This window comes from Papaver somniferum, chromosome 2 (genome assembly GCF_003573695.1).
Source record: "Papaver somniferum cultivar HN1 chromosome 2, ASM357369v1, whole genome shotgun sequence".
Classification (NCBI taxonomy): Eukaryota; Viridiplantae; Streptophyta; class Magnoliopsida; order Ranunculales; family Papaveraceae; genus Papaver; species Papaver somniferum.
This window is the reverse complement of record NC_039359.1, coordinates 78,275,111-78,347,199: the sequence shown is the minus strand read 5'-3', so window position 1 is coordinate 78,347,199 and position 72,089 is coordinate 78,275,111. Positions and strand designations below refer to the sequence as shown.

The window sequence follows — 72,089 nt, the reverse complement described above, 5'->3', positions numbered from 1 at the left end:
ATGAATCAAGGTCTATAAAGAAGACCAAGATCAATTCACACGGCATTTATAGACTGTATTTTAAGTTTCAAAATTCTAATTGACTAGGTAATTTTCACAAACAGTTATAGGCTACTCTAAAAAATCAATTAGAACTTGCTAGGTAATCAATTCAAGGCTTGATTTATGATGGTGATTATAACTTATTTGGCTGTCTAGATTTACAAATCTTCATGAAATCATTTATCACATTAAAATATATACACATCTTGATATTAAGAGTTAAACACAAAGAGATTAGAAAATTTCAAGATAAATATGTCGGTGTGCAAAATCATCATAGCAGGAAAAGAGGTTCACAGAAAAAGTTAAGTTGTTAAATTCTCGGTTGATAAACATACACATAACTAAACTAAATTGAGCCTAAACACATAAACATTCAAGAATCCTTTGAATCTACTGATTAAACTCTTCATTACTGAGTTCTAACATAGTAACATAGTAACATCATACCAATTCATTCCAAACTGAAATTAAAAAACAACACCCTAAACAGATAAACCCTAAATTGAAAATTACAAGAAATCACAAGTTTACAACGGTTCCTAATCTTACCTTCCGTTATTGGTTTGCTTCTGGTGATGCCGATGATCCACAAAGCGAATCTGAGACTGAGCGACGAAAAAAGAATGGAGTTGGAGTCTGTCAGAGAAGGAGAGAAGAGGCCGCGGAAGAGAAGAGAAGGAAAATGCGATTAGGTTAGGTCCTTTTCTTTTATTCATCAATTCAACGGCTCTGATAATTCATCCTAGGTTAGATCTAAGGGTCAGGAATCCTATGTTAGTTTTGGGCGGGTGGGTGGGCCGGTTCGGGTGACGGAAGTTTCTACCCGCAACCGACCCAACATAGATGGGTTCTGGCGTGCCTCACCCATGGTCGACCCATGCCTCGGCGGGTTGGGTCGGGTGCGGGTATTTTTGGTCGGGTACGGATTGGGTCGGCGGGTTGGGTCGGGTATGTGCAGCCCTAGTCGGACATTTAAAGTTGCATGCATCCCTGTTTTTGTGACGTGAAGCGTATCGTCTGTTGTTCCTTAGCTTCTTGAGTCGCAACCTTGGGAACAATTATAAGATGTTTTAGAGATCCAAATATACAATATAATAAAACGTAAAGGCTACATGGAGAATGTAGGAGGTTTACCTTATTCCTAACATCCCTGATCCCTGTTATCAAATTTGTGAAGACAACAGATCCCCTTATCAGCAACCATTTGAGCACTATCCTGCAATCAAAGTGATAAACCATAAGCATTAAGTAGAAATAAACCAAAGCATGTAAATTAAAACAAAAATAATCACATACAATATAGAACAAACAACCAAATAATAACCAATTAAGTTGGGATTTAGGTGTACACAATGAGGTGTAAACTGGATAAATGTCGTCAGATAATTTTGGGCGGTATTTGAAGTTATCCAAATCTAGCATCATGATAAGACCACGTCTTATGGGTCATGTCAACATTGTTGATCCGATACGGTACTGGAGCATATGTGGTTTTGTTGGTCCATTATATGGGTCAAGCCTATCTAAGTTATGAAAGCCACTTTGGCTAGTCACTGCGAAGCGCGACAACAAATAGTTTTATAGTTTAGTATTTAATTATTTAATTTATTAAGAGTTTTTATTATGAAAAATAGGTATTTTATTATAATTAAGATTTATATTAAAAGTAATTTTTAGGGATTGTTTTCTTATTTTCCAAGTAATGTAGCTCGTAAATAGGCTTTTTCCATTCATTAATAATTAATCAGAAAAATATTAAGAAAAGTGTTATTGTTTGGTTTATTGGTTCCTAGAATCATCACCTATTAAGCTTGAGTTGCTGGTCGTGAATAAGAAACAAATCGTTTCTTATCATTGGTATCAGACAAGTTCAAGCTCAATGGGTCATGATTCGAAGAACCAAGAAACCAAATAGTAATAATTTTCTTAATATTTTTCTCATTAATTATCAATGAATAGAAAAGGCCTATTTATAGGCTACATTACTTAGAAAATAAGAAAACAAACCCTAAAAAGATTACTTTTAATATAAATCCTAATTCTAATAAAATACCTATTTTTCATAATAAAAACTCCTAATAAATTAAATAAGTAAATACTAAATTATAAAACTAGTTGTTGTGGCGCTTCGGCATGGCTAGCCAAGGTGGTTTCCATAACTTGGATAAGCTTGACCCATATAATGGACCAATAAGATCACATATGCTCCAGTGCCTTATCGGGTCAACAACGTTGACATGACCGATAAGACGTGGTCTTATCACATCACGTCTAAGTTGATTTTATGAATCCATTCTTTGATCCATCTAGAGATTTGAGACCGTGTTCTACCAAGTTTATTTTCTGATGCCATTACGTTATTATGAAAACTTCAAACTGGCCAAGTTTGTAAAAGAAAGATTACCAACAAAATAAGCAAAATGTAACAAAGCTTAGATCCCCTGATCAAGCTTGTTTCTACGCAACATTATGAATCAATCCGTGGCTATACAGTTCATGAACTGATTCGAGTGAATCACATCGTTTTTGCTTCAATTGTGTCTTGTGTAGTACATAAGATTTCCTTGCAATTGAACAACTCTCTAACTAGTTCATTTGAATAATTTTAACTAGTTATGGTGAAGAAGAATATGGTTGATATGAAAGTGACCATATGGCTAACCACTTGGTTAATTATTGTTGAACCAACTAATGTACAAGTTTGGGTACGGTTACACAAGCCTAGAAATGTGCATTTCATTTGTGTATAACAAGCTATGTTTTCGATCAAACGGTTGATAAATATTAGCTTGAATCTAGTAAGGTTTTCATCTAACGGTGAATATTGAATGCTTTGTTACCAAGCTAACATTGATTGCAAACCCTGATTTGAAAGACTATATAAGGGAGAACTCTAGCAACTGGGAAACCTAATATCCACACATTTTGTGTGATACTAGTTTTGCTAAGCTAGAGTCAATTCTCCTTTAACCTTTGGTTTCTTTTTCTAAACCAGGTTAACGATTTAAAAACTTCATTGGGATTGTGAAGCCAAACCGATACTACTTTCTTGTAGTTGTCTGATCTGATCTTGTTGTTTCTATCGTACAAGTACAATTGTAATAATTGGCTTGAGATTTATATCTCCGATAGGCAAGATAATAAGTAATCACAAACATCTTCATCTCATCGTTTGTGATTCCACAATATCTTTTTTCGCTACGTCGATTAAGACTATTGTGCGGTGATTGATAATACTAGGTTGTTCTTCGGGAATATAAGTCCGGATTATCAATTGGTTCATGTTCACCTTGATTTACCAAAATACGGTACAAAACTCGTAGGTATATTCGTGGGAGACGGATTTATATATTACTGTATACTTTTCTGTGTGATACATATTTGTTTATTAAAGTCTTCGACTTTGGGTCGTAGCAACTCTTGGTTGTGGGTGAGATCAGCTAAGGGAATCAAGTACGTAGTATCCTGCTGGGATCATAGACGTAGGAGCATAACTGTACCTTGGATCAGTGTGAGATTGATTGGGGTTCAACTATAGTCCATACCTAAGTTAGTTTGAAGTAGTCTAGTGTCTGTAGCAGCTTAATACAGTGTGTGTTCAATCTGGACTAGGTCCCGGGTATTTTCCGCATTTGCGGTTTCCTCGTTAATAAAATTTTGGTGTTTGTGTTAAATCTATTTCCGCATTATATTGTTTATCTTTATAATTGAAATATCACAGGTTGTGCGTTAAAATCAATCAATCGGAAATCCGACCTTTGGTTGTTGATTGAAATTGATTGACACTTGGATATTGGGCTTTGGTACCATCCAAGTTATCTCTCTTTGATAAAGACTCGCAGATTTATATTTGCTTGAGTATAGATCAAATCGAGAGATTGAGATATAAAACTCTTTGATGTACTTTTATCTAGATTGAGTCTGACTGTCTAGTTGATTCTCTAGAAAGTATATTGGAGTTTGTCTATACAGATTGCTAAGCGAGATATTGGGTGTGGTTGTTAGACCCCCCGCTTTTTCATATTGTTCAAGGATATTTAATTAAGATCTATTTATAATTGTATTAGGTTTGGTCCATACAGGTTGTCAAACGAAAAAGTTGGTGGTGTACTTGATACCCTCTCCTTTTCAGAAAATAGAAGGATTTCATCAAGATTTTACGAAATATAAACAAAATTGCTCCTTTAAACAACTAATAAAAAGATTGAAACTTAAAGATCCTAGCATATTATTCTTATTAGAGCATTGCTTGGTTGAACTCACCAAGCATTGGTATGTCAAGTTTGGTTATCATATTTTAGTTCCAAGACTCGAGGATGCTTGATTTGATTATTAGTGTTAACTTTGTTATGTTAGACTAGAAACATAGAAATGTTGAAACTCGTTCTTATTACCCATGAAGAACATGAAGACGTATCGGCATCAACAAACACATCATCCTTCAATTCGAGGTTAATAACAACAAAATTTACTTGTTCATTTTCGATTTATGTTATTTTAAGTCAGTATTTATTGAAAACATTACATACAAAGTGTAGTTTGTTTACTTGTCTCTTGTATCGGTGACTTGGTTATTATATTATGATATAAGTATCAAGGAAAGATATACTAGTTTTTTTATAAAATTTTGGTATATAGAGTTATGAAGTGTAGTTTGTCAATAAACTTCGTGAATCGATGTTATACTGATTGATAACTTTGTTATTATTTACTGTGTTTGAACTTCCAGAATGAATTCAAACCTTGGTGTTACATATAAAGGAATATCATATACATAATCTAAGGAAGTAGACTTGCAAAATTAAGTTTCATAGTCTAAAGAGAGTTCAAACCAATCCCATAATGGATCCAAAGACCGATACCTAGTGGCAAGGACCGATTCCAGGACCGATATTTGCATGATCGATCCCTAACCGATCTTGTTTAAATTTTAATCCAAGTTTATATTTTCGATATGCTTGGTAATCTTCAGGTTTATACAAATATTTAGATGTAGACGGATTAAACTTCGAATGTTCACATAATGTCGACATAGTGATTTGAACATGTGTCAAACCCTTATTACCTAATATTCAAGTATTTTCCTTTGATACTTAAGGAAAGATCCTGAAACCAAAATATTCTGCATTTTTTTAAATATCGAATTTATCCCAAATTTTTGTATATCTCTAGTTACTATATTATTAAATTGTATGAATTTATGCTACATGATATTAGTTGTCAATAAGAGTGATTATGGTATATCGGTGGGAATACAATTGGAATTTGTCAAAACCGAAGATATACATCTATTGCATATCTAAAGGATTTTCATATTTGATAATTCCTTGTCTTCCAAAGAAGCATTGGTCATAACACTATAAATAGTGGAGCTTTATTCTTACAAACTCATCCCTTTACACAATACCTAACCGTTTACGTGGGAACCCAACTCGTCGATAGAGGAGAGTAATATAATTAGATGAAATCTCTTGCTTTTCCTTCATTTAAAGTCTTCTTTAGGATCAAAAAGCTTTTAGTAGCTACCGTTGGTAGAAAACTAAATCTTGTTGTTATTTTAGTTTTTGATTATTTATTTGATTGACTAACGGTATAGTTATCCTTGAGAGATCAGACTTGATTGAGGATTGACTATTACAAATCTAGTGATTCAAAATCTGTAATTAAAACTTTGATCAATCAATGATAACAGATTCTGCTCTGTATCGACCATTAGCGGAAATCAATTTGTTTGCGCCGATTGATTTGAAGACTTGAAGGTTTTTTATTTTTGGTATTCTGATTTTTGTGATACTGATCGTTGTCGTATGCGTCAAAAATAAATTACACTTTCTTACTACTCAAAATATCAATATAGCAAGGGCAAGAAAGGATCGTTCCCACAGAGAGGACTAGGTTTTCAAAAAAAAATTCGGTTTCCTATAATAACAATTGGGGGGCTTTCTGGTTTATGTAAATAAACTAAAATAAAATAAAGCAAACAAAGAAATAAACAAGCAAATCAAAGATGTAAAGATATTGGTTAAGGATTTCGTTTTCATTCACAAACATGTTTTATCTTAGTAACTAGAATTTATATTTAATCTCTCATTATCAAAAGCCCTAGAATACCTTGTCGAAAGGATATCCCGCTAATTTCCTCTTATCATCAACAAACACATTAAAAGATGCGAATATGAATTCTACCAAAAGAATAACCTAACGCCTTGCGCTAGTAAAGTTCAATTTCCATGGAGCATTAAGATTCATGAAATAAGGCTAATCAATTCAATCGAATTACATTGCGCAAAAAATTTAACAAAGGCCACGATTCACATATAATTACAAGGATGTATCACTACAAGTTATAACCATATTTATGCTACTTGTGTTCAAGGATTATCGCTCGATGATTAACCCTAAACTAGCAATAGATGTGATTACAAGTTCAACAAATTTGCAACTTGACAAAACAAACATTTAAATCATGTTATAATACGTCAATCATATAACTATATTTCCAGAGAATCATGAACGATAATTATGAGACAAAACTAATTCATTAAACCCAAAATCATGTGATGTAAAATCCAACTATTTCATAACCAATAATAAAAACTTAGCTCATATTCATGGAGTTCATAACAAGAAGAAAGAGAAAATCTTTCAACTTTCTAAACCCTAGAACAAAAGTAGAAAATGAGATAAAAGATATTAGATTTGAGTAGAGTTTTTCTTCTTATAGCTCTTCTTCCAAAAGGATACTCTTTCAGATATTAGGTCACATCTTTGCAAATTCCATCTCCAAGTGGTCCACCAAACCCATGAGTTAAAACATCTTTTCTGGAAATTCTGGGTCCAAAAGTGGGTCGTCGGATTGCTAACGTCATCACCGGATTCCGATCACCGTTTACGGAATTTGGTCACTGGAAAACTGATTCTGGAAAGCTGAGATATCTGAAAACTGTCACCGGGAAAATATATAGTTCTAGGACATCACCTGTCCATCTCTATAGTTCATACATTCACAAAAACCATCTAACCAAACTTCTTAGTTGTTGCGAAAAAGTACCTAAAAGCGTGCCTTCAAACTCATACATGTCGCGGCCAACTATTGCATCCAACACGCTCTACCTTTATGATTGACTGAAGCATTATGATTCATACTTCAAGTTACAAAATCTGACTACCGGAACTAGCACCTCCGGCTTACCATTCTCGCTGCGTTTCAGCACAGTTTCTGCAGTTTTGGAATTTCCATGCAATTCAATCCTTCTTACCAGCTCACAACACCAGTTGTTACTCAGCTCTGCAACATTCAACACACAGCTTCATTCCTCACTTCCTCAAACTTACTGCATTACGAACAATAGCATCCACTTGAGCTTCAACCATCTCAAATTTAGCTCAGTTCAGTTCCTGCGGCTGCAATATCAAGTTTGCCTCAAAAGCCTTCATCTCTTCCATAGTTCACATCACCAGCAATCGAGTTCTCGAGTTCAACTCCATTAAGAGAAGCAAACTCGAGTTCTCCACTCACCATCATTCTCTGCCTCAAGACCCATTTCAAACACAACCCATTCTCTGCTCCATGCAACTGCACAATGATATCCCATCGAACTCAACACGGCCACAGACTAGTCCTTGGTTTACTCACATTCCTCCTTTTTCTTTTCAAGGAAGAGAGTACCAGAGATTTATCTTTTTCATTCATGATTAGTGGCTTAACAATAATATTAACCTCTTTTACATCAGAAGTAATAATGCTTGGAGTCTCCATACAAATACGGGTTTGTGAGAGAAATTCACAAAACAACCTCTACAAGCAAACTTGTGATAAACAGAGTTTTCAGGGAAGGAAAAAAGGAATGCAGGGTTACAGAACCTATATACAATGTAATCATATTCACGTACGCACAACTCACAAACCTAAAGAAGGAAGAATTGTCGACTTTACCCCTTTTTTAATGAACAAACATGGAGACCTATTTTCAATACCAATCTAGGATATGAAAAGATCAACCGAAACCAAAACAAAAAGAAACAAAAAAAAACTTTTTCTTTTTCTTAAGACCTGTAAGTGCTTAACTCTTGTCTCTATGGGATCAAGGACTTGAGACAAGATGTACAATCAACACAATTAAGTTGTGTTGGGGTGAACAATAATCTGTCCACCATGAACCTTTTGGAAAGAGTCCTTAAAATCCTCTTTCACAGGGTGTTAAGGCCGTGTTATTTTCTAAAGTAGTCTAATTTGTTCTTTAGAAATTAACTTTTTTGGAGAAGAGTTGAGTTCACGTACCTCCGACGACTTTTGAACAAGTTTAAGATTGTTTTCTAATCGATTTGGTCTCCGTTGAAGTTTGTTGACATATCTTACTTTGTGCTTGTACTTGAAACAAATATAGATAGATTTATCCATTGCCTTGGTTGCGCGAGAATTAGCTCATCATCATGGAAACACGCTCAATATTCATTTTTATTGCTCAAAGGGTGTTTACAAAGATGAAATGGGAGAAACAATGATAAAACCGGGTTTGTAACAGTTATATTTGTTACAAACTAAAAAGAACGATAGAATAGTACCATCGCTGATTATGTAGCTCTCGACCCAAGCCTGTGTGTCGTTTCCACTGTTGAGAAACGACTGTCTTGGATGGTCTGTTCTTCGTGTTCTTCAGATGAGCAGCAGCAGAAAAGTATTTCTGGTGGTTCTTATTATCGCCTTTGTCTTCTCCAAAACTCTCCCCAAACTCTAAGTAACTCTTCTCTGCTACCCCAGATGATATTTATACTCAACAGGCGAAGAATATTCTCCAATAACCCCGGATAATCTTCATTTACTCGATAATATTCTTCACTGCCACTCACGGGATTTCTTCCTTTTTTTACAGCTTCTCACGCGTTTGTAGCCATCCAACATACTGTTATTTGTCTTCTACACGTTTCTGCTCAAGTTTAGCACACTCCAAACACGTCTAAATCTTGTGCAATCCCGTGATAACCTTTTCCGAGAATAAACTCCCTTGTTTTGTTCTCGCGGAATATCCAGCCACACTGGATCGAAAATAACACCTCTATCATCCCTGTCTAGCCCATAGGAACATACCCAATCAATATTGGCTCTTTTATCTCCCTAAAACTCCTTCAAAATCGCAACCCTAAACTGCCAATTTTTGGCTTCCATTTTCCCGCCAAATTTCAGATTTCAAATGTTGAAGATGAGTGCCCCTTATCCGAGACCTGGGGTGCGAATAGCAGGTGGCACCCTTAGGATGCAAATAGCAGGTAGTGTGCCCCTTAGTAATTGGGTCTTGAGGATGAATTTTGGCTACGCATAACCTTGGGTGCCTCTTAGCCAAATCTGGGTCCATATAGCAAATATCCACCGGGGGTCCAAATAGCACTTTTTGAGCAACTTTTTCCACACAAGTGTATTTCTCCAAAAACACTTACACAAACATAAAAACATCATAATAAGTACAAAATAAAGCACTAGGAATAGAGACACTAAGGACAATTCAGACACAAAAATGTGTCTATCAAATACCCCCAAACTTATTATTTGCTAGTCCTCGAGAAAATCTAACATAAAATGACTACACTTAGCACGTGCAGCAAGCCGTTAAACCGCTAGGTGGCTCTAGCGGCGGAGTGTTGTCTCTGGAGGGTTTACCAGAGGTGTACCCACAAAACCTTTACTCCAGACCCTAGCTATCTACGCAGAACCTTGGAAGGCACTAAAGAATCTCCTTGGTTGGCATACAAACATTGACTATAGGAGGAAGTACCCTGATGCGAAATTCCAATTGTTGTACACGAGTTTGCACTCAGCATACTATAATTCACATATAAGTGACAGAGCTCTACTCAGATAGTTTCTAGACATCATAACCGGAGTCAACCAATCACATGGAAAGATTAAGAAGATGGATAAAGAGAAAAATAGATGGTTTAAAGTGAACGGTGTTTCCCATATCTGTCTGAAGGCCTCTGCCAAGATGAACCTATCCTAATGGACTGAGATACCGGTGTGACTAATATCAACACAGATGGCATATACAAGGGCACCAGTGGTCGATAAATCTAACCCTAGGTCAACACAAATGGCATATACAAGGGCACCAGTGGTCGACTTTATTTAATCCGGTTGGTCTGATGGTCTGGTCTCAATTCTCAATTTTTTTAATTTTTTTTTGTATCTCAATCACTCTATTTCACCTAGCAATGGTAACAACTTGAATCGTATGCCCCACCAAATTACTTAAGAAATAAAACATTAGGATTCAACAAGATATGGCGAAACTACCATGTTTTTTCTAATTCTAACACCTTTGCTCTGTGTTTTTATGAATAGAATCTTTAGATGTTTCCATCTAATTAGATTGGTTCCTCAACTCGTACAACCAAGATGTTACCATCCACTTAGATTGGTTAGTGCCAACCTTAATAAGCATAAATTTATAGGCTCTGGAGTTTTTTTATTGCAACTAAAAGCTAACAAAAAGTTTCTTCCCCACCCCTAAACTTAAATCTAACATTGTCATCAATGTTTCTAATGAAAGAGCAATACCAAAAAGTAAAGTAACATGAGGAACAGTAAAGAGAGAAGTCGGAAAGATAGTACCTGGGTAAAGAGAGAAATCAAAAACTAATATACAACATACAATCGCCTCGATGGTCAATCAAGGGTAAACAAGGTCTTCCAGAGGGACCTCCTCAACATCACCTGTAGGAAAGGGATCTAAAAAGGGTTTCAATCTCTGACCGTTAACCTTTCGAAGAACTACTACCATCCGGTGTCTCTATCTTAACAGCTCCATCAGGAAAAACAGTGCGAACAATAAAAGGACCCGTCCACCGAGAACGTAACTTCCCAGGGAAAAGATGCAAGCGGGTATCATACAGAAGAACTTTTTAACCTAGAGAAAATGACTTTATTAAAATATTCTTATCATGCACAAGTCTCATTTTGTTCATATACTCCTTCGCACTATCGTAAGCATCTATACGAATCTCTTCCAACTCATTGAGCTGGAGTTTCCTATGGGCTCCTGCCTTGTCAAGTGAAAAATTTAAGTGATTCACATCCCAATAAGCTCTATGTTCTAACTCAACAGGTAAATGACATGTCGTTCCATACACAAGCCGATAAGGAGACATTCCAATGGGGGTCTTAAACACTGTATGGTAAGCCCATAAGGCATCAGTAAGCCTAGACGACCATTCTTTCCGATTAGGATTAACTGTTTTCTCTAATATACGTTTTATCTCCCTACTGGAAACCTCTACTTGACCACTAGTCTGTGGATGATACGGGGTATCTACCTTATGTGTAATACCATATTTTTTCATCAAAAGCCTAAAAGGTCCATTACAAAAGTGCGACCCTCCATCACTAATTATAACTCGCGGTGTACCAAAACTTGTAAGTATATTATTTTTCAAGAACTCAATCACAACCCTATGGTCATTGGTTTTACACGCAACCGCCTCAATCCACTTAGATACATAGTCTACAACAACAAGGATGTAAAGGTTACCAAAAGAATTAGGAAACGGACCCATAAAGTCAATACCCCACACATCAAAGACCTCAACAACTAAAATAGGGTTCAAGGGCATCATGTTCCTACGGGAAATGGTTCCTAACTTCTGTAAATGCTCACAAGTAACACAGTGACTATGGGAGTCTTTAAACAACGAAGGACAATAGAATCCACACTGCAGTATCTTAGCAGCAGTCTTCTTAGCACTAAAGTGACCCACACAAGCATGATCATGACAAAAGGAAATAATATTGGACTGGTCACTCTCAGGTATACATCTCCTAATAATCTGGTCTGGACAATACTTAAACCAATAAGTATCATCCCAAAAGAAGTGCTTCGCCTCGGCTAAAAACCTAGAATGATCTTGTTTACCCCAATGTTGGGGCATTCCACCAGTAACAAGATAATTCACTATATTTGCATACCAAGGTGCTTGGGTAACAAAGAACAGTTGTTCATCGGGAAAACTATCCCTAACAACAAGCCTAGACAAGTGGTCTGCTATTACATTTTCTGCACTTTTTTTTATCTCTAATGTCTAAGGAAAATTCCTGCAACAATAGGATCCATCTAATTAATCTAGGTTTAGTATCCTTCTTGAAAAGAAAATACTTCAAAGAAGCATGATCAGTAAAGATTATGACCTTAGAACCTAAGAGGTAGGATCTAAACTTGTCTAAGTCAAACACAATAGATAATAGTTCCTTCTCCGTAGTGGTATAGTTCAACTGGGCATCATTCAGAGTTTTGGTAGCATAGTAAATCACATGAAGTAACTTATTTTCTCGCTGACCTAGCACAACACCAATAGCATAATCTGAAGCATCACACATGATCTCAAAGGGTAGGTTCCAGTTGGGTGCCTGGACTATGGGGACGGTAGTGATTAAAGTATTAAACTTCTCAAAAGCCTCTAAACAAGCATCATCAAATACAAACTTAACATCTTTTGCAAGCAAATTGCAAAGAGGTATAGAAATCAAGCTAAAATCCTTAATGAATCAGCGATAAAAACCTGCATGCCCTAATGATAGACGCATTTATGTGTCTATTTTGTTCTCAATGTTATGTATTGTTAGACTAGATTAAGTACTTATTGTGTTATTTTGTGTTCTTGTAGGAAATTTTAGAGAAATAAGCCCTTGCGGCGAAATGGGCTCAAAAAGCAGTGTTTTACACCCCGGAGAAATGTACCGTAGGCACCCCAGAAATGTCCCGGAGGAACCCAGAAAAATTAATATTTCCACCTCAATTGATATTCGCACCCCAGCACTCTGGATAAGGGGAACCTTCTTCAACAATTTGAATTTGTGTTTTTGGCGGGAAATGAAGTTTTCAACTGGCAGAATTTTGATTGTCAATATGAATGGGTTAGAGTGCGATTCAATCGCTGAAAATTGGCAGAAAGATGTGATTTGGCATAAGGAACAAAGTTTGGGTGGTGGTTTCGGTCAACTTTGGCTGGAATACGTGTTTTAATTCTCGAGTTCAAAACAGGGCAAGCATGCACTGGAGGATGATAATCACGCGTCATGGAGAGTTATGGACGTGTTCTGATGATGTGGAATGGCTCGAGCATCACTTTGGGTCGTGAAGAATCGATTTGGAGCGTGGAGGGAGGAAGTTTACGCAAGAAATTCCAAGTTTGGTAAGAAAATATTCGGAAAATATTGTTATTCACTGCCCGCATAATGAATAATTATATTGGAGTTATTGGAGAGATTTGGAGCTGTTGTTGGGTATAAATAGGCTCTTTGGGTCTACTCGAGAGGGTGTCGAGAGTTTGGGGTCGAGAGGAGGTCCAAAGAAGCAGAAATCAAGAGTTGATGAAACTCTGTTGCTGCTGTTAATGATGATGAAGAACACCAAGAACACGAAGAACGGACTCGCAAGGATAGTCGTTTATCAACAGTGTCTAAGACGCACAGCCGTGGATCGCAGTGCAGTCTAAACAGCAGCAGCACTTGTCTTTTATCGTTCATTCTGTGACGCCTTTTGTGCGTCGCAGATTACAATTTTACACCATTTTCTCTTCTTCTCTTCATTGTAAACACCATTTGAGCAATAAATAAATATTTTGAGTGTGTTTCTACATGATGAGTTAAACCCCAACACTGGGACGACGGAGTAGGTCGAATTTCATCCATGTGGTAATTTCATTAATTCTTTTATTTACTTTTTTCACTAATTTTAATTGAATTAAGATTTTAAATTAATTACTTGTGATTTCATTTGATGGAGTATGCTTAGTCCTAGGGATTTTTGATATGCCATGCTTAAGAAATACAAGTAATATTTTATAAAATCTATCTTAGCAATAAACTAGAGTTAATATTTGTTTTGTTTTTGAACTATAATTGCTAGAACTAATTTCTGAACCATTTGAAAATGAAAAAAAAACGGCCGAATCTTTAGTCCCAGTTTCTCGCACAAGTGTTAATATTTTTATTGTGTATATTTATCTTTTTTATTAAGTTTAAAAAATTATCCTTCACAAGTCCGAGAGTTTGAACCTCATTACTACAACCCACGAAAAATCATTAATCACCTAAGAATGACCTAATGTCTTTTACGGTTTTTGGGACCTGTAAAGTTTTAATAAGGTCAACTTTGGCTCTATCTACCTCTATACCCTTCGAAGATACGATATGCCCTAGAACAATTCCTGAACGAACCATGAAGTGACATTTCTCCCAATTAAGCACTAAATACTTTTCCTTACACCTAATCAAAACTAATGACAAATGATGCAAGCACTCATCGACAGACGAACCAAACACTGAAAAATCATCCATAAAGACCTCTAAGAACCGTTCTACCATGTCAGAAAATATGCTCAGCATACAACGCTGAAAGGTCGCAGGGGCATTACATAGCCCGAAAGGCATGCGTCTATACGCAAAGGTACCAAAGGGACAGGTAAAAGTGGTTTTCTCTTGGTCTTCTGGGGCTATGAAAACCTGATTATAACCGCGGTATCCATCTAAAAAGAAATAATCGCTACGTCCAGCTACTCTCTCTAGCATTTGGTCGATGAAGGGAAGGGGAAAGTGGTCCTTCCTCGTGACCTTGTTCAATTTCCTATAGTCAATACAGACACGCCAACCCGTGGTCACCCGGGTTGGGATTAACTCATTGTTATCATTCTGGACTACAGTAATACCGGATTTCTTTAAAACAACCTGAACGGGTCTGACCCACTTACTGTCTGAAATGGGGTAGATAATGCATGCATCTAACAGCTTAAGAACCTCGGTTCGAACTACTTCTTTCATATTAAGGTTCAGTCGACGTTACATCTCCCTAGAAGGTTTGGTGTCACTATCTAAATAGATCTGACGCATACAATTAGTAGGACTTATACCCTTAATGTCTGCTATGGTCCACCCTAAAGCTTCCTTGTTATTCTGAAAAACGGTCACTAGCCTACTTTCCTGATCACTATCCAAGTCGGATGCTATAATCACAGGTAAAGTATCAGATGTGCCTAAAAACACATACTTCAGGGAATCTGGTAATGGTTTAAGGTCCAACTTAGGAGGCTTTTCTAACGAAGGAACTAGGATAGACTCAGAAACGGGTAGAGTTCGAACTTAGGTTTCCATCCATTACTAGTGTCTATCAAAGGGGTTGAATCTAACAAAGCATTCACCTCATTAATCACATCGTCATCATCAAAATCAATCCCAAAGTGGGCTAGGCATTTCTCTAATAGATATTCTAACAAAGTGTTTGGTAATGACTCCTCGACTAATGTTCCTATCATGTTCACCTCTTCTATGCTCGAGTCGTCTAGTTCAGAGGGTAGCTTACTGATATTAAAAATGTTAATCTCAATAGTCATATTACCAAAAGACAAATTCATAATACCATTTCGACAGTTAATGATCGCATTGGATGTAGCTAAAAACGGGCAACCTAAAATCACCGGTATTTGGTTCTCTGGGTCAGGGACAGGTTGGGTATCTAGGATAACAAAATCCACTGGATAAATAAACTTGTCGACCTCAATAAGAACATCCTCGATCACACCACGGGGAATTTTAACGGACCTATCAGCTAACTGAAGTGTCATCTGGGTAGGTTTCATCTCACCAAGTCTTAGCTTAAGGTACACATGGTATGGGAGTAGGTTCACACTGGCTCCTAAGTCAAGCAAATATTTCTCGACACGGTATTTACCGATTGTGCAAGAAATAGTAGGGGACACTGGGTCTTTATACTTAGGAGTAGTGGTATTCTGAATAATATAACTCATATGACTAGCTAGGAAGGCTTTCTTCTGGACACCAAGTTTTCGCTTTCGCGTACACATATCCTTAAGAAACTTGGCATAAGCGGTAATCTGCTTAATCGCATCTAACAATGAGAGGTTTATAGTAACCTTCTTAAAAACCTCCAATATATCATTAAAGTTGGACTCTCTCTTAGTTGGAACTAGCAGCTGGAGGAACGGGGCTCTGGGAAAAAAGTCGGGCTCAACAGGACCCTCATTGGCCTCTTTGGAGACTCTATCAGTCTCCTCATTTTCTGGCTCAGAAGGGTGAACTACAACATGTTCACTATCAGGCATGGCAACCTTATTGTCAACTTTCTTTCCACTCCTAAGGGTTGTTATAGAATTCACATGATTGTACGATTTCTCTCCTTTAAGGTTAGGATCAGTTTGGCTAGGGAACCTTCTATTTTCTCTTTCACTAGCAAACTTAGCTCTTTGGCCGACTTGAAGTTCTAAGTTAGCAAGATACTGGGAATTATTCTTAAAATTATGCATGGTTTTTTCTTTAAAACCATAGTGGTTCTTTAATAACATCTCATGGTTCTTTGCTAACATAGTAAGAGTTTATTCTAAGGTGGAGATCTTTTTCTCATTCTGAAACTGGGGTTGACCTGAAGAGTTCTTAGCATAACCAAAACCTGGGGGGAGGCTGAGAATTACTAGACTGTCCTTGATTCTGACCCTTAGACCAAGAAAACTTAGGATGGTTTCTCCAACCAGGGTTGTAAGTCTCTGAGTATGGGTCAAACTGCTGACGGTTCTCAAACCTAGCATTGTTATAGACAACATGGGCTTGCTTTTCACTAACCTGACCTTCCCAAAACGATTTATTGGGTTCTACTCCACAACTAGACACTTGAGAGGCTCTAAACCTATCATCGGGTTCAACAAGAGACCTATGTTTAGGATGATTCAATTCCAAAGCAGCAAACATAGCATCAGACCCGAAGCTTGTATCTACCACATTGGTTCTACTTCTATTGACCAAGAGTCTTTTGGGGGGTTCAACACAAGACTCCCATTGTTGGGATTTTTTATCGACAGCTCCTAAGAAGGTAAAAGCATCATCAGCACTTTTACTAGTGAACTCAGCAGCGTACATAGACTCAACCATGGCTTTTGTTGAATACTCTAAACCATCATAAATAGTCTCTACGAGTTTCATCTTATCAAATCCATGGTTCGGACACTGGGATAGGAGATCATTGAATCTCTCTAAAAACCTATAAAGAGACTATCCCTCTTGTTGCACACTAGCACTAATTTTCTACCTAACAGACACAGTTTTATGCTTAGGGTAGAATTTCATATAGAAAGCAGCAATAAGTTACTGCCATGTTTCAATGGATTCATATGGTAGGTTGTTCACCCAGGTCTTGGATTTATTTCTCAAGGAAAAGGGAAACATCTTAAGTTTCAAAACTTCATCAGTAAGGTCTTTTATTCTAATTATCCCACAAATTTCCTCAAAGTCCCTAATATGAAAATAAGGGTTCTCATCATCTTTCCCTAAGAATATAGGGATCATCTGAAGAATACTAGGTTTTATCTCGAAATTAGCCGTAGTGGCTGGCAATTTAATGCACGAAGCTCGGGTGGACCTAGTTGGGAACATGTAATCTTTCAAAGTTTCCATTGCTGGCACAGCTGAAGTACTAGGGTATTTTCCTCACGAAGAGACAGATTCTCAAAACTGAAGTTTCCAAAAACAGGGCTCTCAAAAGAAGAGTCTTCGAGCTCCCTGCTTCCACAAGGAGAACTACTAGGTTTTTCACTAATCAATCGACCTAGATTATCTATTTTCCAAGCCCGTTTTCTAATGACTTCAGGCATACACTAGAAAGAAAAAAGAAAAAGAAATAAATCCTAAAAGGAAGGGAAGTTCTATGCAAACACAAACAAGGCTGACTCCACCACAGCAAACCTACTGATTTCTAGCAAACAAAAAGCATGATGGCTCCACTTAGATTGTTTCTAGACCAACTTCTAATCCTTTGAAAGGGAATTCATTACAATTTAAGCAAACCCCTCTGGAATCAATCCGAGTTTAAGTAAGTTGAATCGAGACGAGGGAAGCTCAGTGGATCCTTGATACACAAGGCCCCACCGGCGTTACAAGGAGGCGTATTCAACTCACATAAACCATCATGAACTTTGAAACATGCTTAAAAGAGTAACCAGTATTTTTCGAATGACTTTCCTATTAAGCTCGTTACCCTATAGGTCTCGTTCTAGTCAAATTTTAGGCTTAGGTTCGCGTTTGGTTTCGTTTTCCTAAGGCGGGAAAGAAGGGAACGGTGATGAAATCCTAACCCTTATCTTGTATGGCCAGTCCTTGCCCTTTACTAGGAAATTAAAGCAGCCGTTTTCAAATCCTCAGCATATATGCAAACGAAGGAATACAGTAACTCGCTGACAGGGGATTCGCGAGTGTTTCGACAAACTTACCTCCCGTACCAGACGGGGGATGAACCGCTGAAGTCGAATCGGGCCATGACTCCTATGTCATGTACGAACCCGAGGGGCCGAGGCGATATCGTAATCGTCGTCCTTCTCTGCAAACAGTTTATATTTAAACCACCCTTACGTATGATTTTTTTTTTTAAAAAGTCCCAAAGTCCACAGTCCAAAGTCCAAAAATAAAGTGCAAAAGAAAAAGATAATCTAAAAAATAAATTATCTCTCTCTGTTTTTTTAATTAATTTTTCTTTTTCTTTTCTTTCGCTCCTTTCGCTTTGCTTTTACTCCAAATCTTTAAGTATTCACCAAAAACTTTGGAAAATTTTTCTTTCGCTCCAAACACCAAAATCTGTAAGGAAAAGACAAAAACCCAAAAACGTAAAGAAGAACAAATAAAATAAAAATGAAAAACAAATAAAAACCTAAAAAAAAAATTTAAAAAATCTACCCTAAAGACAAGTCCGCGTTGCCGGCGCTAAAAATTGATGTGATTTTCGATTGAGTTGTAGCAATAAGTTCGTTGAGACTTGTGAAAGCAAAAGATTTTAGACTTATAAAACTTTAAAATAGAAAATTTATTGCAAAATTGATTTCAAGATATTAAAAGTAACCAAGACACTAGATTCCACTATTACACATGAATGAACGATACCAAATATGTTTCAAAACTCTAACTATCCTTTAAGTCCTTTATTTCTTAATTCACACATAATCAGACATATTCCCAAATATTAATTGTATTCCCTAAGAATAGATTATCAATCGATTAAACAAAGTATAATCTATCAAATTGAATCACAAGTAATTAGGAAAATTATGTGAACATTTAGAACTCCGCCAAAGCGGTGATTGAATGAATTATAAATTGTAAATTAGAGAAAATAAAATTGTTACCAATCATTCATGCATAGATAGCTTCATCCATTGCCTTGGTTGCGCGAGAATTAGCTCATCATCATGGAAACACGCTCGATATTCATTTTTATTGCTCAAAAGGTGTTTACAAAGATGAAATGGGAGAAACAATGATAAACCGGGTTTGTAACAGTTATATTTGTTACAAACTTAAAAGAACGGTATAACAGTACTGTCGCTGATTTTATAGCTCTCGACCCACGCCTGTGTGTCGTTTCCACTGTTGAAAAATGACTGTCTTGGATGGTCTGTTCTTCGTGTTCTTCAGATGAGCAGCAGAAAAGTATTTCTGGTGGTTCTAATTATCGCATCTTTCTTCTCCAAAACTCTCCCCAAACTCTCAGTAACTCTTCTCTGCTACCCCGGGATGATATTTATACTCAACGGGCGAAGAAAATTCTCCAATAACTCCGAATAATCTTTATTTACTCGATAATATTATTCACTGCCAGTCACGGGATTACTTCCCTTTTTTATAGCTTCTCACGCGTTTGTAACCATCCAACATACTGTTATTTGTTTTCTACACGTTTCTGCTCCAGTTTAGCACACTCCAAACACGTCTAAATCTTGTGCAATCCCGTGATAACCTCTTCCGAGAATAAACTCCCTTGTTTTGTTCTCGCGGAATATCCAGCTACACTGGATCGAATCTAACACCTCTATCATCCTTGTCTAGCCCATAGGAACATACCCAATCAATATCAGTTCTTTAATCTCCCTAAAACTCCTTCGAAATCGCAACCCTAAACTGCTAGTTTTTGACTTCCATTTTCCCACCAATTTTCAGATTTCAAATGTTGAAGATGAGTGCCCCTTATCCGAGACCTGGGGTGCGAATAGCAGGTGGCATCCTTAGGGTGCAAATAACAGGTAGTGTGCCCCTTAGTAATTGGGTGCTGAGGATGAATTTGGGCTACGCATAACCTTGGGTGCCTCTTAGCCAAATCTGGGGTCCGTATAGAAAATGTCCTCCGGGGGTCCAAATAGCACTTTTGGAGCAACTTTTTTCACACAAGTGTATTTCTCCAAAAACACCTACACAAACATAAATACACCATAATAAGTACAAAATCAAGCACTAGCAATAGAGACACTGAGGACAATTCAAACACAAAAATGTGTCTATCAATATCCTCATTATCGGTATCGACTGTATCCCTGTTTTTAGGAGGAACACGGTCATGAGGTTTAACTGATGATCTAGGCTTATCTCTGACGAACCGTTTACTTCTCTTTAAAAGGAGATCTCTAAATTGTCTTGTGATCAGAGAAACTGAGTTATCAATATCATCATCTGATGAATCAGTCTCACAAGGATCAACCACAGAGTTGCCAACACATTTACTTTTGCCAAGTAGTTTTCTGTCATTCTTTTATGCTTTGAAAGCAATACCCTTTTCATATTTTGATGTATGCTCATGATCAAAGATCTTTAACTTCCCAACCAGAGTATTTCTGGATAAAGTATTAAGGTTATTTCCTTCAACGATGGCATGTTTCTTAGAGTCATATTTGGCTGGCAACGATCTGAGAATTTTCATCACAATGTCCATTTCAGGTATAGTCTTACCCAACACAAAAGATGCATTAACAATTTCAGACACTTTGTGATTAAACTCATCAAATGAATCCTCATCAGCCATACGAAGGTTTTCCCAATCAGAACATAGGTTTTGAATCCTAGCTTCTTTCTCAGAGGAATTTCCTTTGAATATAGTTTTTATGATATCTCAGGATTCTTTAGACTTAGTGCACGTCGTCACATGGTGCTGAAGATCTGAGTTAATGTCATGTATGATAGCATTTAACCCGTCAGCATTTTTCTTCGCAGCAAGAATCTCGTCAGGTTCATATCTACCAATATCCTTTGGAACAGTTACATTGCCTTCTGCAACAACTGGAGGATCATAGCATTAACAACATGTACCTATGTTTGAAAATCCCGAGCTTGAAGAAAAGCACGCATAGCAATTTTTCACCAAGAGTAATTTGAGCCATCCAAGAATGGTGGTACATTTATAGAGATAGCACTTCTGTCTATAGAGTCAGATCGTTACAAACACAAACTTATAAGGTCTAAACTTGTTTGCCTGCTTTGATAACAATTGAAAAACCGGGGATCTAACAACCTCACCCAATATTTTTTTTAGGTAATCTGTATGGACTAACTCCAATATACTTTCAAGAGAATTAACCAGACAGTTAGACTCAATCTTAATAAAAGTATATCCAATGGTTATATCTCAATTTCTCAATTCAATTGCAATCAAACAAATAGGAATTTGCGAGCCCGATTGAATATAAGAAATAACTTAGACGGTATCAAAAACCAATATCCAAGTGTCAATCAATTTAATCAACAACCCAAAGGTCGGATTCACAAACTGATTGAACTTACGCACAACCTATGATATTTCAATTATATAAAAAAATATAATGCGACAAAAAAATAACACAGACACCAGAAATTTTGTTAATGAGGAAACTGCAAATGCAGAAAATCCCGGGACCTAGTCCATATTTGAACACCATACTGTGTTAAGACGCTACAGACACTAGTCTAGTCCAAGTTAACTTCGGAGTGGAATGTAGTTGATCCCTAAACAATCTCACACTGATCAAAGTAGAGTCGCGCTCCTTACACCTCTGAATCCTAGCACGACTCTGTGCACTTGATTCCCTTAGCTGATATCACCCACAACTAAGAGTTGATATGACCTAAAGTCGAAGACTTGATAAACCAATCTGTCTCACACCGAACTTATATTCCCGAAGAACATTCTAGTAATATCAATCACCTCACAATAATCTTAATTGTATGGTAGCGGACAAGATATTTTGGAATCACAAACGATGAGACTAAGATGTTTGTGACTAATTTTTATCTTGCCTATCGGAGATTAAATCTCGAGCAAATCTTAGAGACGATAGTACTCAATACGATAGAAAACAGCAATATCAAAACACGAAACTACAGAGAAATGGTCGGGTATGGCTTCACAATCCCAATGAAGTCTTCAAGTCTTTAACCTACAGGGTTTTGGAAAAAAATCTAAGGTTAAAGGAGAATCGACTCTAGCTAATACAACTAGTATCACACGGGAGGTGTGGGGAGTAGGTTTCCCAGTTGCTAGAGTTCTCCCGTATATAATCTTCAAATCAGGGTTTGCAATCAATGTTACCTTGGTGACAAAGCCTTCAATATTCACTGTTAGATGAAAACCTGATTAGACTCAATCTAATATCTTTCAACGGTTAGATCGAACTTAGCTTGTTACACACAAATGAAAAAGTGACTTCATTTAGATATGAGTAACTGTACCTAAACATGTAAACCTTGTTGGCTCAACAATAGTTAACAGAAGGCATCCATATGAACACTTTCATATCGTCCTTATTCATCTTAACCATAACTAGTTCAAATGAATCAAATGAAACTAGTTCTAGATTTGTTCAATTGTTTATATTCTCATAGAAGAATACAAGACACAATTGAAGCAAAATAGATTTTGATTCACTCGAATCAATTCATGAACATTATAGCCATTGTTTGCAAAAGATTGCATTCCTTATTATATAAAAATATTAGTCATGAACAAACCGATTTTAGAACATAACCTACTCGAGTATGCAAACAGGTACGCATACCTAAGTGTCCGGACTAAGTTTGGGTTTGCCAGAATGCAAACGGGTATGTATACCTTCCAAACTCAGTTACATCCCGGAACTTGAAACTCACGCCAGTACGCATACCTGTATGCATACTAAGTTCTCGGACTTTCATTAACCAACCAGTGCGCATACAGGTATGCATACTATGGTTCCCGGACTTGGAATAACTTGAAAAAGTTAGCATACAAGTACGCATACTGTGATATATCCAATTATGGTTATTTGTTCTAAACTCCCAATTCAATCATTGAAACATTTTTAGAAGACGACAATAGTTGTCTTACACGAACCACTAGTTTCGAAGCAGTTTTCAAGTGATCGAATGATCAATATGAAACATTCCGAGTCCACATCAATTGACTGTCTCACCAAATCATGTAAGATGTTACCAGGCGATTTTCATATGTTCACCTTTTTACTTTCGTCAAGAATATAAGATGAACTTGGTTAAAGTGAAAGTTTACTAACACATATTTTGAGAAATATGTAAGTAAGTTAAACTCAGCTCGAAATATCAAATGTGTATAATCGAAGTCTATATAGCTATACGACTTTTGTCTCAAATAGGAGATAGAGTAGATAGACTTTTGGGTGATAGATGAGTTCAAGTATCCATATACCTTTTGTTGATGAAGTTCCACAAGCTCCCCTTAGTAGTTTTTCGTCTTCAAACGATGAACGTCGTGAAGTGTAATGCTCAAGTACATTTTCTATCCTAATCTGAGACTTAGCTATAAGTAGACTAGAAATCAAGACTTATAGTTTTGGAAACTAAACTTGACAACAAGCTTGAGATAACAACGTTTGCGAGTTCGACCGAGCAGTGCTCTAACATCTTGATCAAGTGAGTATCTCAACAATTGATCAAGATACAGGATACACGATTTATCAAGGAAAAATAACAGGATCTGGCTTCACGAATCCCTATGAAGACTTTGTAATCACTAAACCCTAAAAGGGTTAGGAAGAGGACAACTCTAGATACAACTAGGACACACCAAAAAGGAGTGTCGGGATTCAAAGATCCCAGTTGCTTGAAGTTCCCCTTTTATAGACGTTCAAAGCATAGGTTTGTTTTAAGTTTTAGCTAAGATAGCTTTGGAACCAAGCAAAAAATATCCACCGTTAGATGAATATTTGAATCTGATTCACATAAACAAGATGTTTACTCTGGTTAGGTGAAACCTTAACCGAACCATGTACAAAGACTATGTTCAACATGGTTAGCCGAAACTAGCTAGTTTGGACTTAAAAGCTTAATATTCATTTTCATGAACACACAAGACATTAACTCTGAGTCACAAACGTGTGATCAAATAAGTCTAGTGTTTTTAGAGAATTTATTAAATGCTAATTATCTCGTACAAATAAATTAAACGCACTTGAAAATATAATCGACATGATTAGTAGATGCACAGGTTACAAATACATAGCAGTTCGTGAGTCGGTTCAGTCGCAGTACGCGTACCGGTTTGTAAACATTTAACCAAACCGAGTTTCGGAGTTAACATAACTTTTTAAGTTTGCGTACCGATTTGTAAACCTTAAGACTGTCACCGGTTTCGGAGTTCACAGAACTAAATTGATTTGCGTACCGGTTTGGAAAAGCTGTCGAGTTCATGACACAGAATTGTTTCAGTTTGCGTATGGCAATCACAGTTCAAAAATGGTTTTCATACAAGTATGCATACCGATCCGGTTCACAAGTGTAGATGGTGGATTTTCGACAAAGGCTAAAATCGTAAAACCATAATTTTACGTATTCTTGATCCTGCAATTAGATGAGTATTGAGGCTCATGTCTATCACTGAAGCATGAAAGCTCATGCCACAAGAGTCTCTGACTGAGTATACTTCTCTCAGAGCATACATGAATATCCAGTCTCTCAACTGAGGAAACGGCATATTTCACGAATACCGAGCAATTTCAGTAATCACTTTTATATAGAATCGAACGATTGGACGGCTCCTAGACAGCTTTCCTGCTAGTATAGAGCGATAACGTCTTCAGGATGTAATAATGTTTCCCCTGACTATATAAAAGACATGTGTATAGAATCTTAATGATTGGTCGGCTCCTAGACAGCTTGCCTGCTAGTATAGAGCAATAACGTCTTCAGGATGCAACAAGGTTTTCTCTGACTATATAAAAGAGATATGACGTTTCAACAAGCTCATATCTCTCAATTCTCAGATAGTTAATGCTCCTAGACAGCATGCCTGCTAGTATAGAGCCATCAATTAATTATCTCTAATCGTTAACTGAATATTCAGCAATATTCTACGATTCTTCGTAATATTTCGTCACTTCAATTTGTGGTTCTTCCCAGCAGAATTCCACGGGTTAGTGATAAATATTCAACATGCGGTCATCTGAGCCGTTATCGAGTAAGCCCCGACCAAAATGGTGCAAGTGTACTCAACAATAATGCACAAACGAGCACCTGAATGCACGAACGAGCATTCCAAAACACGAAGGAACGATGAACCTATACAAAATAGGAAGAAAATAATAAATAATAAAATATTAATTGAGGCGCCAGGGGATTGGGCCCACCAACCGGCCAGTCACGCCGTGGCCAGTCCCACGCCCAATTCTATATTTTATCATACTTCGTTATTTTTCCTTGATCTCATGAAAATCTCTTCATTCAAGTAAATCTCCTTCGTTTCAAGGAAACTCCCCAGTCTCATGTTGTTTTCTCGCATCAAAGAAATAAAATAATTAGGAAAGGTGTCGTGGAATCGCGCTCACTAGCCTTCCGGCCATGCCCTAGCCGTGGCCGGTCCCACACCTCATGGTTCCTTATTATTTTGTTATTTCTCTCATCCCATGAAAATTCCCTGATTTCATGATATTTCCCTAAACTCATGAAAATTATGTAAAATTAGGGAGAAAACGCACAGGACCGGGCTCATCAGTTGGCCGGCCATACCCTAGCCGTAGCCGGTCCCACACGCTCTTATCTTATTATTTTAATATTATTTTTTCCCTCATCCCATGGAAACTCATTCACTTCAAGGAAACTCCCTAGTTTCAGCAAAATCCTTGAATTCATGAAATTTCCCTCAAGTCATGAAAATAATATAAAATTAGGGAAACTCGTGGGACCGGGACCTAGCCGGCCGGTCATGCCCTAGCCGGTCCCACACGCCCCTTATTTTTAATTATTATTTTTTATGTTTCCCCTCATCTCATGGAAACTCTTTGATTTCAACAAATTCCTTGGTTTCAACAATCTTGATTTTATGATATTTCCCTAAAATGATGAAAAATATTATAAAATTAGAAAAAGTGCCTTGGGACCGGGATCTTTGGCCGGCCAGCCATGCCTTGGCCATAACCGGTCCCACACTTCATGATTCCTCCATTATTTTATTATTTATTCCTTCATCTCATGAAGTTTTCCTGGTTTCAGAAAAAATCCCTGATTTCTTCATATTTTCTCAAAATGTTGCTCAAAAGCGCATCAGAAAATATCGAAACTCTCAGGACTAAGACACGGACATTATGGTGACACGGGTATGTCTCCTTGACCGATCAAGCCCGGTCCTGAGGCTTTCAAAAAGCCGGTCCCACGTGTTTTTACAATTTTGACCTATTTTGCTCAATCGCTCATATTGGGTCCAAACTCTTCTCAAACAACTTGGAGTTTGCTCAAACGACCATCAGCTGGTCCCATGATCACCAAGGGCCGGTCTCATTCCCCCTTGGTCGGTCCCTCATCTCTCCATAATCAGGTTTTACTACCTAACGCTCACATGAGCATTATTTTAATAAATGATGAAACCAACATTTAATCATCTTTTCACCAGGTCTTCAAGAGACTTTGATATTTTACTCACTTGAGCATTTGGGTGCTACGTGGTCGATTCATCATCTCATGTAGCCGGTCCCTCCTTCATTTCATGAATGATTTTCAATAAATCATAAATTTATCATCAATTCAGCAGTTGATCAAAATTAGGGTTTCGAATCCAAGTTTCATAATTCCAGATTCAAACGCTAATAATTTTATGTTGATTCCATGATCAACAACCTAATTAATTATACTCGGTTCAGTTGCCAGCATTTTAAATTTATCTGGGTCCTGTTACCAATGATTCCTCAAACGAGCAACATTTGTTCAAATGAGCAACATTTGCTCACACCAAATAATATTGATTCAACCATTAAAATTCAACAATTCATCAAATGAGCAACATATGCTCAGATAAGCAATATTTGCTCAGATCAAGGAATATTGGTTCAACTATCAATGTTCAACGACTCAGAACAATATTTGTTCATTTTAGCTATCAACATTTATTCGACAATATACCTTTGTCTCAGCAGACATGTTCGATTCACGAGTCTCAGAACATTTGCAAATCACGTTCGACTCAGCAATACAAGGACTCATCGTCCCATAAAGTCAGCAACTGACTCCACAATTACGAGATGTCAACCACGTCATATGGGGGATATTATCTAGGGTTTTGGTCTGGAGGTCTACGGCACGTGTGTTCATACACACGATGAGAATGTGAGAAAGTCGTGCAATCGGTTGAAGGAGTTATCAAACTAGTGGATGGAAAATCAACCAAGTCTCTGCACGATGAGTAACTGGTTTTGACACGATTTCTCATTTCCCCACTCTTTGACTTCAACAACTGTCACACTTCATGGGATCAAGGTGTTTACAATTCCAGCAATATAAATAAGTCTCTGAACCCTGGTTGAAACAGACGAGAATTTCTCGACAAGTTCACACAGTCAATCTTTCGTCTACACGAACTCATCGTCTGAGCAATTACTCTCAACTGAGTAAATTCAATCATTCAGAATTTTTTTTACGCAGAATACACAACACACCTACAATCTCGATCACCATTGATCTCACACATTTCTCAGCTTTCCTCCTACAGATCGACCCATCCTCTCGTGTGACCGAATTGACTCTGGAATGGACATTGCCTTGGTTTAGGCCGGAGTCCTACAGATTGATCTCTCGAACTTAAAGCACTCCCTTCTTGCAGTTCATCTATGTGAGGTTGAGCATTTTGTCGGTTCAAGGAGTCTTCTCCGCACGGTCATCTCCTAAATCCCGTAAAAACCAGCAAATCGTTTTTCCCCATCTACAGATTGGCGATCACAATGGGAGATCATTCTCTCGGTTGTAATCTCAAATTTCACAAAATGGTTGATCTTAGGTCTGGGTTAGTTATGAATACAAACGACGCTAGCACTAGAAATAATGAAAATAATGGTATCCTAGAAACCATTCCTGCTTCCAACAATGGTGGTGACATTACACCTCCTCAGCCCAACACTGGAAGTCATACTCTCTTCGGCCGACATCCCGAAGAAGTTAGAGAAAATGCACCTACCATAGGCGATCTCATGAAGGTGCAAGAGACTCTTGCCAAGAATCAGATGGACATGGCTGCAACGCAGAAGGAGCTGTGCAATTATCTCAAAACGCTTACTGACAAGATGTCAGAGAAAACTCAAGAAAAGGGAAAAGGAAAAGAAACATCTTCCGATGCTGATCCTGAAGTCGTTCCAGTTCATACGGTGGATGACAATGAAGTTCGCAAATCTGCAGACGATCCATCAGCGAAAGAATCACCAAATTTCATTAATCGGGAAGATTTGGAACGCCTCTTGGAGGACCGTGGATAAGACAAGACACCACATGTACATCGTCACCATCATCCATACCTTGTTGCTACGTAAAAAATTCCTTTTCCAAAAGGTTATACCTCTCCAACCTTCACTTTGTATGATGGAACAGGCAATGCTCGAGAGCATGTCTCTCGGTTTCTGGAAGCATTGGGCGACATGAGCACAATCATATCGTCTGTTTGAAGGAATTTTCAAAATCCCTAAAAGGTAGGGCATATACCTGGTACAACAACATCGCGCCAGGAAGCATCACTAGTTGGGGAGAAATGATTAACGCCTTCGACAGAAAGTACTTCTTCGTGTCAGAGAAAATTACTCTCTCTGATCTGGTAAGAATGTTTCAGAGGAGAAATGAACATCCAAATGACTATGTGAAAAGATTCAGAGTTCAAACCTTGGATTGCCACGATCCAGATGTCACAGAGCAGCAACTTATAGACTTATGCATCAACGGAATGATCCCAGTCTACATAGCTTTACTGGAAAATATCTGTTTCCAGACTTTTTCTGAACTTCATGAAGCAGCTAAGCGATCAAAAACTATCGCACCTGCTTTACTGGAAAAATCAAGCTATAAAAACTGAGGAACCACGAGAAACTCGAGGCAACAGACGTTTGATCAACAAACAGTATAACCTCCAACCTTCCACAAATGTTGTTGCATAAGGGAGCAAATGGAAAGCTGAGTCACAACGCAAGCACGCTTCTCCATCTCCTCTGAAAGCACCAAAGAAAGATAACCAATCTTGAAATGCACAAACCTTGACCCGGCATCAACGAACGGGGAAATGATCGAACAGACTCAAACTTCTCTCTTCTCATGAAGGAGTGATCGAGTTACTGGAAATCTGGGTTCAATATGGTGCAATCAAATTGGCGTTCATCAGGAGAGAGCCAACTGAAGAAGAAATGGAGAATCCCAGGTACTGTCACCTTCATAGATTCATCAATAATCCAACAAGCAACTGCAATATTTTGAAGCACATTTTAAAGATAAGGTTGATCCACAATAACTTCAACTGGGGACTGAAAGAGTACACAAGAAATCCTCTCCCAATCAGAACCTTTACACTCTCTGAATAACCTATCAAAGAGGCAGTTCAATCCTTGGTCGAACATGAATTGCTCTATCTGTCGATGGCACAAAAGATAGACATGTTCACAGCACTGAACCACATCGTGTCAAGAAGTCCATTCTGGAAATATTTCTTGAGCCTCCAGCCACAGAAAAAGAGATGTACGACTGGGGACTGCTTACCACAGTCAATCTCAGAAGAAACGAATTTGGAAGAACGTTGATCGATGCTGGAACCGCCATCAACAACATTCCACTGAAAACCATCGGATCCACAGGCATCACTCGATAAGAAGCTACTCATGCTCCCATCTCAATCAGAGACCTTGAAGGAACGCTCGGAAATACCTATGGCTACATCACTCTCAAAGTGAATATAAGTTCAACCTGGACAGAAACCAAGTTTCACATAATCAGGAAGATTCAGGATATGACATGTCCTTCAGACGAGCTTGGATCCACGCTGAAAAGATGGTACTGATGAAGCGCCTTTGGTTTCACATCTCTCCAACGAAGAAAGTTCTGATCCATAAGATTTGACGGACATTCCATTATCAGAGTACTTGGAGGAATTTCAAACTTTGACGAGGTTGAAGCAAGAACCAGTAAAATATGCATAGACATTCATCAAGAGGTTTCACACTCAGGAAAGTATCATTCCATGTCTATGTCATTTATTTCCGCACATGCTATCCTAGCATGGGGACTCAATTCTGCTAGCAACTCCGCAAGACGTTATGAATGGTAGCTTCACCGCATTAGTATTTTACCAAGTGGTTGAATCTGACGTTTCTATGAATCAAGCACTGAAACATTCATTACTGAGATGATGTCCAAACATGGCAAAGAACACTTTGGGAGTTTCTCCTGCAAGTCTATGTGTTCCACAAAATAAGAAAGCTCCGATGTCTGCACAAGTGTCGAATCCCACTAGCGCAACGAAAGGGATGCTGAATCAACAGAATATACTCCAAGGCCTAGATGATCAAACCCCTAGGACATTCGATGCTTAAGGAATGTACGCTTCAACGCTCAAGTGTCTAAGAAGCCTTAAAATTGTACTCCCAGTCAAAGAGTACACCTTCGATAATGGCGCATCTGGATTCAGCACAAATATCTCGACGATGACACAATGATTCAACAATAGCACGATCAAAGTGCAACTGAACTACAATCGATAAGTCTTCATTATCCCATGATAAGACTTCTGAAGCATATGAAATATCATTCATCCATCGATGGCACAAACTCCTTCAACATACACCAGAGACTTTATCTTATTGGATAAATCAATTCTATTTCAATAAATGTTATACACATAACAAGTTATTGCGACCTGACGTGATTCCATGAAACTTCATAAACGGGTCTCTCTACATCGCAAGCCCCTGCACGACTGAGGAACTTCCTCTCTTCACCGATCATATCCAGAATGGAAACTGCCGCTGCTATCTACCGCAACAACATCGATTCCATGACAAGGCACTTCACAATAAATGTTCAGTAGAATTTGGGTTAAACCCTACACCCTCATCTTAAGGACGCTCAACTCATCAATTAGTTCGTGAATGTAAAGGCTCACTGGATGAAGAAGTAAAGACTATCTCGATAATCATGGTTCTAGCCTTTTCGGTATCTGGATAAACTCTAACCATAGTATCCGCATCAACAAGCGTTTCTGGAGAAAATTCTATCGTGATCCAGCATCAACGACGGTCTCAGGGGCAACATTCTCATGACCAGCTTCATCAATTATCCGTTCTCTGAAGTGTTACTCGATGGATCAGACTTCTTCAAACACTAATGATTCATATCAAGGTGTGTAGACATGAAATATGTTCACATGAAAGTCTTCCCGAAGCTTGCACAACAGGAGGGAAGAATCCCAAGTCTTCTACAAGAAGTTCTCATCACCTCTACAAATGAGATACAACATACTTCAGCCCATGGGTTTACAAAAACATACCAATGAGTGACAAATGGGACAATACTTCCTCAATGAAAGATGTTCTTATATGTCTCTTCTACCACATACCAAAAGGGCGCATCAATCGGATATACGACCTGAAATATATGTTCTTTACCGTCAGGTCTACGAAATCTGGAAAATTTATACGGTATTACAAATTAAAAATGTGCACGCTTCGTTGGCTGACCTCTACAACTCCAAATTGAGTGATTCTTGTCTCATGATATAATTCAGTCTCTTAGCTTCAAAATTTGGGGTCAAGCATCAAATTCCGACGTCGTATGAGGTTCCTGCAGCTTCCAGAGCATACAATATGCAAGAAACAATTCTTAGACGAGATTCATAACTTCCACAGTCGATCAGTGTCCACCAGGTCTTTCCACTAAGTCCTTCATCAAGGTACCTTAAACTTCGACCACCTAGGTCTTTACATCAACTTTTCTACTTGGTTCCTCTATCCAAGTCTTGCCAGAAGAAGAGAAAATGAAAAGGAGAGGTTTAAAAATATACTAGGGACTGACAGTCCACTGATGATGATGATCACTTTCACAGTCCGAGACCCGTGACACCAGACTCTCATGTGCTAATCATTCATCATAAAAATAATGCTACCACCAGGACATGCAACCATGGTCATTACATCACTCCCTCTTGAGAGCAACCTAAGTTATGGTCTCGTGACCAGGGTTTCAGAAGTGATGTTTCTACAACTAACAAAAACAAGATGGCACTGCAAGCACCATGCTCATGTATAAATAAAGAGGTCCTGATCTCAAATGAAATAATGACATTAAAATCCTTCACCAACCATTCCAGACACAAGCGAATGGTCTAAAGACACAACATGACTGTTCTATAACAAGCTCGCCTGAGATGATTTTACACTGTCACGCACGAAGCAGCGAGCTGGGAGAAATTGGTGAAGAATCTAGGAATGGGTCATACACCATTCTCTTCGTATGGATGTCCAACATATCCAAAATTCATAGCAATTGGAAAAACGAGCAAAACAATGTGGCCAAAACATTGGACTACATACCAGCTGAAATATTTCTGGAAGTCTCCTGGAAGTTTGCTGTTTCGTCAATTTCGGCCCTTAATCGTGCTCAAAAGCCAAAAATCTTCTTTGCTAAAGCTTGGAAATTTTTTTAGGATGAAGAAACATCGGAAGATCACGAAAATCCGACATCGTACGAAGATTCTACAACATTTTCAATGAAGACCTGACTTCTGAATTTTCTGATGACGAATTATGACGAAATTCTTCATTCATCTACATCTGAATCAGAAGCTACGCCTCTCGCGCGAGATCAGACTTCATCGTTAGACGCTAGTCTCATTTGCTGAAGTCGGCGACGCTTTGATGATATGCTGAAAGCCTTTCATCTTCATCTTTCCTTTTCAGTAATAACTCATCTCGTCCCTGCTTCTCTTCTGCATCCGTTAAGGCTAAGAAAGCGTTGATTCCACCACGGACGACTCTCAGATGATAGAGAGACATAAAATGCATCATCTTTCCATCATCTCTGAAAGGTTAACTCACCTCGGCATGAACATCTGCAGAAGTCTTCATCTGTGACTTGATATTTCTGGAGCGTTCCTCGGAAAGGCCATAAGAGTAGTTGTAACCAGAAGTCACCACTATCTGAGGCGAAAGAGATGGAGTCATGGATATACCAATAACAAACGTGTAACAAAATGGATTTATTTTCTTAGGCACGGACCCATGAATCCTAAATCAACCAAGGTTCGATCACCAAATCATCAATGCTACACCAATTTTCGCTCGATATTCTATCATGCTACTGGGATTTTCGTTCAAGCCATGGTTTGTTCGCGCAATCGAAAACCCGGTAACATTCTATCTTATGACTAAGTTCAATTACTTATTTCGTCCGTAACTAGAAAATCACCATCCAGTGCTGACTAAGGAACATGACTATCCCTCACTAAGAAGGGGACTTAATGTAGATGGTGGATTTTCGACAAAAGCTAAAATCGTAAAACCATAATTTTACATATTCCTGATCCAGCAATCAGATGAGTATTAAGGCTCATGTCTATTATCGAAGTATGAAATCTCATGCCACAAGATTCTCTGACTGAGTATACTTCTCTCAGAGAGCATACATGAATATGCAGTCTCTCAACTGAGGCAACGGCATATTTCATGAATACTGAGCAATTTCAGTAATCACTATTATATAGAAACGAATGATTGGACGGCTCCTAGACAGCTTTCCTTCTAGTATAGAGCGATAACGTCTTCAGGATGTAACAATGTTTTCCCTGACTATATAAAAGACATGTGTATAGAATCTTAATGATTGGACGGCTCCTAGACAGCTTGCCTGCTAGTATAGAGAAATAACGTCTTCAGGATGCAACAAGGTTTTCCCTGACTATATAAAAGAGATATGACGTTTCAACAAGCTCATATCTCTCAATTCTTAGATAATTAATGCTCCTAGACAGTATGCCTGCTAGTATAGAGCCATCAATTAATTATCTCTAATCGTTAACTGAATATTCAGCAATATTCTTCGATTCTTCGTAATATTTCGTCACTTCAATTTGTGGTTCTTCTCATCATAATTCCACGGGTTAGTGATAAATATTAAATGTGTGGGCATCTGAGCCGCTATCGAGTGACCCCCGACCAAAATAGTGCAAGTGTACTCAGCAATAATGCACAAACGAGCACCTGAATGCACGAACGAGCATTCCAAAACACGAAGGAACGATGAACCTATGCAAAATAGGAAGAAAATAATAAATACTAAGATATTAATTGAGGCGCCAAGGGACTGGGTTCACCAACCGGCCAGTCAGGCCGTGGCCAGTCTCAAGCCCAATTCTATATTTTATCATACTTCTTTATTTTTCCCTCATCTCATGAAAATCTCTTCGTTCAAGCAAATCTCCTTCGTTTCAAAGAAACTTTCCAGTCTCATGGTGTTTCTTCGCATCGAAGAAATAAAATAATTAGGAAAGGTGTCGTTGAACCGGGCTCACTAGCCGGCCGGCCATGCCCTAGCCGTGGCCGGTCCCACACCTCATGGTTCCTTATTATTTTGTTATTTCTCTCATCCCATGAAAATTCCCTGATTTCATGATATTTCCCTAAACTCATGAAAATTATGTAAAATTAGGGAGAAAACGCGCAGGACCGGGCTCATTGGGCTGCCGGCCATACCCTAGCCGTGGCCGGTCCCACACGCTCTTGTCTCATTATTTTAATATTATTTGTTTCCCTCATCCCATGGAAACTTCTTCACTTCAAGGAAACTCCCTAGTTTCAGCAAAATCCTTGAATTCATGAAATTTCCCTCAAGTCTGGAAAATAATATAAAATTAGGAAAACTCGTGGGACTGGTCCCTACAACAATCAACGGCCACTTTTTCATCTAAGATGCAGATCTTAGCCTTCCAAGGTTACCAGCTAACGCATGGCAACCTTTGGCCCTAGTTTAGTCGCGCCTAAACAAAGACAAAACCCCAACTTTTAGCCGCGCCTAAACTAGGCCATATTAAAGCCATATGGATCATGCTTTCATGCCACTGGCTACCAAACGAAGGGTTACAATAATTAACGGCTACCTTGCCTCTTAAGATGAAAAATCTTGACCGTCAAAGGTCACCACCGAGTCGGCAAGTCTCCCAAGCTCGACTTGCCAGAAAACAACAACATGCTACATGTTTTCCACGAAAACGCTCGAGACATCAACACATGTCACAAACTGGGGGATGCTCATTGGGTATTGGTTTGGCAGTTTACAGCGTGCGGCCTACACTACGCCCGTTATAAGACAATGTCATAAGGATGAGGCGGTTAGTAAATACAGGGAGTAATGGTGAAACGCTTTCTTTTATGGAACATCAATTCCAGGCGTTACCGGTTACCACCTCCTCCCATTTACTCACCCGTTTTCCATTTCTTAATGAGACCAGAGTACGTTTCATTTCGACTGGTATAAATAGGCATTACTTATTTCCATCGAACAACAAGTTCAAGTCAGGAGGATACAACACTCAGAAAATATATGCTATCTTTCCATCTGTTAGCTTCCCACTTTCTAATACAAGTCGTGAAATAACTACTCTTCCAGAATCAACTATTCTGGTCTCAACACTCTCTTCGCTTCCCTCCGCAAAACCAACTCTTCCCCTTCACTTTGTGACCGAAGCAAGTCGGGAATGGCCATTTCTTGGTTTAGGCCGAATTTGTACAGATTGATCTCTCGAGTCTAAAGTACTCCCTTGCAGTACATTGATTAGGGTTTAAACTCGTTTCTCACCCACACACCCGAAATTACCAAAATCAGCAGAAATCGTTTTCACCCTCAAACAATTGGCGACCACAGTGGGAGATCAATCTCTCGGTTGCAATATCAACTTCCAAATTTTCGATATCACCTTTCACTTCCAACTCCAACATGGTGGAACCCAGATCCGGATCAGCCGCCGAGAACACCAACGCAGAATCTGTCCCTGGTGTTAACGCTACTTCCAACGGCATCACTACGCCGCCTACTGACCCCAGCAGCACCGAAAGCACTCCTTCAGGTGTAACACACCAATCACCAGGGCCAGAGTCGCTGCCGCCTCTAATGTTCCTGCGCAACTTGCTAATCCTGGCAGTACTGAAAGCGCTTCTTCAGGCGTTACGCCGCCAATCACCAGGGACAGAGCTTCCGCTACCGCTCCTAACGCTTCGTCAAGCATGGCGCCTCCAACCGCCACTAAGACTCCAATTACCCCACCAACGGGACGAGAAACCGAAGGAACCAGAGGAAGCCGACCCTATATCATCATCGTTGATTGATGGAACGACAGGAAGTTCTCGCTAGAGCCCAAAAGGGCATGGTCTCAACACAAAAAGAAGTACTTGTTTTTCTGAAAGCCCTGACAGAACAGCTGCCGCAGGAGTCACGCCTCCAGATCCAATGAGAGACGCCTCCAACACCCCTGGCGCCAGCACCTCGACGGAACGCATCTCCGCGGATGAGGAGATTCGTGCCAGAACCCATTGGAAATAAATCAGCCATCCAATTTTGTCACACGAGAGGATCTGAAGCAAATTCTCCGGAATCGAATCAAGAATGATGAAATAGACATGCATCATCATCAACCCTCCTTACCCACGAAAAGAAAGAATTCATCTTCCAAGAGGATACTCATCTCCTCAATTCACCCTGTACGATGGCACCGAAATGCACGTGAGCATGTCTCTCGATTCTTGGAGTCCCTAGGCGAACATGAATACAATCACGTTCTTCGTCTGAGGGAGTTTTCGAAATCGCTTACCGGAAGGGCATACACATGGTACAACAACATCGCGCCAAACAGCATCCCCAACTGGGGTGGTATGGTTACCGTATTTTACAAAAAGTACTTCTTTGTGTATGAACAAGTTACCTTATCGGACCTAGGAAGGATGTACCAACGGGACAACGAACATCCAAATGATTTTGTCAAGAGATTCAGGGTTCAAGAACTAGACTGTCAGACCCAAACGTGACGAACAACAGCTGTTGGATTCATGCATAAACGGTATGGCTTCTATTTACGCGCCTTGCTAGAACCTGCGTTTCCAGACATTCTCTGAGCTCCATGAAGCTTCCAGGCGATCAACAACGACAGCACCAGCATTATTAGAAAGATCTAGACCATCAAAGCCGAAGATGTGCGCGAAACTCGCGAGAATATACGTCTCATCACAACGGTACAACGCTGGTCCCTCTCTATGAGCGTAGTAAACGAGGGAGGAAAGGAAAAAGGAAGGCCTCATCTTCAGACCAGCAACCTAAACGCGAAGCACCATCACGCGAGGAAACTCCGCCACGGAAGGCCTCCGCTAAATCTCCCATGCGTCATCACGAAGCTGAAGGAAATGCCTGGATTTCCCGTTCCCATGAGGAGGTGATCGATCTCTTAGAAGCATGGATTCAAGATGATGTTCAGACTACCATCTCCCAGACGCCCACCGACTGAGGCCGAGATGGCAAACCCCAAATACTGCCACTACCACAGATTTGTCATCACCCAACCAGTGATCTGCAACAGACGAAAACATTATTTTCAAAGAAAAGATAGAGGCAGGGGAACTTCATCTAGGAAACGAGGGGAGTCATCGAGACCCACTTCCGGTGAGGAATTGTGGAGTATCTGGGAACCTCGTGCACGAGCTGTATGATCCATGATGCAACATGTATGCAAATTCTTACCTTTCCAAGGTACAACGCAAGAATCTTCACGGATCTCAATCGTGTCGTGTCGGTCAAAGGCTTTTTCCCACTACGGAAGCCACGCCAAGAGCCCAAGCTCTCTCAGGAAGCGGAATCGAAAAATACAACTGGGGACTGCTGACCACGTCCTATTTAAGAGGTATTGAATTCGAAACGCTAATCGACGGCCTCTAATTTCAACATTGTTACCTTCAAGACTTAAAATCTGCGGGATTTACGAAACAAGAGGCTACCCATTCCCCATCCATGATTGAGATCCCGGGAGGGGAAGCCTTGAACGTACGGCTATATAACCTCGAGATCAGGAGGAGACGCTATAACGCATAGAAAATTCACGTTGTCAAAGAACTAGGTTACAACATGATATTAGGGCACTTGTGGGTACTCGACAACAAGACGAAATTGGGAAATCCCCTTACTGATTCAACGCCCGAAAGAATCTCAACAAACCGTCCCACCTGCTGTCGCATCGAGAGCTACCGATGGAACCCGGTCGCCTGGACAAGACCGTTGGCGCTAACTCATAGGTTCCAAATGCAAGTAAGTTTGGTCGAACGATCTTCTCTATAACCAGTCATTTCTTCTTCTATTTCGTCATGGGGACTCAGCGCGATTAGCGACACGGACGTTATCAAGAGATGTGAGTGGGGCGCTAGGCCATTCAAACGCTTTTCAAAGAATTTGGAAGCTGCAATGAAACCGACGAGACCAGGATTCAAGCGGTTACACAACACGAACTCGTTTCAAATCGGAGATATGGTGGTCAAAGCGAACTCGTTTCAAGTCGGGAAGATGACGGTGAAGATACCTATTCGGACCGATTCACCCAAGGAAAAAGAAGACGATCCATATCTGGTGGCAGACGTCCTTCTGGGGGTTACTGCAAGCTCATCAACAGACAAGATGGGAGGTGTGATAATTCACTCACGATGGCTCAAACCCTTCAATCCCTAAAACGATGTACTACTCTCTTCCAGCACTCTCCCTTTAGTATTTTCTTCAGCAATTTCTTTTCACTTGATATTTGTATTTCCCCGAGATGAATGCACGTTTGTCTTCTTCATTAGGGTTTCGTTTTTTATTCAAAAGAATACCTTTCTTTCCGAATGAGTTTTCCGAATCTCAGGAAAAAAAAACATACACCAAATAAATCAAATCATGGAGAAGCCAAACCATCCAATCACAACCAGAAACATCAACCCATTCTAATGGAAGACTTGGGTCTTTCAAAATGAGAAGTTTTATTCAAAGATAGAAACTGCAAGCGGGATGCTAATTGAAGAAACCCTAACTTCGCCACGAATATAAGGAAGGTAAAAAAAATAAGTCTGTAAAACATCAGGACAACTAAGTGACGAATATAAACAATAAAAGGGGAGAAGCTAGTCATTGAAAGTTAATGCGCGAATCGCCAATGCCTTAGTCAGAGCTCTTTCAAACACTTTCCCTAACAGTCTTTCGGGCAGCGAAGATTCCATCCGGAAGCCACATCAACAATAGCATCCTCAACATCCCACCCGGAAGTCGTCTCAGAAGCAATAACATCCGTCTCTTTACCGACATACGCCTCGACAACCGACCCCAGCATATGCCACCATGACTTCCCCAAGGTCACAGACAACAGTTTCATCGTATACTCCGAAAGTTGTTTCAGTTTCATCGACCGCGGCATCATCATCTTCCTCGGAAGTCTTCTCATCGACCTTTCGAGGAGAATTTCCTGATTCATTTTACATCAGAACCAAGGGTTATGACACCGTCCTGGACAGGGGAGCTACGTTGATTTTCCCCTAAAAATTTCACAAACTCGGTCTTTCGTCGTTTCAACTGAGAAGCAAACTGTCCCACCCTAACAGTGGGTCGTGAAGAGGTTTTGTTGTACCAAAGCCTCCCAACGCACTGGGATGCTTCGCCGCCTTCCCGTTCTTCCTCCAAAGATATGGCCCAAATAATTTCGCCAGCTTCACGGAACAGAGATTCAATTCTATTCAACGCCTCCCCATGAGAAAAAGACCGGTTTTCGCGGATTCCAAAGTTTATCCCCAAAGAGTTGGAGGCACGTCTGTGACTGGAAGATCTCATTATGCGCTACAAAACCAGAGAAAGGATAGAGGATAGACACGGCTTCAGGACAAAATTTGCGAATGAAGGATTAAAGATCATCCCCTATATCCAGCAAAGCGATGAGGTCCCGAAAAGGAAAGCCTCCTACTAGCCGCGGATTGAGGCGTGACATCAGATTCTAATAAAACCGTTTTCTACCAGCGAACATGAGGAAATGCCTGGACGTGAGGTGAATTAGGGTTTGGTGAAAAAACGTGGATGTACATGTTTAAGACACGCTTTCCCACGTTGTTACTTCTCTGCCGCCAGCACCGAGACTTGAAAAAACAAAACCGACAAGGTGACATGAAGAGAAGGAATAACGCTCCCTTTATACGGGCATAACACTTGCGGGATTTTGTGTAAGGAAATGACTTCCTATGTGAGTCAAATAGGGAAAGGAGGCAACCATGTCTGCAAAGACAAGCCACCACCGTGCCAAGACGTTTGCGCCATGCTTTCCTTGCCAGAACCGCGCCATCCCTTGGCCCCACCATGTCAAGCCGTCCGCGCACGCCTTGCACCACCGTCCGCGTCATGCTTTCCACGCCAAGCCATCAACCAAGACCATTCCCACACTTGCGCCATACCGAGCCCAAGCCAACGCAATGCCTGAGACCCCCTTCCAAACCGCACCAACACCAATAACTCGCCAAACCAGCGTCTCGATGTTTCCCAACCCATCCAAGGTGATGCATGACCAGACTAAGACGACGATCTTCATCTCACCACTTCACGGTCTACACCATAAATAGAATCTATGCAAGGCCACCAAACACGAGGATCTTGAACTCTCCTTACCTATCGAAAAACGTTAATCGGACCTTCCTGACCATCTTTTCACGACCTGTCATTTCGATTTTTTTCCTCGCCTATCACCATCTTATGCTTACCTCGCAACAATGCTCCTGTTCCGAGCTAAGCAGGGGACTTAATGTTGATAATGGTTTTTAGGGTCAAAATCGTAAAATTGTACATCTGACATGACATCACTATGACCATTAGCACATTTATTGAATCAATCAGCATGCCTACGTAAGAATTACCGGGGTACCCATTTTTTTTTACATGGGTCATGTTCCACGGCAGAACCCTTAACACTGACTGACATCATACATGCCAAACCCTAACTCTCATGCTACCGCGCCAAGGCATGCCAACCATGCCAGACGCACCACCACGCCAATGGCATGCCATGCCAGCCGCACCTCCGCGCCAACCATGCCATCCGCACCACATGTGCCAATGGCATGCCAACCACCATGCCGGCCTTCCCTATGCGTCTACCAAAAAGAAGGCGTGCGATTATCAACGGCCACCCTTCCATCTTAGATGCAAATCTTAGCCATCCAAGGTCGCCAAAAAACGCATGGTAACCTTTGGCCCAAAATCCTAGTTTTGGCCACGCCAAACCGCGCCAAGGAATGCCATGCCACATGTGCCAATGGCATGCCAACCACCTTGCAGCGCCATACCATGCCGGCCTTCCCTATGCGGATACCAAAACGAAGGCGTGCGATGATCAACGGCCACCCTTCCATCTTAGGTGCAAATCTTAGCCGTCCAAGGTCGCCAAACAACGCATGGTAACCTTTGGCCCAAAACCCTAGTTTTGGCCACGCCAAACCGCGCCAAGGCATGCCATGCCACATGTGCCAATGGCATGCCAACCACCTTGCCGCGCCATACCATGTCGGCCTTCCCTATGCGGCTACCAAAACGAAGGAGTGCGATGATCAACGGCCACCCTTCCATCTTAGATGCAAATCTTAGCCGTCCAAGTGATAGGAACATTTTTATCTCTTATATAATCTCAATTGTATATATTATTAATGCTCGATTTTATATTTATTATGGCTTTTTATGTCCCTGTAGGTATTTTGGAGAAATAAGCTTTTGCGGCGAAATTGGCTCGAAAAGCGGTTTTTGTGCTCGTGGGAGAAAATTACTATAAGGAATCTCATTTTGGATAAGGGGTAACCTAATTACTAAGGGGTGACCTATTTCTAGGAAGCTGCTAAAGGGAGAACATAATAGGATAGGGGGACACCCACCTTCTTCATGTTTCAAATTAGAAATATTGGCGGGAAAAGAGACTTCACGTCTGCAGATTTTGGACGTGAAGCTTTGGGCAGTTTTAAAGAGATTCAACACCGGAAATTGATTGGCTGGACTTCTCATTGCTATACAAGTTTACTAGAAGCAATTGGATCGATCGAATTGGGATGGAATGGCCGGAAAAAGGAAACAGAGGTGAATAAGGAAATACGTCTATGTGGATTTGTTTTAGGAAATTCATAGAGAATAAAGACCTAAAATTCGTTCCAAAGGTACATATTCTATCTAAGGAAGAGTTTTTTATAAGTGGGAGAGCTCAGAAACGCGTAAAACAATTTCTGGAAGGAATTATAACAGTTTTCCCCATAAAACTGATACCACTATCTTGCATCAGAATCTATAATAGTTTTATATAATTTCTCTCGAAATTGACTCGAAACATTCCTGAATAAAATCAATGATACATATCACTATTCCAGGCTATTTCCGAATGATTAACTTGAATCATGATTTTGATTCCCAACAATAAATTGTCCTAACCGAAATTCATCAAGTATGAACAAATGTTCATCAAGCTTAGTCATTATATTTCGAGAAATTCGTTGACTAGATAATCAGTTCTCGACTCGAAATTCTTGTCTATGCATAATAGTATAATTAGTTATGCTACATCGTCTCAAATGATAGAAAAGTTAATATAACTAGAGATATAGGTGGTTGAGTCTTTACTTACCTTTTGTTAATGAAGATATCCAAAAGCTTCGATTGATCTTTGTCTTCAAACGGTAGAATGCAATGATGACTTCTATGATCCACTATTTCTCAACCACATTTCTATCCTAGTCCGAGACTTAACTAATTGTAGACTAAAAATCAATATATAGTTTTGATAACAAGGTTGAGATAGCAACACTTGTGAGTTCGACCGAGCAATGCTCTAACTGTAAATATAATAACTCAAACTCAGACAAGTAATATTTAGACTTATGATTTATATTTACAACAAAAAGAAAAAATTACGCATTTATTTTAAAAAGAAATAAAATAAAATTGGTAGCATGAGTTTATGGTAGCCCGACCTCAGTTAATTTGATAAGTGACAAGAGGTTACATCATGTTTGTCAGGCTGATTCGTAATTTGAATTTGATTTGGTCTTAATCAAGTATTAGAAAGTTCAACTCGAGGTTTAGTATAGAGGTGTTTGAGTAGGATTCAAAAAAATATTTAACCCTATCATTAAACAGGTTTTGAGATAAATATAATAATTCCAATTCAGACAAGTAATATTTTGACTTCTAATTTATCTTTACAACAAAAATAAAAGATTACGTATTTATTTTTAAAATAAAAAAGAAAAATTAGTAGCATGAGGTTGTGGCAGCTAGATCTCAGTTAATTTGATAACTGACAAGAGGCTATATCATGTTTGTCGGGATGATTCGGGATTTGAATTTGATTCAGTGTTAATCAAGTATTAGAAAGTTCGACTCGAGGTTTAGTATAGTGGTACTTGAGTAGGATTCAAAAAAATTCTTTAACCCTACCATTTATCAGGTTTTGAGGTAAATATAATAATTCGGACTCAGACAAGTAATATTTAGAGAGAAAAAAATCATAAGATTATTTGTCTCATAAATAATGCTCATTCACAAAATCATTTCTATATAAAGCAAAATCTTAGAAAAAAAACAAATAATCTGACGTTGCAATTGGATTTAGTAATATGTCATATTACTAGTTAGATCCAAACCCTAGTTAATAAGCCACTGATTTATTCGCGAACTTACGCGAATCAATGGTCTACATGTTAGATCCAAATCCTAGTTAGTAGATTTCCAAATCATTCTTGAACTCACACGAATCGAAACTCCTAACCATGTACATTCTGGAAAATTCGCATACGGTTTGAATTTCCAAATAATTCGGCTGCTCGACTGCCTAATTTGGATGGCTGACCAAAAAAAAGTTGGAGAGATGTGAACTCCATACCTTAAAGTCTATTACTTCATATATACCCACTATGGCAATCACTTTTGTGTATGTACTATTTATGTAAAAGTAAACCGTGTATATTTCTAGGCTAAAATGTTATTTTCTATCATAAAATATAATTCATATGCATACACAAAATTTAATCATATCATTTTTCTACCATAAAGTATACATACAATATTTTTGGACACCTTTATGGTTATAGATTTATAAATTTATCAATTTTATACATTAATTTTATGTAGATTGTTGATTTTATATATGTATTTGGATGTGACGACTCTTACAAGTATAAAGATTTACTACTTTTGATTATATCTATGTGTCGAATTTTTGGTACCGAATTCACATTAATAAATTGAATTATACACATACGTATGCGGTTTCGAAATACTACATAATACAGTATTGATCTGTTGGCTGATTTTTATCGGAACCCATATTATCCGAATCCATATACACCCTTACGTTGGCCGTCCCGAACTACTCTCCATCTGAATCACCAACTTATCCAAACAGCCAAGGAGTAACAAGTCTTATGGTGGAATCCATGTTATTCCAAGTGTGGATAGATTGTGGAATGTCAAGTTTAGTGGCTTCCAAGTTGTTGTTTTCCATAGAAAAATCAAGCAGTGTTCCATGATTTCGTGGGATGCCCTGTGAAATCTATGGAAACGCTAATCAGACTAGCGTAAAAGGATATTCAAAATAGCGCACAAGATGACGAAAATCGCCAATTAAAATAGCGCTCATCGCTAATTTTAATAGCGTAAAGCGCTATTTTGAATATCATTTTTTTTTGCTGATCCTTAGATTAAAACAAGCCATTGAAAATCTAATGGTTGAGAAAAAAACGCTAATATTAATAACGTAAAGCGATATTCTGAATCGCGTAAAGCGTTATTCTTATCAGCATTTTTCTGAAACTATTCTTATTAGCGTAAAGCGTTATTTTGATTACCGTTTCTACGATTTCATCACTACACTTAATCCTCCATGAACTATTTCAGACGCTGAGCTGGTGTGAAAAATGGAATTCTCAGGCATAAGACTTGCTCTAAGACAATCTGGCAAACGAAGTTTCCAAGTACATTTCCAAGCATTCCAAATAAGGGTACACGGAGAAAATTTCTCCGTACATTTCATTTATTAATTTTATTGTTCCGTCAACATTTGAGTGCGCCATGGTTGTTGACTGTCCACCATCAGTCATCACCTTCACTTCCTCTCTTTCTATACCAGGAGAAGAAGAAAGAAGGCGAAGAAGAAGAGAAAAATCAAAATGGGAACCCTAAATCCAAATCCCCAATCAAACCAATTACCCCCAGGTTACAATCTCCTTCCTCTTCTCCAATCAAAAACAATCGGATTCTACCGAATCACAGTTCTTATACTAACATTTTGTTCATACGCTTCATTCCATGCTTCTCGTAAACCCCCAAGTATTGTCAAAAGTGTTCTTACAAACCCTTTAAATTCCACATCAAATTCTGCTGATTCTGATTCTAGTAATGGTTGGGCACCGTTTAATGAAGGAGGAGAACGTGGAACACACAGGTTAGGTGAATTAGATCTTGCATTTCTTTCAACTTATTCAATTGGTATGTATTTTGCTGGACATATTGGTGATCGAATTGATCTTCGTTATTTTCTTACATTTGGTATGATTTTTAGTGGGTTTTCAACTATTTTCTTTGGGTTAGGGTATTGGTGGAACATACATAGTTTAGGTTTTTTCTTAATTGTTCAGATTGTTAGTGGTTTGTTTCAATCAATTGGATGGCCTTGTGTTGTTTCTGTTGTTGGTAATTGGTTTGGGAAATCTAAAAGAGGATTAATTATGGGTATATGGAATTCGCAGATGCCGATTGGGAATATATTAGGTTCTGTTTTAGCTTCGTCGGTGTTGGAATTTGGATGGGGTTGGTCTTTTGTTGTTCCTGGGGTGTTTATTATATTGGTTGGGGGTTTGGTTTTCTTGTTTTTAGTGGTTAGTCCTGAAGTTGCTGGATTTGAATCACTTGGTGATGGAATGGAAATTGAATTGAATAAGTATGAACAAATTCAAAATGATAGAACAAGTACTAGTAGTAGCATTGTTTTGCAAGAAGAGAATTCGGAGAAAGAAAAAGAAGTTCAATGTATTGAAGCAAATGTAGAATTACATAAAGTTGATGAAGAAAATGAGGCTGGTCTTCTTCATACTGAATCTCAGTATTCAGATTCAGATGGGGTTGTGGGTGCGGTTGGATTTTTTGAGGCTTGGAGATTACCTGGTGTAGCACCTTACTCCTTTTGCCTCTTCTTCTCTAAGCTAGTGGCTTACACTTTCCTCTACTGGTTGCCTTTTTATATAAGCCATACATGTAGGTGTATTCTTGATTAAGTTTTGCTTTGTCTTCTTGGTTCTGATTCTTCCGGTTTTTGTCCAAGTTCTCTTGGGTGTGTTTAATAAGAACAAAAAAGCCCCAAGACTTTAACTCATTGTTTTTACCTCTATTTCTGAAGCTGTTGCTGGTGTCCATTTATCACATAAAATGGCTGGGATACTTTCTACCATCTTCGACTTAGGGGGAGTTGTAGGAGGAATCTCTGCAGGCTACATTTCGGACAAAATCGAGGCTCGTGCAGTAACTTCTGTTTTGTTCTTGCTATTTTCTATACCAGCCCTGATTCTGTATCGAATTTATGGGAGCACCTCAATGGCCACAAACATATGTTTAATGTTTCTTTCGGGATTGTTTGTGAATGGTCCGTACTCTCTTATAACAACTGCTGTCGCAGCTGATTTGGGTACACAGAGCAGCTCGAATGGCAAAGGGAATTCCCGAGCTTTAGCAACTGTGACTGCAATTATAGATGGTACTGGTTCTATCGGGGCAGCTCTGGGACCACTATTAACTGGATATATATCAACTAGGGGATGGAATTCTGTCTTTGTGATGCTCATCCTATCAATTCTTTCTGCGGGTCTTTTCTTGTTTCGATTAGCCAAAGCTGAGGTGATCAGCAAGATGAATGAGAGAAAATGGCTTTGGAACAGAATTTCAACTACTCAGTGATAGAAACATATGATTCTCAGCTGTATCTCATGTATGTTTATTCTTATTCTTACAGCCTTTTTATATCTGAGCTTTCAGAAAATATTCTGATTATTTCACATATTTAGATCTGTGTTGGTACCTCCCCATTTAGATCTGTTTTGGTACCTCCCCACTTCATCCATGTACCCATGTTAATCTCACAATAGGATTCTATGTAGTTTAAGTAGTTTGCATATTTCGTAAGTTAAGTTAATACCTTTCTACTCCATGAAAGTAAATATTGATTCTGATATATCTTATTGGCTCACTGCAGGAACTAGGAGGCCTGGCCCTGAAGGTGCAAGCGCACAGGGTCCGTCGGCAAAAAGCTAATGGGTATCTGTAGTTCATACATTTTTTCTTCTGCTTGGGTTATAGCTTATTAGAAATTCTTACACACATACCAAAAACAAGGTTTTATACTAAAAGTCTAAAACTATAAAACCATGTCAATCATATCATTTATATGACCCTAAATTACTTTCTTCTTTCCCTTAGTCGATTATTGCGACAATGGGAACCTCTGAAGAGTCGAAACCCTAAAGCATTACTTATTCTTTTGGGGATCACTACACTTACAAAGGTCGGTTTGTAGATTTGATAATTTCACCACTTTTACTGCCTATACTGATGCAAATTCATTGATTTTTCCTATGATTTTCTTTTTAGTCTTGTAACAGCATTGCTAGTTTAGGTCTAAATAACAAGACTAACATTTTTTTGATTCGTCTATCACAAATTTGTAGGGTTAATGGGATTAAGGATGAAGGATTTGTTATTTTTCTTTTATTTTGAAATTCAGATTATCTGTCAATGGCTAATTTTATGTACTTGTTGTTCTTGAGTCAACAAATTAACCTATGAATTGTATTAATAATATTGGAGTACATGTTTTCAGTAAATTAAGATCAACTTGTGACTTACTATTTTTATTCGAGAGAAAATTTGGAATTCATTTTGGGTTGTGTGCCAATTGCGGCTCCCCTTCGAAACCCAAGCATTTTTTATTGCTTTAGATAGGACTTTGGGGAATGACCATTACACAAAAGAAGGAAAAAGAGCAACTACAAAAGAAATCACAACGAGGAGCTATAGATAGATCTGTTGTTAGACTACAGGATGTTGTGAGAAGTGTAAAGGATGTTTCTGAGCCGATATTGAACATGAGGTTGTTTCTAACGTACTCGATAATGAAAATGATGATACTCCAGACTTGGGCGAATGTCTCGAAGTTTTGCATCATGAAAATCATCATCAATTGCATCATGAACATCAGCATCAATTGACGACCCTTTAAGTAAATGCCAAACATTCAAAATCCAAGAGTTGGGATAAGAGCAAGCGCTAATGCACTATGGTGTGAGCAAAGTAAGTCGTCTTTAAAGATAAACACGATGAAGAACATTGTCCAAAATTTTTATTTTTAAAGTCTATATTTTAAATTATTATTGTCTAGTTTTATGTCTTGTAAAATGACTATTAATGATTAATTCGAAGTTTACATCAATTCGAAAATTTGTTAGAAATTAAGTTTAGTTCAGTCTTACATATAACTAATAAATAAGAAAAATATTAAAACTGGTAAAAACTTCTAATAAATGTGAAAATTTGGATAATTAACTTCTAAAGTTGACAATTAGGAAATTGAAACATAAACATTGGATTATATTTGGGTTACACTCTTAAAATCTCAAAACAACTTCCGTATTGGAAGTCTTTTCCGTTGATGTGACGCCACTCTACCCGACACCTTTGTTCAATGACCATCATGGTTTCACCACCCCTCGTATTTCGATCCGCTTGCATTACTAAAGCAACATACTTAAAATTTCCTTGTTGATTACATTGAAGCGGTGACTCAACACGCTCACATCTCGATTGTTGAAGTTCATTGTTTCTTCTTCAAATTTCATAAATATGTTTCCCAAAATGTCATGGGGAGTGCAGAACCAACGATAAGACGATCATGACAAAAAAAACATAATTCATGTAAATACTTTCATCTTCTGCAGTAGTAAATTTTGGACTTCGCCTTCTTATTTGGTTTTGCACATTGACTGTTTGATTTTCGGCAGCATGTTGGTTTCCTATGAACTCAACCATGTTCATATTTTCAGACATGCTCTTTAAGGAATTGGAAAATGATGAAAAGTATGGAAGATGTATGAGATTGAGAAATTTATAGAGATTTAGAAATTCTGGTGTGAGTTGAAATGAATTTGAAGTTGCGTATTTAAAGGAGAGGGAATTCCTGACCGTTGGATGAAAAACAACTAAGCGATGTTCTAAGAAGCGACCGATGGAAAGACTAGCGCTGGCATTTGTCCGACCCACGAGAGATTGGATGACCAATGAGCGATGGAGTCTTTATCGCTCGCTGGAAACTCCATTGTGTGTGCCTAAATGGTATATTTGACATTTTGGCACATACGTTTTCCACTTTCCATACCCCATGGTGGGTGCAAAAGTGGCAAATTCTGGTGTTTGACATGTGCATAGGAATAGGTCTCATGGTGGCAAAATTTGCTAGGCTGTATTAGCTAAGTCATTTTTCTACTGAGCTAAAGATCAATTTTTGCATCTTCATCCAATCCCAAATTGTTTCAATGAATCGAAAAGACAATGGCTCGTACGAATTCTATTTTTGGTCGACGAGTCTAATCATTTTGAATTGTGTACAAAGTCAAATCAGTTGAAATAAATGTTAGCAAAATTCGATAGTAGAATAGAATCGAGCACTAGACCGTGGACCGAGTCAAAATAGTAGAGAAATCAGTTGAAATAAATATTAACAAAAAATTTGTAGCAGAACAGATCCAAACACTAGACCTCATTTTTGAAGTAAATGGGCTCCTACCCAATGTACTCAATCTTGGATCACGGTCTGTCTTAGTCAGGAGCGAGATATTGGTACGATTTTATTTCGGAGAGATTCTCGATGAAATTTCGGTTTCAAAGTTTATACATATCATTTGTGTATCAAATATTTTCACACATTAAACCTGTTAAGTAAGTATAGATGTTTACAAAAAGTAAAATAAAATTGAATATATGAATATTCCACCAATTCAAAAACAAAGTCATTGTTGTACACCGTTGGATCCCACTGCTCGAATAATAACCCTAATTTATATTTTGTTATCCCCAAATCTAATGAATGAATTAACACTAAGGGTTATAATGGTGCCACATATCTATAGGAATGTGTCAATCTTTCTTTGATTTGGGAAAGCAATATTTCCTCCATGCTAATATATATGTTAAAATCTTGGTTTTGAATGAGTCACTCGTATAAATGCGTACTATCTACACAACCTTTCCTAGTTGTCTCTTCTTTCTGACCTCAATATTTTCAATTTCCTCTTTTCTTTGTCTTCTAAAATTTGATCTGAGAATATGTCCTTAGATTCAATCATATAAATATCAGATTTGGCATTTAATTTTTTCAGTTTAGATCCTGGAGTCCCTGTGAATAAATTTTTAAGATATTTAAGATAGAGAAATCGAACGGATGAATAAAAAAATTCTGTATTCCATGAATCTCGGACGATATTTTTGTTAATTTCGGCCGAGTCAACCGAAATTTTCGCATTAAAATCGTCTCTGCGGTATCTGGCTACTTGTTTCGTTCTATGGGAGTAAACGAGAAAATTGTCGATACCTGGACTACTTCGGCCGAGATTAACTACATTGCTCATAACCACTACGCCACCTTGCTTGTTGTTCAGATCTTTTGAAACTAATTTATAATTATAAGATAATAATACATCAATATCAGAAATTTATGATATTTGTTGAATTACTCATATAGTTCAATATTAATTTTAAGTTGGCGTACTATCTAAAAAAAAACTACCATGAATCTTCGGTTTACGATTCAACATAAGAATTGATTCTTAAAAATGAAAAACGAGTCATGATTCAATTCACGATTTAAAAACTTTAGTATAATAATTGGGTTCATCTAAGTATTTGGTTAAAGGAGCCTGAGATCATCAATGAACATAACACTAACATAGAGAATCAATTTAAATTTCGTGAAAAACTGGAAAATAAAACACTAAAAAAATATTTTAAACATCTTGTTAGTGAAGAAAGTTAACACTGGAAGAAAAAAAATAATCACAAAAATTATTTCAGGTTGTAAAATATCTTACCACACATAACTTGGCATTTAAATAGATCAAATAAGAGAGCTCAAAGAACGAGGTGTGAAATTTCTTCGGTTTAATTGAAATGATTGCAAAGTGGAATTCAATTATACGAACAAATAATAAAAACGTAATGACATTAGTTTTCATTATCTTAGTGGTACAATCCAAAATAAATTGACTGATATATTAACTTCTCGAATTAAAAGTGTTATCATGCGAAATTTTTTTGAAATTGCATAGTATATTGCTTTACTTAGTTGCTTTCCAGATAAAAGATTTTAAGACCAAATTACATTGGCTATGTGATGTGCAAGATATTAGTAAAAGTGGAATGAAAATACAAAAATACTTTATGAAAATTTTAAAAGTGAGTGACTCAACAGATCAAGGTTTTTTTGAGAATTTGCAACGTGTATTAAAAGATCTTGATCTAGATGTCGATAGTATTTGAAGAAAAATATATTTTAAATATAATTATAAGAGAAATGTATACACCTAGTGGCTGTTATAACTTTAGTTCAATACTTTTGGATATGAAAGATTTCAAGGTTCAATTACTTCCCACCAGGATTAATGGCAAACCAAATGGAAGTTGATTTTAACTTTGAAGTGAGTATTAGTCGTCGGAAAGAACCTTTTTTTTTTTGAGATTATGAAGGACGAGGATACAAAATAATCGACTAAAAAGTATTTTAGAACTCAATATTTCTTATACCTTACGGACCAAGCTAACATAATATACTATAAGTTTAGTGGTATTAACAGTATAATACACAACCATTAAAGTTGTGGCACTTGTTCAGGAAAGTCGTGTTTTATTTATTGCTACTTCATTACTCATTTCTGATAATTGTTGTATATGTTTGAAAAAGATTTTACTTTTGTCCTTGGTACATTTGTTTGGAAAAGATTTTTGGAGTAGAAAAAATTATTTATGGTGTTATGATTGTTATAATGATGACAGTTCTATGATAATATGAAAAATTTAATGGTTGACACATTCAGAGAAGGTCTTAAGAGATGAATTTTCATAAATATTGTTATTATTATTATTATTATTAAATATTATGGTGAGATATATTGGTTAAGTAAATATACATTTATAAAATATGTGGGTCCAATACCGATGATGCTTTATTGATGATGATGATGGTTTTATGATGTTCAAATCTTAACACTCTCTCTGAATGTGTCACTTGACTTACATGTGTTTGTAGTGTTAGATATATTTTGTTATTAATTTTTGTACTAACATTTATTTGTAGATTAATTTAATAATACATGTGAGTCTAATTTTAATATGGAGATTAACAAAAGTTGAGGTGATCAACAAGATGAATGAGAGAAAATGGCTTTGGAACAGGATTGCAACTACTCATTGAAGGAAACATACGATACCGTACGTTTCATCTCACACTATCAACCTTCATCTTCTCAGTAAATTGCAAAGAAGTTTATATAATTGGGCAGTATCAGAGAATATTCTGATTTTTTTACATATTTATATATTTTTTGATACAACCCCACTTCATTCATATTAGACATGTTAACTAAACAAAATATTCTATGTAGGTTAAGTTGTTTGTGTATTTCATAAGTCAGGTTAAAACCTTCTAATCCATTCTCTTCTATATATGGTATTTAATGGAGAGAAGATGCATATTATCTTCTTTGAGCGATTGAATCTCATTATAAAATTAGTTCCAGGACATTATTGTGGCCTGCTAATTTCTTGTTGGAATCTAGTTTTATTGCTTCTGTCCAATTTTTTTAAGGGCAGGAACAACCGATAAGTTGAATCCATTTTGTAGGTCAACTTTTTGTGGTACAAGTTATTCATAAATATTTTGTTTAATATTTTGCATGAGTTACCTATAAAGATAAATGAAATATATTCTCAGATTAGTGAATGGATTTATCCTTCTGAACTTGTATATTAGTTGATTCTCAGTGGTTGACAAAAAACATGTTAAATGGAATTGTTTTAGTATTCTGCAAATGCATACCATCTAGTGGGGTTTTTTAGTTATATGTTGTAGAAAATATGTGATATAATTGGCCTTGATAGCATCAGTATGTAATTCCAATGATGGTTAGACTGGCAAGTTAAAATAATATTTCTTGTTGGTTAGTTACTTTTTGAGATAGAGGCTCACCTCTAAGCATACTTCCAACTTAAGGAATTTCTCAAAATAACTTACTGCAATTGTCAATATTGGAACTCTTCCGAGAATATCTCAAAGAGTTTATGTTTTAAAGAATTATTCATATGTTTTAAGGAATTTTCATACATCTTCATTAGGCTTACACGCAAGCAAATTATACTCTGACATCTGACCCTGGTAAAAGAAAATTGGATTTCCTCATTTTCATATGCTAGTATTTCCTATATGATAATCTTGAGCAGTTTCACCTCACCAAGCAACAGTTTTTTTTTTTTATAAAATGGAGGTTTTTTCTGGACCAAGGATGTCTATAAAGAAGCTTCAGATGAGACACGCCAGGTAAGTGTATCTTCTTAAACATTCTTCATTAACTGTTTCAAATTTTAACTCATTGCCACTTGGTTCTGTATATTACTATTCTAGTAGAGTTAGAAGATATACCCTTGATTTGGTTTTTGTTAGTTTTTCTTTGTTAACTCATCGGAAAAAGTTATACGGGGATGATACCTTATAATATGCCAGCTCAAATTGGTTCGGAGTTGGGACAATGAGGCTTATATTATGTCATAGGACAAAAATTTAAATTATGCAAATATTTACATTGCTAACTATAGGTTTTTCGAATTCTAGAAAATGAAAAAAAAAGAAGACATTTTTTATTTCATATTGAACTAGGTCATATGCGGGCACATCTGAGATAGAGAGTTTCCCACCTGGCTATGCATTAGATTGGGTTGCACTAATTATGAAGCTTGTGATTAGGCTTCTAATTGTTCAATACAATAGATGATAATGCCCTCACTTGTTGACTTCTCCTTTATATATTTAGTTAACTTGGAGACAGTAGTGTCCCAGACTCAAAATAGAATAGATTGGAAAATAATTTATCAAATCGTAGTGACCCATAAACTGAAAAGTTACTTTTCTAAATCCTATACTGGGTATTATTTCCAAAGGTTTTAAAATGTGTAATTATAAATGACAATTATGCCATAAATGCCCAATTCGTATGAAGCAAAATATGTTGGTTTCCTATTGTTAGAAGATAACCAGTTCAAATTTTGAGATTCTGAAGAAAACGAACTTCATTTTTTTTATCCAATCGACGTTCGATTTTTCTATTTGATTTCAGTCTTAGTTGTACGACTTTGGTGATTCCTAATTTTTTCGATGAAATCAAAATTGTAAGTTCAACACATATCGTAATAACATTTATCGATTGATTTTGGTACAATTTAAATTTTCAATAGTGATTTGATGATGTGTTTATTTGTCAGTTTTTGTATGTAATTTCTCTCGGGGTTAATAATTTGGGTTGACTGAGTTTATTTTAGTTTTATTTTATTTCGAATCACACTTTAAGGTGAAGTTACAATTTTTTTTGAATTGAACTATGAGATGATAACATGGAGCCTATAATTTTAAATTTAACTATAAATTAATCACATTGAGCCTATAATTTTGTATTCAGTTGAATGTAGTATGGTTGTATATGAACAAGTTTTTGTTTTTCCACTATTTTAAAGCATATATGAAGCCAGTTTCATCCGGTGTTAATTACTCATCATGTTTTTATTTTGGTTTTGCTTATGTATTCATCTTAATGCATGCCTTCTTTGTCTTTTCAATTAAAAATGATCTTCAATTTTTATAGTTAATTAAACATGGATGATTCATGGTACATCACAATGTAAACCTGTATATTTACAAAAAGCACAAGTTTTCGGCATGATGTATCTAGTTGCATCCTGTATATTCTGACAAAAACATATTTTCTACAAGATATATTTGGTTTAGTCCTGCAGGTTCTGACAAGATTATATGAAATTATCCGCAAATAACATGAAAGACTAAATTTAATGAAAGTTTCAAATCCACTGACATGCAATTAAGATATATATATATATATATATATATACATAAAAGAATCGTAATTTACAATTTAGATATCATAGATGTATGCAAAAACAAAGTTTTACAAAAAAGAAACAAAACTACATCAGTATCTTTTGTAGTGACGTAGTGCTACACAACTTAATGAAGCGACAAAATATTAGTTATCGTTCTTCTTCCAACAACTACTTTCTCCATTGATGATTTCATATATTACATCTACTCATTTTTGTGCATCATTTTCCTTAGATTTTCTTCTTCTTCTTGGAAAGTGTAACCATTTTCCACACTTTTTGTTTACTGACTTTTCGACAAAGCATAACTTTTCCCCCTCTCACTCTAACTACCAACAAAATCTTTCACTAACCTGCAACCATGTAAACATAAATTTTCACTTAGATTTAATTTCTAATTAGATGCACCCAATAATAACTACAGGATGTTTCTGGTCTTATTCAATGATAAATCTATCAAAAACAATTTTAAATCGTACTTCATTTGGGTCCATGCAATTGCAAACTAATTTGAACTTGGATAAGAACAAATTCAACTAAATTAAAACATGATGATAGCAATTTCATACTAGTACAAAACATGGATGAGAACAATTTTAACTAAACCTAAGATATAATGATACCAGTTTCATACTAGTTTAAACGTGAATGAGAACATATTCAACCAAATCTAAATCAGGATGATACCAGTTTCATATCGGTTTAAACATAAATGAGAACAAATTCAACCAAATTTAAAACAGGATGATACCAGTTTCATACTATTTTAAACATGGACGAAAACATTCAACCAAATCTAAAACAGGATGACACCAGTTTCATACTAGTTTACACATGGATGAGAGAAAATTCAACCTAATGTAAAACAGAATGATACCAGTTTAATACTAATTTAAACATGGATGAGAACAAATTCAACCAAATCTAAAACAGGATGATACATCATACTGGTTCGACTTCTATTGGATGTTTCAAATTGTTGCTTATTGGGTCATTTGACAAACATGTTATAGGAATGTTTAGAAACTCGATTCAAGAATTAATATATGTGGTGGAAAACAAAACCTATATTGCTGAATAAACTTTAAATCTTAGTAATAAAATAATTTAAAATGTTGACAATAACCACAATTATAGAGTTTTAAACCAAATTTTTGGATGTGCAAAAGTCATTGAAGCAAACAGGGATAATTCCATGGGAAAATTTTGTTATAGTTAACAGGCATTTCTGAAAAAGTGGGGGTCTAACAACCACACTCAATATTTCGTTTGGAAATCTGAATAGACAAACTCCAATATACTTTCAAGAGAATCAACTAGACAGTCAGACTCAATCTAGAGAAAAGTATATCAAAGAGTTTTATATCTCTATCTCTCAATTCAATCTGCAATCAGCAAATAGGAATTTGGGCGCCCGATTGAATATAAGATAAATAACTTGAATGGTACCAAAGACCAATGTTCAAGGATCAATCAATTTCAATCAACAACCAAAGGTTAGATTTCCCAATTGATCGATTCAATGCACAACCTGTGATATTTCAACTATATAACAAAATATAATGCGGAAAAGAAATAACACATACACCAGAATTTTGTTAACGAGGAAAACCGCAAATGCAGAAAAACCCCGGGACCTAGTCCAGATTCGAACACCACACTGTATTAAGCCGCTACAGACACTAGACTACTATCGATGAACTTCAGACTAGACTGTAGTTGAACCCTAATCAATCTCACACTGATTCAAAGTACAGTTGCGCTCCTTACGTCTCTTATCCTAGAAGGATACGACGCACTTGATTCTCTTAGCTGATCTCAACCACAACTAAGAGTTGCTACGACCCAATGTCGAAGACTTGATAAACAAATCTTCCTCACACAGAAAAGTCTATAAAATGAATTAATCTGTCTACCATAGAAATACCCAAGAGTTTTTGTTCCGTCTTTTGATAAATCAAGGTGCACAAGAACCAATTGATAAATCGTACTTATATTCCCGAAGAACAGCTTAGTATTATCAATCACCTCACAATAATCTTAATCGTATGGAAGCGAAACAAGATATTATGGAATCACAAACGATGAGACGAAAATGTTTGTGACTTCTTTTTGTCTTTCCTATCAGAGATAAAATCTCGATCAAATCTTAGAGAAGATAGTACTCAATACGATAGAAACATCAAAATCAGAACATGCAACTACAAATAAAATAGTTGGGTCTGGCTTCATAATCCCAATCAAGTCTTCAAGTCGTTAACCTACAAGGTTTCGTGAAAAACCTAAGGTTAAAGGAAAATCGACTCTAGCTTATGAAACTAGTATCACACATGGGGTGTGGGGATTAGGTTTCCCAGTTGCTAGAGTTCATCTTTATATGGTTTTGAAATCAGGGTTTTCAATCTTAGTTACCTTGGTAACAAAGCATTCAATATTCACCGTTATATGAAAACTTGATTAAACCCAAGCTAATATCTTTCAACCTTTAGATCGAACTTAGCTTGTTATACACAAATGAAATGTACCTTCATTTAGGTTTGAGTAACCATACCTAAACGTGTACACCAAGTTGGCTCAACAATAGTTAACCGAAGTTAGACATATGAACACTTCCATATCAACCTTATTCATCTTAATAATAACTCGTTCAAATGACTCAAATGAAACTAGTTAAAGAGTTGTTCAATTACTATATTCTCATAGAAGTATACAAGAGCACAATTGTAGAAAAATCGGTTTGATTCACTTGAATCAACTCATGAACATTATAGCCACGGTTTTCAAATATTGCATTCCTTATTATATAAATGTAATAGTTCATGTACATAACCGATTTTAGAACTTTAACCTTCAAGTAAGCATACAGGTACGCATACTTGAAATACCCGGACTGAGTTTGGGTTACACCAGTACGCGAACGGGTACGCATACCTCAACACTTCCAAACTACAACAGAAAAACTCGGACATGAACCTTACGCTAGTACGCATACGGGTACGCATACTTAGGTTCCCGTTTTTCTCAAACCAACAGGTACGCATACGGGTATGCATACTATGGTTATCGGACATGGATTTACACGTATGCAAGAATTCACAACATGTCACAATCCAATCATGGTTAAAAGGTCCAAATCTTATTTCAATCATTAAAACTTTCTTAGAGGATGAAAATAGCCGCTTTCACACACTATTAGCATCAAAGCGATTTTCAAGTTATTGAAATAATCATAACGAAACATTCCAAGTCTACATAAAATGATTGTATCACACAAACCATGTAAGATGTTACTCGGAAATTTTCACATGATCATCTTTTGACTTTTGTCAAAAATATAAGATGAACTTGGTTGAAACGAAAGCTTACCAACACATATTTCGAGAAATATGTAAGCGAATGAAACTCAGCTCGAAATCTCAAATGTGTATAAATGAAAACCATATAGTAATACGACTTATGTCCTAATATAGGATATAGGGTATAAATAGACTTTTAAAATGATAGATGAGTTTTAGTATCCACATATCTTTTTGTTGATGAAGTTCCACAAGCTCTCCTTAGTAGTTCTTCGTCTTCAATGATAAACCCCGTGAAGTCTAAATCTCAACTACACAATCTATCCTAGTCCGAGACATCTATAAGTAGACTAGAAATCAAGACTTATAGTTTTGATCACTAACATTGACAAATAAGCTTGATATTGCAACTCTTGCGAGTTCGACCTAGCAGTGCTCGAACAATCTCCCCGTTTGTCAATTTCAGTGACATTACTATCAATACATACAGATTACAAAATAAATAAAACTTTGTAGATTCTCATCCAAATTCTTGATCTCCTTGGTTCTTCAACCTTACTCGAAATCTTCGTTACTTCCGAGTACTCCCATGATTCCATATATGTTCAATTCAGCATCATAGTTGTTGAAGATCCGTAGCAATAACAATGAGAACACAATTGCTCTCAATCATTGTTATACAGTGTCATAGTATCATAACACAACATCAAAGTTCAATTGTACCACAACTTTGACAACAATATTATGGTGATAATTATCACTTCTCCTTAGATAATACTTCATCTCACATGAAAACCACTCCCCCTTACATAATGATCCATAAACCATATGTATTTGTAGTATGAAACTACACATTAATTCTCCCCCTTTTTGTCAATATAAATTGGCAAAGGTACGGAAACTAGTGGGATCCTAATGAAATTTCTATGAAGATACTTCATGACCAAAAGAGAACAACATATCAAACTTGTTTAGATGCAATCATATAGCCGAAGCTTAATGCATTCATCAAGGAGTTTATAAAGATACAAGAAAACTCCTACAATATTCCACAGCCGCACTCCCCACAATTATTTGGCAATTAAGTACAAGTTCAAAAAGAACTCTCCCCTATAAAATGTCATTCCCGAAAGAACAACAAGAGCGACCTTACTTTTACAAGAAAATAAGGATTTCTTTGGACATAATCAAATCACATGAGAACATGAATTTTTATCCAAAGTGTTCAATTGAATTAACCACAAGAGAAAATGATTAATTCAATTATACATGCTCAACATAAGAAAACTTACAGAGCAATACATTATATGCACAAAGATGTGGGATTAGGGAAAGACCAATACCACGGAATAATCAAAGATCATTCTATTTTTCATCAATATTTGCACAATGACACAATAGGCTTAACTTTTGTTGTCAAAAGTTCATTCTATCTTTTATCATTACTTTCATAGTGACATATAATAGAGATAACATTTGAGCACATATGGGATAGTCAAGGTTCACGTACGTAAACAACAATATGAAACCATAAAGATTAATACTGCAAAAATCATCTTCCAAATCAACTTTAGAATTTAAACAAATAAATCTAAAAACATTGCAAGATGAAAAACGTTGGCAATAGCTATGTGTACTCACAATAATAGCTATTCCAAACCCTAGTTATACTTCTTAAAACACAAGAATAAATTCTCATAAGTAGTTTCCTAGAGATTGAGACCTCTGAAAATTATTTATCGTCCCCGAACTCCTTGTCGTCAACAACCATGGGAACATAAGGTTCATGGAGAAAGGATTCAATTCCAACAAACCTTCTAGGATGATGATGTCGAACCAGGGCCTTCTGAATTTCATGAGTTCTCAAAATAATAGACTTTATTTGATGAATCTCCTTCCTAGTTTCCTTCAACTCTTCAAGAACCCCAGAAAACTTCTGTGAATTTGAAGGAACAACTCCTGACTTCCTCACATTCCATATGTTTGTTTTCAAAGTTGTAGGTAACATAGATTTATATTTTTCCTTCATGATTGATGGCTTAACAATCATATTAACATATTTTACATCAGAAGACATGATGCTTGGAGTATCTATATGCGTACGAGATTGTGAGAGGAAATGACAATTTAAACTCAACAAGCAGTCTTAAGATAAAACGAGTTTCAAGAGAAGGAAAAAGGAATGTAGGGTTACAGAACCTTTAAACACACAGGTTCACGCACGCACAAATAACAACCCTAAAGAGAGTAGAATTTTCGAGAATAACCCTCTTTTATTATTCAAACAGGGAGGTCCTTCCAATATCAATTAGATATGAAAAGATGGAAGAATTCCAATAAGACACAACTAAAAAGAGAGAAACAAAACTAGTAAAAACAATTCTCTTTTCTTAAAACCTGAGGTGTGCACAATCTTGTCTCTTTTGATCAGGCACATGAGACAAGATGCACCGATCAACACACTCAAGTTGTGCTGGGGTGAACAATAATCTGTCCATCATAACCTTTTCGATAGGAATTCATAGAACCATGTTTCTGAGACACTTTAGACCGTACTCTTCTATCTATTGGTCTAGTTTCTTCTTTAGAAACTAACTTCTTCGGATATGAGATAAATTTACATACCTAAGATGATTTTTGAACAAGTTTGAGCTTGTTTGCTAATCGATTTTCTCTTCATTGAAGTTTGTTGACGTATCTTATTTTGTGTTTGTACTTGAAACACTTTGAAAGTTCATGACCTTTGAGAGAACAATAAGAACATGTCAACATGGAATATGATTCAGACGCCATGGATGTGTAAGCTGCTAGACACAAGGTGGAACCTGAAAAATCAGATAGAGACTTTCCAATAGAAAGGTCAATTTCTTCTTCCAGAATAGTTGAGGTTTCTTCTGAAAGAATATCAAGATTGATGTATGTATTGCTACACTTATCAAAATCAATATTCTCACTAAGAAGTAGGGCTGCACAAGACCCGCCCACGATACCCAAACCCACCCGTACCCGCTAAATCCGTGGGTTTTTAATCCATACCCGCCCGTTGTGGGTGCGGGGTTGGTTATGAAAAAAAAAACCCGCTGTCTGTGGGTGCGAGGTTGGTTTAAGCTAATACCCGCCCATACCCGCCCAAAAAACCCGCAGATTATATACCATTAGATAAAACTAATCCTAGTCGTCCATTATGAAACCCTAATACTAGTAGATAGGATAACTGATAACCCTCATTCACTTTCTACACTCTTCTCTCTGTTCGGCCTCTCCTCTTCTTCCTCCTCAGTTCTCCTTCTTCACCTACGAACGACAATTACCAGAAATCTTCACCAGAAATCGACAACAACAACTTCGAATCTTCACCAGAAATCGACAACAATCGAAAAATCAACAGATTCAACACTTAATCTTCATCTGTGAACTTCCTAGATATGAATATTTTGGGGGTTTTGGTTTTTTTTCTCACTTAATCAAGGAGAATAGAAGTTACTCTAAATACTTGAATATAAAGCGGGTTTAAACCCGTTTAAACCCATACCCGCCCAACCCGTAGCGGGCGGGTAACAAAACCCGCCCGCTGTTTGTGGGTGCGGGGTGGGTTATGAAAAAAAAAAACCGCAGTCTGTGGGTGCGAGGTTGGTTTTAGCTTATACCCGCCCATACCCGCCCATGTGCAGCCCTACTAAGAAGTGCAACACTTGACTTTTTATTTTTATTAGAATCATAGTGATCAGATATTTCATCAAGAGTTGCAGCAAGACCTTTGTTCCTAGTGTATTTTCTACGATTCAGACACTCATTTGCAAAATGACAAAATCCTTTACAGTTAAAGCACTGTGGCATATCCTCGTCATCAGTATCGTATGTATCCCAGTTTTTAGGAGGAACACGATTATGAGTTTTAACTTATGACCTAGGTTTATCTTTGGTGAACCGTTTACTTCTCTTCAAAAGAATATCTCTAAACTGTCTAGTGATCAAAGAGACTGACTTGTCAATATCTTCATCTAATGAATCATTCCCAGAAAGATCATTCTCAGAGATACAAACACTTTTACTTTTGTCAAGTAATTTAGCGTTTTTTTGTGCTTTGAAAGCAACATCCTTTCGGGATTTGGATGTATGCTCATGATCAAAGATCTTTAACTTCCCAACCAGAGTATTTCTGGAAAGAGTTGCGAGGTTGTTTCCTTCAACGATGGAATGCTTCTTACAATCGTCTCTGGCAGGAAACGATCTGATAATTTTCATCACAATATCCCTTTCAGGAATAGTCTTACCCAACGTAAAAGATGCATTAACAATTTCAGACACTTTATGATTAAACTCATGAAATAAATCTTCATCTGGCATACGAAGGTTTTCCAAATCGGAACATAGGTTTTGAAGCTAGCTTCCTTTTCAGAGGTGTTCCCTTCGAATACAGTTTCTAAGATATCCTAGGTTTCTTTAGACTTAGTGCATGTAGTTACATGGTGCTGAAGATCTGGGTAATGGCATGTATGCTAGCATTTAAGCCGTCAGAATTTTGCTTCGCAGCAAGGATTTGTTCTGGACTATATCTACCAATATCCTTGGGTATAGATACATCTCCTTCTATATTAACCGTAGGATCATAGCCATTCACAACACGTACCCATGTTTGAAAATCACGATCTTGAAAAAAAGCACACATAGAAATTTTTCACCACGAGTAGTTTGAGCCATCGAAGACTGGTGGTTCGTTTATGGAGATATAATTTCTTTACATATTCAGATCGCTACAAACACAGACTTATAAGGTCATAACATGTTTTCCTAATCAATCTCACACTGATTCAAGGTACAGTTCCGCTCCTTACGTCTCTGATCCCAGCAGGATACTACGCACTTGATTCCCTTAGCTAATCTCACCCACAACTAAGATTTGCTAGGACCCAATGTCGATGACTTGATAAAAAAACCTGTCTCACACAAAAAGGTCTATAGAATAAATAAATCTGTCTCCCACGGAAATACCCAAGAGTTTTTGTTCCGTCCTTTAATAAATCAAGGTGCACATGAACCAATTGATATACCAGACTTATATTTCCGAAGAACATCCTAGTATTATCAATCACCTTATAATAATCTTAATCGTATGGAAGTGAAACAAGATATTGTGGAATCACAAACAATGAGACGAAGAAGTTTGTGACTTATTTTTATCTTTCCTATCTGAGATTAAATCTTGAGCAAATCTTAGAGAAGATGGTACTCAGTACGATAGAAACAGCAAGATCAGAACACACAACTACAAAGAAAATAGTTGGGTATGGCTTCACAATCCCAATCAAGTCTTCAAGTCGTTAACCTATAGGGTTTCCTGAAAAATCTAAGGTTAAAGGAGAATCGACTCTAGCTTATGCAACTAGTATCACACTGGAGGTGTGGGGATTATGTTTCCCAGTTGCTAGAATTCTCCTTTATATAGTTTTCAAATCAGGGTTTCCAATCTTAGTTACCTTGGTCACAAAGCATTCAATATTCACCGTTATATGAAAACCTGGTTAAACCCAAGCTAATATCTTTCAACTGTTGGATCAAACTTAGCTTGTTATACGCAAATGAAATGTACCTTCATTTAGGTTTGAGTAACCGTACTTAAACGTGTACACCAAGTTGGCCCAACAATAGTTCACCGAAGTTAGCCATATGAACACTTCCACCGAAGTTAGCCATATGTAAGCGAGTGAAACTCAAATCGAAATCTCAAATGTGTATAAATGAAAACCATATCATAATACGACTTATGTCTCAATACAGGAGATAGAGTAGAAATAGACTTTCCAAGTGATAGATAAGTTTCAGTCTTCACATACCTTTTTGTTGATGAAGTTCTACAAGCTCTCCTTAGTAGTTCTTCGTCTTCAATGATGAACCCCGTGAAGTCTAAAGCTCAACTACACAATCTATCCTAGTCCGAGACATCTATAAGTACACTAGAAATCAAGACTTATAGTTTTGATCACTAACATTGACAAACAAGCTTGAGATAGCAACGGTTGCGAGTTCGACCAAGCAGTGCTCTAACAATTTCAAATACTAATTCACAAACTTGTGTGTGAAGGTAATAATTTTATCTGGACGTTTAAAGTAATCAAATATACCTAAACAGGAAAATTGAGACAAAGTAAAATAAAATAGGATGATACCAGATTGTTCCATGTTTAAATTGATGAGTTCAAAAAATAAAATCAAAACGAAAATTAGGGATATGGAACTTACGACAACTCATCTTTTGAAATTGATGGGAGATACAAATTTTCTTAGTTTCAATAAATGAGGGCATTTGAAGAAAAATACTGTCGACGATGTTGTTGTTTTTGTTAGTGGTGGTAGTTGTAGTTCCCGTCAATGATCGATGGTGGTAGTGCATGGTTGTAGTTTCTAATGATAATGGTGATCGATGGTGGTGTTAATGGGTTTTTCTGGTGGAGAAATGATTTTAAAAATGAGGGAGAAAAAATAGAAGATATTATTGGTGGTCTCTATGTGGAATGTAATAGAAAGAAAAAATAAGGGTATCTTCGTCAATTTTAGATTTGATTGATTCCCGTCCATTTCATCGAAATCCATATTTTAGTCGTCCAATATAATCAGGTTATAAGAATATTTGCACATTCGATCCATTTTTTTATATAATATTGGTAGTTTAGTATTTTGTAGTGATTGTTTGTACAACTTCCATTTCAAAAAAGATAGACTTGTTTGAAGGAGTTGTAATTTATCACCTATCTCGAACTTATTGACAAATTTGTCTTAGTGCAATGGTGATAAAAAATTCCTACACTAGCCAAAGAAATGGATACCGAAAGTGATTATCAATTACTTTAGTGCTAAGCATGAAACTGGTCTTACACACCCACTTGCTTTAAATATTCATTTCCAGAATTATTTCTTGGTTTATTTGTGCCCCTACTCATTTGGTTTCAGTCGTGCTAATGTGTTGTCTTGAAATTGTAAGTCAACTATTATCATTATCTGATAAAAAAAAAAGGCCTGCAAAACATGTTGCACCAGACCAGAGACATAAACCCATGTTTCAGAAATTCTAAAGAATTCAGTCTTGCATCTCGAGTCTGTCAGCGTGATAATCAACACGATTCTTCATCAGAGTCATTTTATTTGCTAACTAAAAACTCCTTGTGTGGTTGGTTGTTGTATTTGTCTTTTCCTCCTCTTCTTCTTAAACAGTGTTTGCATTTCTTCTCAGACCCTTCTGCTCTGGCCTCGAAACCTCTCTCCGTTTCTTTCTTCCTGTCTCTTTGAATATTGCAGACCTCTTTGAGTAATAATTGTTAATTTCTAGTTTTTCCATGGTGAGAGAACCACTTCTAGCCTCACAAGTTTTTCAAGATGAAGAAATCCAATGTATACCTCCTCAATCTGTTATAAACCAAGCTGTTTATGAAGATATTGAAGATCCATTTCTTTCTGTCTGTCGTGACTCATCTTCTTCATATAATCGCTATAATATTCAAGATCTAACAAGATCAACATCTGCTCCTGCTGTGCCTATCATGGAAGACTTGAGAAATATTGATCAAACCGTGGAAGTAAAAAGTAAATATGAATCACATTCTATAGTTAAACAAGCGATATTTTTACTGATTATCTATCTACTTTTTGGTGTTACTGTATGTATATTCAATAAGGAGAATTTCTCTGGTATTGAAACTCATCCTGTTGTTGATGCTATTTATTTCTCTATTGTTACCTTGTGTACTGTTGGGTATGGTGATATTGCTCCATTAACACCTGCCACAAAAGTATTTGCTTGTATTTTTGTGTTGATAGGTTTTTGGTTTATAAGTATATTGTTAAGGGGGTTAGTAAATTACGCATTAGATTCACAAGAAAATTTGTTTCTGGCAAGTCAAGTAAACCGTAGCAATGGTTTTTCGGCAAGAAACTACATTTTCGAACAAGAGTGAAGGTTGGATTAACACTTGGTGTTGTCATATTGTGTATTGGGATGGGTGCTGCGGTTTTACATTTTGTTGAGAAGTTTGATGTGCTTGATTCAATTTATCTATCAGTTATGTCTGTTACTACAGTTGGATCCTATGGTGGTAAAGCTTTTAACACAATACAAGGGAGATTATTTGCTTCGTTATGGCTTTTGGTGTCAACTCTCTCGGTTGCTAGAGCATCTTTGTATCTAGCAGAGTTAAGGGTTGATAAAAGGCATAGAAGCATGGAAAAGTGGATTTTGCATAGGCAAATGACAGTTGAAGATTTGGTTGCAGCTGATATCGACAACAAGGGTTCCATCAGGTTTGCCATTTTAATTTCTTATGCTTTTAGTTCACATTGTAGAATATGTTAAAATATTACATGATGCGGGATTTTTTTTTTTTTTTCTTTTCCTGAAGTACTAATTTGTCTACTTTTATGCTTTCAGTAAAGCCGAATTTGTATATACAAACTCAAAGAGATGGGACTGATACAGGAGAAAGATATATTGCTAGTCTGCAACCAGTTTGACAAGATTGACCAAAACAACTCCGGGAAGATAACAACATCCGACTTACTGCAATGATCTCAAGCAGAAAAGGCTATTCCCAGATGGTTACTCAAGTATTTAATTGAAATTCCACAAAAATTAAGAACGTCGTAGGAAGATGTGCTTCTTTTTCGCATTGCTCCAGCCTGTCTATGGACCTAGCATTACGCAATTCAGTCATTTCCTGGTTGCGCTTCCTTTCATAATCAGCATCAGCAGCAACTCCTCTTTGAATAGGTACCAATACCCTGTTTACATTTGAAAATTTGGTATTTTTCTAGTTGAACCTGTAATTTTGATTGTAGATTATCTTTGTAACATTCATAATTAATATAAGGGTTATTGGTATTACCCACCATGACTGCAACTGTAATCTTGATGTTATTTAGAGTAAATTCATAGCCTCAGTTTTCTTAATAGTTGCTCTGCAATTTGAAGTGCCACTTCAAACCGCAGCTTCTACTACTATATCTTCCACATCATTGCAGCATCTATAGCTTCACTGCAAGCCTCTCTCTCTGAAGGAGGTTAGTTAATCCTCAGGCAGTGGCTCCTCCACATAATCATTCTCAAATGCATCAGCTGGAACCTCATGAATCCTCACCCGCGGCTTTGATGGATCCTTAACAAGAACATACTTCCCCTCTTTCAATTTCATGCACAAATCAAATCAAGAAGGATTATATGCAGAAATATGCCTGTTTTGGACCCTCACTTTCGTTTCTAGGCCTGTTTTTTTATTTATTACAAAACTAGGCAAGTTAAACGGATTCCATCCGTTTTTGTTATCTCAGACAATTTATCGCGTTGACTCGTCAATTTATCGTCAATTACTCATGCAGCGATATCTCATGGATGTGGTAAAATTACTGAAATGTCCTTCACACGTGTGTGTCAGTCACATTAGATAAGATGTCCACGTGTCTCGATAAGATGTCCACGTGCCTCTATTTGGAAGCCTAATCTAACTAACACGACATCTCGAGGATTATTAAACGACCATGATAGTACTTCATTGTTATTATCGACAGCGTGGGAAGGAATCTGGAATAAGAGAAGACAGAGAGAGAGAGATCGATTCATTTAGTTTCTTCTTCTCTCTTGTTCTTCAAAGAGGGTTTTTAGTAGAGAGATAAATCAGTGAAACAGTGTTTTGTTAGTTGAGATTCGAAGAACAAATTGAAGATTTCCTGCTGGTGAAGATGCCGAGACGGAAGAAGCGTTCTACAGAGAGGTAAGAAAAAACCGTAATCTGTTGATTAATGTTCGAATTTGTTCTGCTGATAATTTTCTAGGGTTTCTTAATTTCAAAAATGGGTTTTGCTGATAATGATTAGTTGAAATTGATTTCTAGGGTTTTTTTATGGTTTGTGTGATAATTGATTTCTAGGGTTTTTATGGTTCTAGAATTTGTGTGAGATGGGTTTTCCATAATTTGTCTGATATATATTTTGTTGTTCTTAATTGTAGAAAGCAAGTGGTTCAAGAGGTTACAAATGAGATTAAACAAGACATATTTCCAACCAGAGATATTAAGGTGAAGGATCTAATCAACATTGCTATGTGTTTTGAGTTAAAGGGTTTGTCCAGAGAAGATATGGGTATAAATCAGTTAAAGTCTAGGATTAGTCCTATGTTAAGACTAACCAGTAGGGAGACATTGAACCTTCTATGGTATGTTGATCCATGCCTACCATCAAACATCATTAATGATGTAGAGTTTTGGTTTTTCTGGGAAAATGCAATTGAAGATGAACATGGTTGGATTACATTGTATTTGCAAGTGATGCCACTAGATGAGAATGGTGAGATAGATGTATCTCAGGTTACTGCAGATTCAAAGCCTCCTCCACCACATATGACACCTAAAAAGAATGTGACTCCAAAGAAGCCAGTCTCTAAGACTCCACCTAGACCAGTTGGTTCTAGTGGTTCACCACCCAAGACAGTAACAAAGAGATTTAGGGATGGCAAGACAGTAAGAAGAAGTCAAAGAATACCTAGGATCAAGACAAGAATCCTACTAAAGTATACATTGATTTATCTGATGATGAAGATGTTTCTGATGAAGATGTTTATATTCCACAGTTTACTCAACAAACACAAGCTAGTGTAGCTGAAAATAATCCTGTTTTGGAAGCTAGTGTAGTTGAACCTGAAGAATTGACTCAACACAGTAATGCTGGTGGAGCTGAACAAGCTAATGAGATACTTGGATTTAGGGAATATTTCAATCAAGACTTTTGGGGTCAAGCTAAAACATAGGCAGAAGTGGTGGAAGATTTGATTGCAATTGCCCAAGAGTACAAGAAAAGTGATGAGTACGTCCTGCACTTGAAGAATGTAGAAGAAGATGAATGTAATCCTGATGATGAGTATGTCTTGAAAAATATATCAGACAAAGAAAATGAAGAGAAAGATATCAAGAGTTACAATAAGTTTCTACAAAAAGTTGAGAATGGGTATCTTTTAGATGGTACTGCAAGTGAGAGAAGTGATGATGGTGCAAGTGATGATAAGGATGCTGCAAGTGATGGTGATGATGCTGAAAGTGATGGTGGTGATCCAAACTTTGGGGAGGTGGAGGTTGAGAATGACAAGGAAGGTAATTCATTGCTTCTTTTTTTTAAACTTTATTGGGTTTGATTTTAGATTTGTTTAGTACTAATGCACTTGTCTCTGTGGTTTTGTAGAAGACCATTATGGGAACTTGGTCTCTGACAGAGAAGAAGAAGGTAAATTGTCATTTGTTTTGTAGTCTTTTGTTTTTCTTATTTTTTGTTTGTTTGTTAATGTTTGTTTGAACTCTAACTGAATCATTTGTTTTTGGGAATTTGTATCAGAAATCAACAAGACTGATGGGCTTGAACTTATAGTATCAGAAAGCAACAAGACTGGTGGGCCTAAATGTTCAAAGCCTCATGATAACACACAGTTTGAGGAAGACCATGCACAACATTTTAAGGAGGAGGAAGCTGAAGAGATGTTCCCTGAGGAGTTACTTTTGAACAAGTGGATCCGTATAGCCTAGTGAACGAAAGCAAGTTTGTCAGCAAGAAAGCATTCAAGAAGCATTTGAGAGCCTACTGTGTAAAGCATAAACATTAGGTTAAGTTTAGTGATTCAAACAACTATAATATTAGGGTGAAGTGCATTCATAATCAGAAGACCAAGTGTCCTATGTTCATTTATGGAAGAGTTATGAAGGGTGAAGGAACTACATTTACTCTGAGAAGTTGGAATCTGAAGCACACATGTAATGGAAATGTTAGAGGGGAGAACAGATGTGCAAATCCAACATTTGTAGCTGATTGGTACATGGAAAGGTTGGAGACTCTTGGAAACAAAAACAACATCCCTGATCCTGAGTCACTGGCAAATGAGTTCAACAAAACAATGAAGGTGAACATTAAGTACCATACATCGTGGAGAGCAAGAAATATTGTGTTGCAGAATCTTTATGGTAGCTATGAGGAGCAATACAAGAAAATTCATGCATTCTGTGAAATGGTGAAGGTAACATTACTTTGTTGTAATGGTTAATGTTTGTCTTTAGTTAGAGCAACATGACTTAATATTACAAATTATATGGCATTAACATTACTTTGTTGTAATTGCAGGAAAAAATGCCTGGCAGTGTAGCTAGTTTCTCATATGGAAGCACAGACAACACATTCTTGTCAATGACACTCTGCTTCAAGCCTGCTATAGAAGGATTCTTGGTTGGATGTAGGAAAATCATTGGATTGGATGCTTGCCATTTTTATGGGAAGTATGGTGGTGTGTTAATGGTTGCAACAGGTCTAGATGGACAGAATGGTTTAGTTCCTCTTGGTATAATGGTGTGTATGAATGAAACCATTGAGAATTGGAAGATATTTCTCAAAGACTTGAAAGCTATACTGGGTGAAGACTTGCATTTCACCATTATATCAGACAAGCAGAAGGGGATTAGTGAAGCTTGTGACAAATACTTCTGCTTGGATGAGCACAGATTATGTTTCAGGTAATGTTATATTATTGTTAATCTATTTCCTTTTTTAATATTTCCTAACAATATCAGTTCAATGAATAACTATTACTTGGCTACTTGGCAGACATTTGATGAAGAATTTCAAGTCATACAGCTTACACACTCATTTCTGTAATGCTGCCAAATGTTACAAGAAGAGACACTATCAGGTATTCTCATTTCTCAGAACAATATAATGTAATTGCAAGTATTACAAACATGAGTTTGATACTATTTATGTTTGTTTTAGCAACACATGGATAAATTGTTTGCTGAAGATGATAAAGCTGCACTGTATCTCCTAGATCAAAAACCTGAATGCTGGTCTAGATCTCATTTCTCAAATGATAGCAAGTGTGAGCACATTAACAATAATTTCTCAGAATCTTTCAACAACATGGCCAAGCCCTTCAGGGATAAGCCTATCATTACACTTGGACAAATATATGCTAGCCTGGTGATGGGTCTTTTCTTCAAGAGGAGGAATGAATGTGAAAAGTGGCAGGATGGTCAGATAGTGCCAAAGGTAATGAAGCTTATTACAAAGATGCAGGACTTAACTCATCTGTTTGAGTTAACTGGAGATGTAAGGGGAAAGGTGTATGAGGTCAAGAGTTTTCATGATGCTGTGTTTGTTGTGGATCTTCCCAAAAAGACATGTAGTTGTTTGCAGTGGAAGCTGAGGGGATTTCCCTGTCAACATGTTGTATGTGCTTTAACACCTTTGAGACCAAACTGGGCTGAGTAAGTCACACTCTCTTTTCATTCCAGAGTTTCATTCCTATGTTTTGATTTGTTATGTTCCCTTTATTTTTCCTTTCTCAATCTTGTAAACTGATAATTTGTGGATCTGCTTGTCTGATTTCATGTTGTAGCTACTGTGACCCTATGTACAGTGTGGAATATTACAAAAAGACATATGCTCCAGAGTTT

At 37.3% G+C, this 72,089-nt stretch overlaps 2 protein-coding genes and 1 pseudogene across 4 annotated transcripts in view; all 3 read left to right on the top strand.

Annotated features, from left to right (window-relative positions):
* Positions 1–45,184: 45,184 nt before the first annotated feature.
* On the top strand, positions 45,185–48,027 carry LOC113348126 (putative glycerol-3-phosphate transporter 5). 3 transcript variants are annotated; one of them, XR_003359503.1, is made up of 4 exons: positions 45,185–46,384; positions 46,527–47,111; positions 47,376–47,684; positions 47,848–48,013. XR_003359503.1 is itself a non-coding variant. In XM_026591831.1 (4 exons), the coding sequence occupies exons 1-3, from the start codon at positions 45,301–45,303 to the stop codon at positions 47,078–47,080; spliced, it is 1,476 nt and encodes a 491-aa protein (XP_026447616.1). In that variant the 5' UTR covers positions 45,185–45,300; the 3' UTR covers positions 47,081–47,111; positions 47,376–48,027. The 3 variants fall into 3 exon arrangements, 2 of the variants coding, with proteins under 2 accessions (XP_026447616.1, XP_026447615.1); XM_026591831.1 differs by having other exon boundaries at positions 46,527–46,657; positions 46,820–47,111; positions 47,376–48,027; XM_026591830.1 differs by having other exon boundaries at positions 47,376–48,027.
* Positions 48,028–65,592: 17,565 nt separating this feature from the next.
* On the top strand, positions 65,593–67,532 carry LOC113353596 (annotated as a pseudogene).
* Positions 67,533–70,345: 2,813 nt separating this feature from the next.
* The window catches only part of LOC113351442, a 2,450-nt gene continuing 706 nt past the window's right edge, over positions 70,346–72,089 (top strand). Inside the window, exons 1-5 of the mRNA XM_026595426.1 lie at positions 70,346–70,660; positions 70,765–71,150; positions 71,242–71,326; positions 71,407–71,900; positions 72,032–72,089. The exon at positions 72,032–72,089 is cut by the window's right edge and continues 27 nt beyond it. Of these exons, the coding sequence (XP_026451211.1) occupies positions 70,346–70,660; positions 70,765–71,150; positions 71,242–71,326; positions 71,407–71,900; positions 72,032–72,089 (1,338 nt within the window). The remainder of the gene's footprint in view (positions 70,661–70,764; positions 71,151–71,241; positions 71,327–71,406; positions 71,901–72,031) is intronic.

What these genes read in the sequence shown, in the direction of transcription:
- LOC113348126 (XM_026591830.1), top strand. Translation starts at nt 45,301, where the DNA reads ATGGGAACCCTAAATCCAAATCCCCAATCAAACCAATTACCCCCAGGT. An exon ending in TTTTTATATAAGCCATACAT is followed by an intron (nt 46,385 to 46,526) that starts GTAGGTGTATTC and finishes CTATTTCTGAAG; the next exon opens with CTGTTGCTGGTGTCCATTTA.